We start from the raw sequence: 70,645 nt of genomic DNA, 5'->3' as shown, positions 1-70,645 counted from the left end.
ATGATGTCTGCCTTCTAGGACACAGATTCTTGCTGCTGCTTGTCCTGGGTGTCCAAGTGTCCCCCCTGCAAGGGGGGTGTTCACGTGGCCGTGCTCTCTCGTGGGGTCTTTATTTTCTAATGAATGGAGAGGTCACACCACCTCTGCCCAGACGGTCTCGTGTGCCAGGGTCTGCATATGAAGTACATCTGGAGAATTACTTCATGAAATACCTGCCGGGCTGCACACCTGGCTGAGGTGGTGCAGCAGCTTCACAAGTCCCTAGCAACTGACAAGCACACGCAGAATGAACCTGCAGCGAACCCCAGGTCTCGGCCTCAGTTTAGCGTGGCCCGCTGAATCGAGTTCCGCCCAAGCTGCTCCCTCTGCGACTCCGCTCCGTGGGTAGCCGTCCCCCAGGTGTCGCCGGCAAAGCCGATGCTACAAGTATCGTGACCGCACGGCGGTGGGCAGCGACAGACGTGAGGCCCGGCTGGAGTGGGGCCGCTGCAAATTTTTGGGACTCCCAGAGGGCGGCGTTGCGGGGCTGGCGGCGGCCGCCTGAGGGTGCTGCGGGAGCGGCGCGGCGCCGTGCGGTGCGAGCACCACTGCGGAAGATGTCGGTGGGGCGGTGGCTGCCGGCGTGGTGGTGGTGGCTGCCGGCACTGCTGTGGGGCGGCGCGGGGGGCTACGTGGTGGTCACTTCGGTGTCCTGGCCGCTGCCCGAGGAGGGAGCGGCGGCGGACGAGCTACACAGCTCCTCCACCGAGGAGGCAATCCCCGCGCTGCTGGAGGAAGCCGGGGGCCTCTGGAAGCAGAGCTACCCGGCCTCGGCTTACCGGGAGGATGCGGCCCTGGGCTCCGGGCCGGCGGGGCGCCAGCCGAGGCAGGGGGCCACCCCCTCCAGGATGTTTTCTTACCGGCGGGAGGGCGGCGGGGAGCCTGGCCGCGCCGGGAACGCCCGCTACCTCGCCCACTACAACACCTGGGGCTTCGTGGCTACGCGGGCCGCGCAAGGAAAGGTACGCTGCCCCCCGCCGTTCCCCGCTGCCCGCGATCGCGCGCTGCCGGCCCCCGCGGCCGCTCGGCGCTGTCCACGGCCGTGGCGTTTCGGGTTCGTTCCGCCACCAGCAGCGCTGATGTCAACAGCCGCCAAATGCGCGGAGAGTTAAGAAACGCTTTCTAGGAAGAGAAGTCAAGCTTGGAGAAGCCTGAGGGAGGCACGATAACGACCTGCCCCAGGGAGGCACGGGAAAGGCAAAATCTGTGATTCAGAACCAGGCTACAGCATTTGGTTTAGAGGCTTTTTTAATTCCTTGCAAGCACCTTCGAGCCTGCTCCTGGCCGCGCTGTCTGCCCCTCTCCCTGGGCCCAAGACCCCAGTGCCGACCTCGGGCTCTGGCTGTCACCCAGCGCGCGGGAGAGAGGAACGAGGAAGAGGAGGAGAAGGAGGGGAACCTGCTGGGCTGTCACAAAATCTGTCCGTCCCGCATCTATGCGCACATGCCAGTTTAAAGGGAGATTTCTCTGTCAGGAGTATTAAGCAAAATAGCTGAGCTGCTCTGGAGAATAGGGGTCATTATTTTGTCGATCTTTAAAATATTTTCTATGTTAAAAGGAAAGGTTGAAATGGGACACAGCATCCAATACAACTCAGACAACAAACCAAACCAAACCAACCACCAAAACCTTGAACATTTTCTTGGAAGTGTTCACAGATTGATTAACATACTAATAAAAAAACCAAACAAGCAGACAAAGTTAGAAGCACATTAATCTTCAGAAAGCTTGTCTGAATTAGTGATAGTTTATGTTCTTGTGAAACACAAAGCAACAGGTTAAAAAAATACCATTAAATAAATACATAAGTGCACACAAGAGGCCTGTAATTCTACATCAGTTTGTCAGAAATCCTGTTCATACAATCTTAACTCTCTGGTTTATGGTCTGGCTAGAAAGCCTCAGTGGAATTACAGCCACAATATCTTCTGCAGTCAGCTGGCTCTATTTACCACATAGAAGTAAAGCAGAGAAATAGGATTCATAATAAGATGTGGAACTGATGAAAGAGGTGGTGCTGCTGTGAATGGTGAGTTTTGCTGCTTGTGATTCCGATCCTTTTTGAGACTCCGCGGTAATGTTACCCCTGCACGACAGGCTGAGCATTTTACACAATGCAGACATGGCCTGCAATATTACTGACAGCTACTATTTTATGTTTTAACTCTTAATAATAAACAAGTATTTTTAGTTTCTAAGTCATGTAGCTTCACTAAAGCAGGAAGCACATTCATTTTAAGGAATGCTCACAAGGACCAAATGGTAGCACTATAAGCATTAAAATTACAAAGGCATATAACCATTGAAAATCAGAAAGCATGCAGGTCAGGTAATAACATCAGCCAGGATTGTTTTATTAACTTATTCATACTTAATTTGATTTTGTTGTAAAGGATTTACCAGTTACATTGAATTTAATGTATTGACTGATAATTTTAGTATTTAACATCTAATTGACCATGAGGAAAGAAATATCTGAAGACATAAAAAAATAGTAGTTCATCAAGTATCTGCCATTGCAGTTTATAATAGTGTGAAAAGCATAGTGGTAGTATAAATCATTATGGAGAGCATTAATGTTTGTCACTACTTGGCAAGGACATTTATGCATGTGTTACATCCACTGTGAGTTTGACAGTGAGTGTATGGGAAAAAACTTTATGAAAACTTGGCTTCCAGGTGCCCCTGATCTGACATGGAAGGAAGGTTTGCTCTGGCTGGCTTGATGGTTGGGACTCACCCCCCAATAGCTGAGGTTTCTGTCCAGGCAGCTGAGCTGATGTCCAGCTTGACTTCAAACACAACTCTGGCTAAAATGCCTTTCTCTTTCTCTTGCCAAACAGATACACTTACAGTGCAAATCAAGGCCAAAAGGGGAAGCAAAATCAGCATAAAAAGTGGGCTGGATTTGGGTTAAATTAGGCTCAGTATCCTTTTGGCTTCGAGAAAAGGTATCAGCAGTGCTTCATTCAGAGTAAACATTCCTTGACACTGCTGCTGTTGATTTTAATATACTTAAACATTTTTAATTTGGTAGTTATTTTAAGCTCAGTGGAAGAGAAAATGTTCTCTATAGTGTCACAGACAGGACTGGGAAGAAGAAATACAGATCTGTTTTCAGAGAAGTGTGATAGACCTAATTTAGAAGATTCATTTCAACAAAATGACAAAGTGGGAGCTATTTGGGGTTGCTGTCCTTTCTGTTAGAGTGCTTGTGGGAATACCCAACATTGTAAACCGTCTGTGTGCAAAGATGTAACCAGTTGCTCATTTGAATTTGACAGATCCAAGGTATGCCCTATGGGAACTGTTTACTTCTCAGTGATGGTCCTGTCAATAACAGCACTGGAGTCCCTTTCTTTTACGTGACACCAAAGGACAACACTGTGGCTTATCTCCTGAAGAATCCTGTGGCTTCTCTGACCCTTCCAGAAGCTGATGGAAATTTCTGCAGGTAACAGAGTTTTGTGTGCCTACTACCACTTTCCAAGGGGATCAGAGTCCTCAGAACAAAAGTTCCTCCTTAGCTTTATTTTGCAGTAAGTTGTCCCAGTAAATCACAGTAAAGAAAAAGAGGTGTGCCATTGAAGTATATTGCACCATCTAGAGCTGCAGGGGCTTTCAGCTCACACATTAATGTACCTAATTTTTAATCTCTTCCTGGAGGTGCCAGATAAAATCTAGGTGTTCAGGACCCCATTACCCATTAGGTCATGGCAGTCAAGTCTATAAAGTCCATAATGCTTGGAAGGCAATCCAGGTCGTGGTAAAGCAGACACCTTGCTCTGCTGAAAGCTGTGGAGGCCTCACTGATTGCATTGTCAGGGCTCTAGCTCTCCAGAGTTTTTAAGGGGATCTCAGGCTCCTAGTTAACAGGTTATACACTGATGACCACTCAGTCTAATTCCCACCTCTTCAGAGGGTCCAGTTGAACATGATACACAAACCATGTTCATAAACAGTTGATAAATAATGCCCTACATAAAGGCAGTCAGGTCTGCTACTTACTTATCTATGGACACCTCCAGGTTTGTCTCTCCAGAGGCAGCAAGTTGACTCTTCAAAATTCCACATCACTGAAGCTTTACATGTGTAAAATATATGTATGCAAACTCAAAGATGATTCAATTTCCCCCTCCATGCTTGTCCCCTTGGAAAAGTGTATCTCTGCCATATGTTTGTTTACAGTCAGACATGGCAAACTTGGCCGAGTCACCCTTGTGTGATGTGTTAATTCCAAAGGCCTCTTTATGTGACAAGGTATGTGACACTGAAATTGTGTCAGACAGGACTCAGTTACCAAAAAGAGGGAACTGGAAATAACAGGCTGTTTCAGAACTAAAAGATATTGAAAGTTTTGACCTCAACTTAAGGTCCTCTTGGGAGAGGAGAGGTTTATCTTAAGAAATGGATCCTAGATTTCCTCAGCTGGGCATTACCTTGGGTACCATCCCGACTCTCAACCCTGAGAACAACACTGGAAAAGGCAGTGAGTAGCAAATATAAAACATGTTACTGTTGCACTTGTCTATTACATGTCTCCAGAACATACTGTGTGTTTTCTTATGACTGTATTGTATGGTGGCAAAATGAAACGTTTCTCAGTTCTAAGCAGTGCAAGTGATTTCAGGCTGCTGGAAATCAGGAGTTTCTCTCGCAACATCGAACACCTAATAGGAAGCTTCCTTCACTCCATTTGTTAAGGTAATTGTCAGCTTTGAATGCTTGAGAAGGTCAACAGAGTAGTGACGTTAACACCAGAATGGTTCTGCTTGTTCCTTATTTCACAAAATCTGTAAAATATGAAATATTGTTTAATAAATAAATGTATCCATTCTTTTGTAATGGACTAATGGAGCTTATTCTTGCTTTATAAGATTTTTTAAATCAACTAAGCTGAATATCTAGACCAAGTGCTTAAAAATTTAAGTCTTCTGTCACAGCACCTACCTAATGCCATTTTCATAGGCTCAAGACTAAGGGCAGCTTCCATTGATGGTAACTGTTGGTGTTGAGCACTCATGAAAACTACACACCCATTAAGGCACTTAAGTGCAGCTTTCCATCCCTGACTTTAAACGGCCACTCTTTGAAAGTCTTTGGCGTTTTGGTTTCAGCAGTGCCACTGCCTGATTTACCTGTTCGGGAAGTGCCAGTTCTCCAACAAAAGAGAAATGCTGCATGATGTATAGAAATGTGAAATTCATATATAGCACAACCCTTCAAGAATGTTTACTCTCTATCTTTCTATTAATTACCAAAATCAAACCACTACCGTTTTGTCCCTTGTGCCAGATATTTGCTGCTGTTTGTCTTGCAGCCAGGCCAACCTGGATTCTGCCACCTGACTCTCCAGACCCTTCTGCAGGCTGAGACTATGTTCTCTGGCAAGAATAGCTCATTGGGCACCTCCAAAGAGCTAAACCTGGATTTCCAAGACAGCTTAAGCCAAACTAATTGCCAGTGGCCACATTCTTTTCTCCCTCCCTCCCACCAGTTTCTTGGTTCCCTCCATGCTTTCTCACATCAGCCCTGGGTTTTGAAACAAAAATCTAAGGGAAATTAACCAAATTGTGGGAATAAAGCTTTCTGCTGGTCCTTCTTCCTTTTCCCCATGGCTGCTGCTGCTCCTGGCCGTGCAGTCCCGCCCTTTCCCTTCAGCTGACCATACGGTGGGACTGTTTTAGATCAGTAACCCAGCAGAAACCTCTTGCCTTTATTTCCCCCCCTTTTCTGTTTTTTCTTTTTCTTTTTTATTTTTCCCTGAATGAGGTTTCTACTGAGTTGGTAGCTTGAATTAGCTCCACAAAAGGCAGAGGAGTCCAAAGGATAGGGAAAAGGAGATGGTAGAGGAAAATAGGACATCCTCATTTTAGCATGTGACCATATTCTAAACATTGATCTTGCTACTGAATTGAACACACAGATTTAGAGTCTGGTCAGTGCTCCTTGCATTATTTATTTTGTTCTTACATTCCATTTGGTTTTCATTATTTCTGGAGTCCTCACTTGGAACAGATGTTGGCTGGCATCAGTACAAAGAACAAGCAATACTGAGAATGAAAAGCAGGGACATTTGTTGAGCTGCCATTTGTGTTTTTGATGATCGCTAGGAAAATATGAGCAAGTTCTGGGGCTGTCTCACAGACAGGAAACATGCAGCCACTGGACTTTAAATTTCTTCCCCCCCACCCTTTCCTATAAAACCAGGGTCAGAAATTAATTGACATTTTGATCTAGCAACCCATGAGGTGATTTTTACTTTTTAAGTTAGCAACATCTTAAGCTACAGCCCTACACATTGTCCTACCAGTACCCCACAGAAAGGGCTTCTGTGGGCAGTGTGACAGTGAAGAAAACTTGAACCCTGATGCCAGGGCTTGGGGTGACCTATCTCCAGCACCTCCTGAAGCACTGGATCTGCTGCTGGTAATACAGTCAGCTTGCCATCTCCGCTGTGGGCAGCCCAAGCATCCTTTCAGGGTGCACTCTACCTGCTGAGACAGCCAGGCTGTGCCATGCAAACAGCACAGAGCAGCCATAGTGCAGAACCTTATGTGGTGCTCAGGTTTTGCAGAGCAGGTTTCTTTCTCTTCTTTACTGTGTGAAAATTTGATGTTTATTATTAAGAGACCTCAAGTCCTGCTAGTATTAAAATGGTACATGTGAGGTTTTCTTTGAAAGGAAAATGTCATTTATATATGGATTTAATACCATAAGTTCCCTTAGTTAAGAGCATCTCTGAGCTGGAAGATAGGGATAGGGAGCAGAATGAAGCACCCATAATGCAAGACCAGATGGTCAGCAACCTCCTGCACCATTGGCACTTACACAAGTCTATGGGGGTGGATGGCATGCACTTGAGATTTACTGAGAGAACTGGCAGAAGTGCTCACCAAGCCACTTTCCATCACTTCTCAGCAGTGCTAGCTAACTGGGGAGGTCCCAGCTGACTGGAGATTGGCAAATGTGATGTCCACCTACAAGACCAGGTGGTCAGGTCAAGTCAGCATGGGTTCATAAAGGGCAGGTCCTGCCTGACAAATCTGATCTCCTTCTATGGCAAGATGACTCGCTTAGTGGACAAGGGAAAGGCTGTGGATGTTGTTTGCCAAGGCTTTAGTAAAGCATTTGAAATTGTCTCCCATTGTTTACCTGGACTTTAGTGAAGCATTTGAAACTACCTCCCACAGCATCCCCTGGGCAAACTGTCTGCTTGTGGCTTGGATGGGTAGATGCTTCGCTGGATTAAAAACTGTCTGAACAGCTGGGCCCAAAGAGGATGGTGAATGGAGTTAAATCCAGTTGGCAGCCAGTCACTAGTGGTATTCCCCAGGCTCTCAGTATTTGGGCCAGTCTTGTTTAATACCTTTATCAATGATCTGGATGAAAGTAAGTAAGTTTGCAGATAACACTAAATTGGGTGGGAGTGCTGATCTGCTTGAGGGTAGGAAGGATCTACAGAGGGACCAGGCCAGGATGGATTGATAGGTCAAGGCCAGTATGAGATTCAACAAGGCCAAGTGCCACTCCTGCACTTGGGTCTCAACAACCCCATGCAATGCTACAGGGTTGGGAGATAGTGGCTGGAAAGCTGCCTGGCTGAAAAGGACCTTGGGGTGCTGGTTGACAGCCAACAGAACATGAGCCAGCAGAGGGCTCAGGTAGCCAAGAAGGCCAACAGCATCCTGGCCTGTATCAGAAATGGCATGGCCAGCAGGAGTAGGGAGCTGATTGCGCCCCTATACCTGGCACCAGTGAGGCCACACCTTGAGCACAGTATTCAGTTTTGAGCACCTTACTAAAAGAAGGACATTGAGTTGCTAGAGTGTATCCAGAGAAGGGCAATGAAGCTGGTGAATGTCTGGAGAACAATTCTTGTGAGGAGTGTCTGAGGGAACTGGGATTGTTTAGTCTGGAGAAGAGGAGGCTGAAGGGAGACTTCATTGCTCTCTACAACTGCCTGAAAGGAGGTTGCAGTGAGGTGGGTGTTGGTCTTTTCTCCCTAGTAACAAATGACAGGGCAATAGGATATGGCCTCAAGTTGCACTAGGGATAGCTTAGATAGGTTATTAGAAGAAACTTCTTCACCAAAAGGGTTATCAAACACTGGAATAGGGGCACCAGGGAGGTGGTTGAATTGCCATCCCTGGAGGTGTTTAAAAGACATATAGATGTGTTGCTGAGGAACATGGTTTAGCATCAGAACTTTTAGAGCTAGATAATGGTTTGACTCAATGATTTTAAAGGTCTTTTCCAACTGAAACAATTCTGTTTCACGATCATGAATTGTTTTGGCTTCAAAACAATGATACAAAATAGTTAAATGAATAATGCTCTGTTTGAGAAAATGTCCTTGTATGCCAGCAACATATTTGTAGTTTGTTTTCATGTGGAATTTTATTAGAATTCCATTATTAACCTACTCCCAGCATCAAGAATTAAAATAAATGTGAAAACCAGTCAATGCCTCTAGTCAATGCTCCTAGGAGTATTTGGCACTCTCCTGAAAAATGTTTCTGACCTACTGCACACAAAAGAACTCTCTGGCCTTTAGAAAGAAAACATAGCTGACATTTCAATAGTCTTCTTGGATCTAATGAGTATCAAGTGATGTGTGTGTATACATCAGTTTGATATTAAATTTCTTTAGTAGCAAATTTCATTTGTTTTGTTTCCGAACAAACTCAGGTTCCAATCCTTCCCAATAAATATTTTCACTTTCAGGGATGTGAGGAATACAGAGTGGCCTTTTTGGTGCTCCAGCCTAAATATTTAATCACTTGGAGAGAAAATTTGAAAAGCCTAAGCTAATAAGAGAAATCACAGATCACAATGAAAGAAAGAGCGCTGTGATGTACCTGAATAAGCACTAATTGCAAGACATGATAATGTTGCAGCCACAGTCTAGATTCCTCATCTCTGACTCAGAGATTGCCATTTCCCAGAGGGAGACAAGCTGCACCTCTCTGAGAAAGCTCTCTGATGGCCAGGCTGGAGGAAGCATTCGTTAACAACTACACTACATCCTATCTGAAAGCTGAAAAATGGATAACAGACACAAGAAAAATTAAATGGTTCAGGGTTATAAATAGACTAAGCTGGCCAGTCTGTGCCACAGACAAGCTGAAAAGATTGAGTCCTATTCTAACAGCTTTCAGAGGGAGCAAGACTGAGCATAGCATTAAAGAATAGAGAAGCCATTGTTCTAAATGCATTTCCCAACACACAGGCTGCTCAGAGGTTCTCCTTTTCCAAGTAAGCTCCTGGGCCTGCCTCATTACAGCTGCAGCCTGGAAAACAGGCAATTAATTTTAAACATGTATTGCCTCCTTGACATCAGGTTCAGCACATTTATAGAGACCAACTGTAGCTTTCTTAGAGAAGGGGCTGCCACAGACTGGTTTTTACATAAGGGCAAAAGTGAAAAAAAAAAAAGGCACCGAGCATCAGGGTCAGTCCATCAGTTTCTCATTTGCTATTAGTTTGGAGGAAAGCGTTTCAAACCCACACTGCAGACTGTGAATGATTTTGAGGGACCCAGGCTTCTCTCCTGATTTGTGACCCGTACGGCTTCATCAGAGCCATTTTACCCATCATACTCATCTATTCCTTGAGGTAGCAGATTGGTACAACTGAAGTGGGCAGATGTTTTCAGTGGATGTAATCTGGCTCCATAGGTTCCTAAATTCTACATTCAAAAGGCTGATAGAATAGAATAGAATAAACCAGGTTGGAAGAGACCTTCAAGATCATCGCGTCCAACCCATCAACCAATCCAACACCGCCCAAACAACTAACCCACGGCACCAAGCACCCCATCAAGTCTCCTCCTGAAAACCTCCAGTGATGGCGACTCCACCACCTCCCCAGGCAGCCCATTCCAATGGGCAATCTCTCTTCCTGTATAGAACTTTTTCCTAACATCCAGCCTGAACCTCCCCTGGCGCAGCCTGAGACTGTGTCCTCTTGTTCTGGTACTGCCCGCCTGGGAGAAGAGACCAACATCCGTCTGTCTACAGCCTCCCTTCAGGTAGCTGTAGAGAGCAATAAGGTCACCCCTGAGTCTCCTCTTCTCCAGGCTAAGCAATCCCAGCTCCCTCAGCCGCCCCTCATAGGGCTTGTGCTCCAAACCCCTCACCAACCTTGTTGCCCTTTTCTGGACACACTCCAGCAAGTCAACCTCCTTCCTAACCTGAGGGGCCCAGAACTGGACACAGTACTCGAGGTGCGGCCTAACCAGTGCAGTGTACAGGGGCAGAATGACCTCCCTGCTCCTGCTGGCCACACTGTTCCTGATGCAGGCCAGGATGCCATTGGCCCTCCTGGATGCCTGGGCACACTGCAGGCTCATGTTCAATCTACTGTCAACCAGAACCCCCAGGTCCCTCTCAGTCTGACTGCTCTCCAGCCACTCTGACCCCAGCCTGTAGCTCTGCATGGGGTTGCTGTGGCCAATGTGCAGAACCCGGCACTTGGATGTGTTCAATCTCATGCCGTTGGACTCTGCCCATCTGTCCAGCCTGTCGAGGTCCCTCTGCAGAGCCTCTCTACCCTCCAGCAGATCAACTCCTGCCCCCAGCTTGGTGTCATCAGCAAATTTACCGATAGGAAGCACTGAGTACCTCCAGTGCTTCTGAATACCACCAGGCCATGGGAAGAGGAGAGTAACTGAGTGGCTTAGGATCTCTGCTGCCTGTTGGATTGACAGCATGAATAAACTGCTGACTTCATTCCTGGGTAATCCTGAGAGATGATAAGCCTGCTATGGGTATCAGGCAGATCCTTTGAGATGTCTGTTGTCCATCCAATGTGTAACTACCCCTGGGTTTGCAGAGTCACTGTGTTAATACAAAGATAAATATAACAAAGAAATCTGGTGCTGCACCTTCACACAAAGAGAAGTGACACACAGAAGACAAAGTCTGAATTCAGGCATCTCAATTTTTGAGATCTGCCTCCTGGTTTTGTGGCACAGACACAATTCCTGTTCTGGTATTTATCTTGACCCTTTTTAGTCACATGCAAATAATTATGTCAGTAGCTGTGCCTGAAAAATCTGTATTTAAAAAAAAAAAAATCAGGAAGATACCAAATTAGCAAAGTCAAATACGAAACCTACCATCACCGTGACCTAGTGCACACAATATTGCTCTAAATTACTATTTTCCCCTGTATTCTTAAATAACCCACTTCCCAAAATCCCTTTCTGGTGAAGTAGTATGTGTTTCTCTGACTCTGGTTACAGAAATAGTGAACTGTCTATGGTTAACCTATATAAATGTTTCCTGTCTGAAACGTAAGAGTTCAGCTAAAGAAAATGAGTTGTTATTGCCAATGAAGATAGACAAACAGACTGACTTCACTTAATGAATTTTAATTAAAACATTCTAGGAAGGAATATCTTGTAGGAAGAATGAGATTATTCAAAACACAAAACCAGGTATACTGTGAATACAGGCTCACTTAGATGCAGAATGGCTGTTGTACCAATTCTCTTCAGCTCCGAAGCCTGACTTCATATTCAGAAGACTGTCCTTCCAAAAGCAAAAGTGATGATGTATTTTCACTATCTTTGCTGGCTCTCTAACGCAGCTGATAAAGGAATTCTTGTCAAAATCAAAGCAGGGCAGGGCAAAACTGCCCAGCCATATCCATCTGAAGACGGGCAACAGCTTTTCAGGTTATGAAATTGCTTTCAGCAGAGATTTTGTTTGACATTCATGGCACTTAGATTAGCAGCACCAATGCATTCTTTCTGCTTTGGAGACTCTGGTAGTTAGTGGTGAGCAGATGAAATGTGTAAGGAGGATAACTTGCTTTTCAAAATCACATTTATGAATCAAAATGATAAGGACTTAAAAGTAATTATCTGAGAATATAGCATTTGTTCCCTTCCTTTCTGTAGATTTGAAGGGACAAAAAATTAATTTTAAGTCCCAGAAAATAACTCTGCATTTTTACTTCATGCCCAGTTTGAGGTTAGGCAAAGAGGAGCCCTGCAGAGGGTGACAGGGTGCCTTCCTTTTGTCTCGGGGAGGTGACAGAGGAGCTGTTTCCTAATTGCATAGCTTTGTAGGACTCTCACTGCCACTGTAGAAAAGGCTAGAATCTGTGGAGACAAGTCACTGCCACATTGCCCTTATGCCACTCATGAGCTGCATGCTCTACAGTAGAAAAGTTGGAAAACTGTTCTCTGGGACTTTCATCCTGGCTCTCTGTCTCTCCTTTTCTTCAATAGGAGCCATCTCTTTCCCAGCTTCTTTTCTATTGTGTTCTGCTTAAGAATTAGATGGGTAAAAATAGTGCTTTCTAACAGGGCAGGGAGAACCACATTCAGAAAAGATGATGAGGATTCATAGGTCGTGACAGGGAGGATGGAAGGTCCCGGTTCCTCAAGGCAGTGGAGGAGAAGGATAGCAGCTACTCTGTGGGAAAAGGAAGATGAGGAAGAAGAAAAAGAGAGATTCCCCTCCATAAGCCCCTGATTCCTCCCCCAGTCCCATTATCATTATTGAACTCTCCTGACTTCCAAACAGTTCTTTCTCAAGGACACCTGTCTGTCTTTCCCAAGTGCTCTCAAACAAGCTCCGCTTTTGCCTTTACTGCTGAACTGTTCCAGAGCCATATCACTTCATTAATGCACTGCAAAGGCTGAGAGTGAAGATACTACTCTGGAATATTCTTGGTCAGAAACAAGGAGATGGCATCATCAATCAAAACAGAGATCTCAGCTGCGAAAGGGAATCCTAACAAAGTCAAACATCATCACTTCATGTGCCGATATAGCCCACATAAGCCTGAACTATGAGTTCATCAGGTCTGGGCTTGTCTAGTTATTGGACAGGATCCTTCTAATTAAAATCCAAGAGATGGCTAGTGTAGTAAACAGTTTAATGAGTAGGTGGCACTCTTTGCTCTGAACTACTCTTGAACCATGACCTGGAAAGTGCAGAAGTGGTATGCAGTAAAATAAGTGGGACATGTTCATCAGCGGTGCACTTAGTGGCATTGCATCTCTGTTGGGAAACTTACTGCACTTGGACACAGAGTTATCCTTAAGCTCTGTAAAGCTGGCACCTTTGTAAGTGAATGCATCTCCTGATCTCATATGCTTGGAAGAGACAACTGCTCAGACTTGGTCAAACTCCACATACCTAGTTTGCTCACCATAAGCAGAGGAATAAAGACAGTAAATTCTTCTCTTGTCACAAATCAGATGAATAATTCAAATGATCTCTCTTAATGCACTATGTTCTTATAAAATACATTAACTTAATCTTCTTCCATTTTAATTTGGCTTCCCTCAACTTCTGCAACAACATGTATGTATTTTAAGTAAGCATAAGAAAATAAATGTGTTCCCCATTGCTTGGTCTCCTTATCAAACTCCCTGCTTTCTCTTCCTCTCAGTTCGTATTTTATCATAGCCTTCATGAAATCCTCTCCAGGGAGACAGAGGACCTGACTCTGGTAAAGAAAAGACCTGAGAAGCCATCTCAGGTTTCCTCAATAGAGAGAGACAATGTCCCCAACATGCCATCTCTCCCTCTGGTTCTGCCTCCCCCTCAGCCCCAGTCAGCAATGCACAAATGTTACATAAAGCTGCTCCTACGCACCTTCTTGTCCCTGTGCCAGCAAAGATAAAAGGAACCCAAGGACTGAGAGGTGAATATGTGTTCATTTATACAGAAGGCAAAAAAATGCCTAGCAAATGCTTGACTAGATCTCTGTAGATGTGAAGGAGGAATATTTTAGTAAATACACTTATTTATCCCTGGTATCCCTTTATTATCTTTAGTTAAAATATGAGGCATATCCCTGGCTGTATTCCTTTACTCCTAAGAAGCAAAGCCTGCATATACATCAGTTGCACTGGTAACACCACTGAAAATTCAAGACCTGCTCACAATGGAGTTAGGATTTGTAGCTGCAAGTTTAGTAGTATTTCTATAAAAGCAATCATACATTATTTAGGGAATACTATGCCAAAACCAATGCAGAAACAGATTTACTTCAGAATATGAAGCGCTCCTTTGATAAATACTAATGCTAATGTAAGATTAGAATACAAGGTTCCTATTCTGAAACACAAAACCTATGCTAAAAGCAAAGCCAACAAAGTAGTAGCACCATGAACTGAACTCAAATATATCATTGTCCCCTTCAACTCTTCTGAAACCTCATCTAATAGAATTTCAACAAATCATTGACTTGACTCATTTTCCAGGAAAACAAACAGTGCTTTCAGAATATTATTACAATGTACAGTGTAAAAAAATCAGCTTGAATTTGTGTTTGCTGATTAGTGCAACACCCTGAGTCACGAGAGCATACAGTAAACTGCATACAGAAGAAGGAGATAGGCATAAAAAACAAACCAACCCCCCAAACAAACAAAACCCCAACCAACCAAAACAACAACAACAAAAAACCAACCCAACCAACCAAAACCCAACAAAAACAAACACAGAAATAAAACTGTTCCAGATATGGATGTACAGTGTGTGGGTTTTGTTGCCAGCCAAATATGTGGAGAGTGTCTTTTCCTGTAAATCAGGGAAGAGCTATATCTGACACTAGCCCTATTGGGAAAAATCCTCTCAGCAAAGGCAGGCGTTGTTAGCTGATTAACCAAAGCAATGTCAGGTCGATTGCCTACTCAGAATCAATAAGCATGGTTTGTGCTTGCACAAACAGATAAAATAATTGTACTTGGAGGTGTCAGACCAAAATCTCTCACTGCTCCTGATCACACCAAAACCTATCACTTTGATCCACCCTGAAATGCAGACATCCTTTAACAATGATCCCTTTCTAATTCCTTTCTGAAAGTCATTAACAGCATCTTAGGTAGGAGCTATACTCAAGAAAAGCACTTGCAAATACTCCTGCTTTTCCCGGCTCTTCAGCTTTCTCCAGTTCTGTTAGGCTGTGGAGGAAACGATTTCATACCCACAGATATATGGTGATGAGTTCAAAGCAAAACTGAAAAGTTCCTTCCCTTTCACTTTTTCAAGAATCATCAAGTTAACTATATGAACATATGTAGAGGGTGTTAAGTATTAAGCAAAAAGATAACAGTAAATCAGGAGATGACTTCAAATGGACTTTAGGACTCTGCTATCCAGGGCTAACAGTTGCAAGAATGTTAATCTGTGCTGCCTTGGCTGCTGGAGTGCAAACTCTCACCCATCTTTGCGAGACTCACAACTATATTTACCTGTATTTTTTTTGTGGTTTGGTGCATGAGAGTCTCATTGGGCCATGGATGCTAAATGGCCACACAACACCCAAACCCTATGCAGAAGAAATGCCAGGAGCTCTGGGCATCGCTGGGGCGTGCTGCGCTACTTAAGGGACTGGACACTCTCAGGCCAGCTGGGAAAGTGCACCTTCAGTAGGAGTTAGCAGTGAGGCTGTACAGCATGGGGACCATATAGACAACTATGTGTTCTGAATACACACTGATAGAAATAAACTCAATATCAGGGTGGGCTGTGCAAATTTTCAGGTACTTAGAACACCATTCATTTATTATTTCATAATATAGAAATAAACTGTACTAGAGAAAATTAGACTGTTATTTATTGAGGTGAACAGAAAGTTTGAGCTTGACCTTTGGCATCTGCACAAAGCACAGTAGAGGAAGAGGAGTAGTTTGTCCACAGGTCATTAAGCTGAACACCCTCTTCAGACAACTGCAGGTCCAGACTGAACAGGATGCTGAAAAAACATCCCAGAGAAGATGTGACTGCAAACAGCTCTTTGGAGTACAGGCTACAGATGGTGCCAAGTGCTTAATGGGCATAGCAGAGTATCAATCAGCCCACTATACTTCCTTGCCTATCTCTGTTCAGGGCCCTGTCTATCTATAAAAGCAGATACTTATCCAGTGAGCTACATAGTCTTTCATAACCATCTGTGGGGAATCTGCAGGTGTTAAATGAGCTGCAGGAGGATGCCCATATGTTTCCTGTGTACAATAAACACCTACTGAGAATTATTTCAGCAACCAAAAAAGCCATTGCAGATTTCAGGCAGTTAAGGCTAAAGGGCTCAAGCCAAGATCTTTAAGTAAAATCAAACAGATGAGATGTAATTTACTGTGATTTACTGCTTCAGATTAAAGCACAGAGAAGAAGAAATGCAGTCTTTGTTTCCTAATGTAGTTTTTTCAGGCTTATGTTCTTATGTGGGGAGACAGTCCTGTGAGATGCTGAACAGTCTGAAACTTCTGGCAACAGGGCTTGGGACTGCTCAGCACTTGCCCGGGCCAGGCCTTTGCAGTTGTCTCATACAACATTTTTTTGGTGACTGGTCAGTTTACTTCTGATTTATACACTTACATTCTATATGTCAGAGTCAGCAATTTCCCCACAGCTACAAATGGGAGCCAAAAAGCAACAAGTAATTTCCTTGTCTTGGGCTGAACGATGAAGACAGTTTAAGAGATTTTTTTTTAGTAGATCTTATTTGTCTCTTTAGTGTAAAGCAGTTGGAAAATGGGTAAAAATTAACGAGAGTGGAGTTTCTAGGATAGGCACAGGAAAAAGTGCCTATCCTTAATTTCCAACAAATGTGATGTCCATCTACACAAAGAGTCAGAAGGAGGATCTAGGCAGTCTGACTGTGGTGCCAGGGAAGGTCATGGAGCAGATCATCCTGAATAACATTATGTTGAATGTGCAGGGCAATCAGGTGATCACACCCTCTTAGGACAGGTTCATGAAGGACAGGTCCTGCCTGATGAACCTGATCTCCTTCTATGGCAAGATGACCTGCACAGTGGACAAGGGAAAGGCTGTGGATGTTGTTTACCTGGACTTTAGTGAAGCATTTGAAACTATCTTGCACAGCATCCCCTGAGGAAGCTGGCTGCTCATGGCTTGGGTGGGTGGATGGATGCTTTGCTTGGTAAAAAATTGTCTGGATAGCCAGGCCCAAAGAGTGGTGTGAAAGGGGCTAAATCCAGTTGGTGGCTCGTCACAAGTGGTGTTCCCCAGGCTCTCAGTATTTGGGCCAGTCTTGTTTAGTATCTTTATCAATGATCTGGATGAGGAGATTGAGTGCACCCTCAGTTAAGTTTGCAGATGACACTAAATTGGGTGGGAGTGCTGATCTGCTTGAGGGTAGGAAGGCTCTGCAGAGGGATCAGGCCAGGCTTGGATTGATAGGCCAAGGCCAGTATGAGATTTAACAAGACCAAGTGCTGGGTCTTGCACTTGAGTCACAACAACCCCATGCAATGCTACAGGGTTGGGAGACAGTGGCTGGAAAGCTGCCTGGCTTTCCTTGGGGTGCTGGTTGACAGCCAACAGAACATGAGCCAGCAGAGTGCTCAGGTAGCCAAGAAGGCCAACAGCATCCTGGCCTGTATCAGAAATGGCATGGCCAGCAGGAGTAGGGAACTGATTGTGCCCCTATACCTGGCACCAGTGAGGCCACACCTTGAGCACAGTATTCAGTTTTAAGCCACTTACTCCAACAAGAACATTGAGTTGCTGGAGCATATCCAGAGAAGGGCAATGAAGCTGGTGAAGGGTCTGGAGAACAATTCTTGTGAGGAGTGTCTGAGGGAACTGGGATTTAGTCTGGAGAAGAGGAGGCTGAAGGGAGACTTCATTGCTCTCTACAACTGCCTGAAAGGAGGTTGCAGTGAGGTGGGTGTTGGTCTCCCAAGTCACTAGCAATAGAACAAGAGGAAATTGATTAGGTTGTGCCAGGGGAGGTTTAGATTGAATATTAGGAAAAATTTCCTTACTGAAGAGTGGTCAGGCATTGGAAAAGCCTGCCCTGGGAGGTGGTGGAGTCACTGTCCCTGGAGATGTTTAAAAAACATGTAGAGATGGCACTTCAGGACATGGTTTAGTGGCCATGGTGGTGTTATGTCGATGGTTGGACTTGATGGTCTTAGAGGTCTCTTCCAACTGAAACAATTCTATGATTGTATGAAAAGACCTTACATTCTGTGCACAAGTACATGTATGCAGTTATTTTGTAGGCCCAAGCACAGACTAACCATCTCATTAGTTCTTTGCAGAATCCTGAACTCCAGTCTGTTTGTATGTCTGAAAACTCACCATTTTCACATTTTTACAATGAAACATACCATAATCCAAGTTTGAAGAGCATAAATTAAGATTTAGTGAGTATCTACTGCAGAGTTAAGGTTTCAGGTAAGTATTCCTTCAAGAGCCCTCCTGAATGATACAGCAGTGCGTAGAAGAGATCTGCAAGGCTTGACAAAGTATTGCAGCTTTTTATATGTGAGTTCACATATAAATTCACATTTCTCAAAAGAAACTACAACACCATTAACAAAGAAGCCAAGCTATTACATATGAGCATTTTTCTCTATGCACAGAAAAAACTTAATCGATCCAGAGGATTCAAGGTGCACCAGGCTGACTCTCATGGGGCAAATGGTCACGGTGCCTCCCGAGGAAGTGGAATTTGCCAAGCAAGCAATGTTTTCCAGGTCTGTATGTAACAGGCACATAGTAGAGCGTAACCTGCAGGTGTGAGACAAATATAAGGACGTGGCCACTTGGTACTGAAGTAGCAAGCCTGATCTTTACCTTGGGGCCATGAAGAGTGTTGGCTCCTGTGTGGCTTGGAACAGCAGGTAGAGCTGTGCAGCCTTCTTTTAACTCTTGAGATAACAAAACATGAAAATGCAATTAGTCAGTTTTGGACTCCAGTAAGGCACATGGTTTATAATCTGGGGATTATGAAAATATTTCACATGGCTCCAAGGTGAGGTTCCACAAATCCAGGCTGTATTTGTTACCTTTAATGCTTCTTCCCTGCCTGGGACAGGTAGTGCTCTTCAGCCACAGCCCCTTAGGAAGAGCAGAGCTCTGCTGCCTTTGGGCTTACAGCTATTTGCAGGTGGATCTTACAGGTTTTATTACCTCTTCTGACCTACCAGGACAACTGTTAGCAAAGCTGTAATAGTTGCTGAACAGTTTCCTTTGAACAGACGCAAGCACAATCCATACATACACACACACCCCCAGGGTGTGCCCCCATGCCCTCCAGCAGGTCTTCAGAACAGTAAGCCTGAGCCTTAGCTGGGGCACACACCTCCCACACCGGCTGCCAGGGGTGGTCTTCCAGGCACCCCCTGCCTGGTCGGTCAAATACTGCTGGGGAAACTGGCATGAGCTGGAATCCAAAACAGGCCAGAGGCAATATTCTTTCTGGCCTGCTGGAAGGAGTTAGGGTGGGACCCTGTCAGCAAATGCCCCATCAACAGCAAAAATGGCACTTCAGACAGGTGGGAGTTATTTTGGCACACAAACCTTTTTTCACAGACTTTGCAGAAATTGGATTCCTGCACAAGCCAAAGGCCACCATCACCTTGGGATTGGTTGCTCCACTGCCAGGGAGCAAAAGCTGGACCGACACAGTAAAGGCTGTTGAGGGTCATCCCACTCAACACCAGCAGCAGTTGGAGACACCTCCCGGTGCCACAGCTGTGGGTGCTCAAAGGGACAATTCAGAAAATGGTGGGAAATCCCAGCTCAGCCTAGAGGTTCCTCAGGAAGGGTAGAGGAACACTGGGCCAACCCTGCCTGGACTTGCACACTTCCTTCTGTGTTCCTCTGAACAATGTGGCTTAAGCTGTTGTTTGTGCCTCATGCACTGCTGCTAAGTATCCCACAGCATCTTCTGCAGAGGTGCTCACAAGGCCCTGGGGACCAGATACCTGCAACCAGTATTACTGGTGAAAAGCATCTCTCTGAGGTAGCTGTAAAGGCAGGCACAAGAAACAATATGAGGAGGCTCTAGCAGGCAGCAGCTCAAACAGGTTGTGCTCTTCCTGTTAGCCAGTTTTATTATCTCTCCTGATGTAGCACAACAGCTGCTACCAAAGATGTAATATTTTTACAACACTGTTTCCTTTGAACAGATAGAAGCACAACCCTGACACACATTTGGAGAATCTCCACTACCTGATTTTCATTTTCTTACAAACTAAACACGTCTGCCTCGAGAGGTGGGGCTCTGCAACATGGGAAGGTGGTTTTCACTGGCTGCTTTCCTTGCAGTTCTCACCAGACTAGGGTGTTCATAAACCTTGTTGTGAGAGAAGGCAAAAAAGATGAATGGTGGTGGTTCTTAGATCTCAGGTTTCATTCTGGCTGAGCACACTAGGCTAAAGAAAGCTATTTTTCCCCCTTTGTCATTCCAGGCACCCAGTGGTAAGAAAGTGGCCTCGTAGCTATGAGTGGTTCTTCATGAAAATGAACATTGAGCACATCTGGCTTCAGAGCTGGTATGGAGAAGTTTCTGCCATTGCAGTAGAAGAGTATTTAAAAGCAGTTCCAAGTAAAGGATGATAGAATGGGCTTCAAGATAGAGATCTGAGCCTCCCTTCCAAACACTTAAAAAATGTCATGCTGGATGATTACTCTTTTTTTTTCCCCCTTTTTCCCAAAAGGCTTCAAAATAGTCCTGTCTCACATGGAACAGAGTGAAAATAAACTGACACAGACTTTCAAATTATAAAGGAGGGGTGGATGCTAGTCCTACCCTGCAATGTACAAACTTGTCATTTCAAACAGGCAATGCATCATCTTAAATGCTGCTAAAAAATGCTTTGTGTCTGTTTGTTTTGACTTCTATTGCTGTGCACCCACAGGGAAACTACCATGTGTGCTAAATATAATGTTCTGATTTACAGAAAAAGCAAATTGCCTACTCAGAACCCTTTGCATTGTGGAGGTATCACTGCTGCTTGGTCTCTCTTGATTTGTAAGTAATCTAACAGAAACTTAATAGCTGCAGATCTAGATACTTCAGTGAAAAAATAGTTTGCTAACTTGTATTTTCTACACATGTTTTTCTCTAACTAGATAATTTGATATTTGACTTGGAAATTGAGTAGAAATGCTCTCTTCCAGTAGAAAAAATGCAAGCAGTTCAAACACCACAGCTCCAATCTAACTTGTCTCTCACTGACACAAAGCTGGTTAAACATGTTGAGGGCCAAAACCAAATCAGCCTCAAAAGGATTAGCCTAATACAAGTATAAACATTCTCCTAAGAAGAATTTAAGCAAATGTTGTCAGCTAGCCCATTCCTGTTATGAGACAGGAAAAGAAGTTTTAATAGCCTGTAATCCAAGGGGGGATTTTTATCCCTTCTCCAACCACCACTTTGTTTTTAACTCATTTGTGCAACTGATGATGTGCATCACTAACTGATCTAGGGGTGCATCCAGTCCCTTAACTCTGTTTCCTCACCAAGTCTTAAAGGGCTTGCTCACGCATATATTTTCAAAAGAAGCCTAATGACAGGTAGATAATTCAGGCCACGAAGAACTCATTTTCCTAGTGTGGAGAGTGCAAGCTTTGTTGCAAACACCTTATGAATGGGCATCTCATATGACAATATCAAAAGAGATCAAAGGTATTTTATTCATCTTCATCCCATTCTCTAGATGACCTGGTAAACTTATTCTACAGTTCCAAAAGGTATATAGTAAGAAAGGATACCATGGCTAACCAGCCAAATCGTTACACAGTTTGCAAATTATATGGCTGTTCTCTCTGCTACATTAAGAGATACCTGAGCTCTGCACACTAACCAGGACCGTGGCTGGGTTCAGGATGAGCCTGGGTCCCTGGGCAAGTGACCTGAGATTGTACAGGTTAATCCCTAAGCAGATCTCAGAGGCAGCTGCATGAGCTGTGACCACCTGGAAGCCAATTAAGTGCAGCTGAGTGTATTTTGGTTTGGGCATGAAGAGAAGGAGTAATGCCAGGGGCAGAACTGGGCACCATGCTGCTTTAAATACCAGGGGCCACTTAGCTCTCCAGCACGCTCAAGTCTCTGGGAATCACTACCATTCCTGATAATCTGTAAGAATTGAAGATGAATGCAGGACAAAACCTTTGTTTAGACACTCACTAAGCATTTTTTCTGTCTTGTTGACAGAGATTCTGTTAGCAGTGCAGATATTTTGCAGAGGTAATTACACAAAGGGGGAAGTGCCCTGCATTAATCTATTTTTTTTATTTTTATTGGCAGATGTGCAATATTTTCCCATTTGAGTTTGCCCCCAGTCTTGCACTGTGTAGTACTGAAGCAAAACAGCCCATCCTGTACAGATTTATTGAATACCATCAACTGAAATCTTCCTCAATTCCTATAATTTTGCCAAGGAGTTATTTGTCTACTGTGGATCTGAAACTTTGCCCATTAGGGTTAATGGGACTTTAAAAACTGAGTTCAACAGGCAGAGTACTAGACCCTGTAAGAGAATCTACACAAGTCTAATATTTCTGGGCAAATTTAATTACATGTTTCATTATCCCAGTGCACTACTATTCCCAGAGAAACATGAACTTCTTGTTCTCTCCTCTGCTCTTAAACACACACACACACATACACACACACATATTAAGCGAATCCAGTATACAAGCTTAATGTACACTGAAGAGAGGAATAACTTTAGAAATGCTGCTGTCACTGTACTCTCAAATTCACTTACATCCTTAGACAGTCTGGTAACAGATGGTCCTATGTCCTATCCATTAATTTATTAGCAATCTTGCCTTAAAGTAGTAAGGGATTGTTATCGATGTTCAGGACACCTTTAACTGCTTGAGAATTTGCTATAGGCTGTCTTTTTGCTACTTGCTATAGGCTGTCTTCTGGCACACCTAGATTAATTGGAGTAACTTCTGTATTGTAAATTGATATATTAATCAAAAAGCTTTTCTATATGGACCTGCTGTGAGGCTCTTGACAGAACCTCAAAACAAGAAACAGCAATGGCATGTAAAGTGACAAAAGGAGGCTCGTAAAGAAATGCCATCTTAAATCACCCATTCTCATTTCATGCTTCCTTCTCCCAAGGAACAGCTACCATAAAGTCCTTGAAAGTCTGTAGGAATTCATCAAAAATATGACTTGCATGTTTTGCTGAATTTTCTGGAGGAAAAAACCCAAACCAAACAAGAAATGAGGAGGTAATAGTTTGCTTGATTGGGCTTTACGTTATTAATTATATATTACTTAGGATTTTTCTTTACATTGACAAATGCCTGAAGTGATATTTTTCATCGTGTGGTAAGCGAAGTTTGCTAAAGCTTTTAATCCAAATAGTGTTCTGGAGATATCATAGCAAAACCATACTTCCTTGAGACTGTAAAGGGTCTGTTCTGGCTTTGATTCAAATCAATAGCAATGTTGTGTTGTAACTATTAGAGCAAACAAGCATTTTATATAAAGTAGTGATAAATTTATTAAGCATTTCCACCAGCTGATGTGTAATTTATTTTCATGTGTTCTGCCTCTGAGTTATTTCTGTAGCTTCCTCCGGAGAGCTTGTTGTGCAATGTGTATTATTTAACACTTTAGCTGTGGTTTTGCAATATTTAAGACATGCATTTAGTCATGGCCATATACTTGCTGCAAAAGGGGAAGACAAAGTTCTGAACTTGGGTTCCCACTTTTTCATAATTTGTGCTAACATAATGCATGTGCAGGATTTAAGCACAGCTAGTCTGAACTGCTGCTTTTATTTAACCAAAGAACACTCCCTTCCTGATGAAAATTTTGTCACTTTGGTGGATGAAATGCAATCTGTCCTGTTTCTGAATGTGTATTGCAATTTGCAATGTATTTTAATTTCTAAAGATTCTGAATGCTGTTGACAAAATGCCTATTGAGAAGAAATACCAATAAAAACAAATTTCATAGTGGAAGCTGTAGTTAGAATATTCTTGAGTCTGCAGTACATTAGTCAGAGGAATGACCTTTTGCCAACAGCCATTATAATTTCTATTTAATTATTTTATCTTCTTGTTTTCTCTCCCCCTCTAAGCTAATTTCTCTTAAAACCTTTCTGTGAATTGAGACTCAGATCTGCCTCACTACAGCCTTGCTTTTCTCAGGGGAGAAAAGTCTAACCAAGCACCTTTTAGCATCTTTCCTTCATCTTCTCATTACTGTCAGCTTTGCCTTCACTATGGCAGTTAAATGTCACTCTTAACGATGTTTGCTCTTCTTTTCTGCACATGGGGACTGAACACTCACCTCTCAGGTGTGCTTCAATGATGTTTTGGAAGTTTTCTTAGTGCTATTTCTTCCCCTGCTAGCCTTGCTCTCACAAGTTCTTGTTACAGCTTGTTCTCCACTGTGCACTTTCCTCTGGCACATTTTCTTAAGCCAAGGCTGACAATTTACTTTTTCATCTTGATTTCCTGCACCATCCACTTTCAACAGAATTCAAGCTCTCCCACTAAAATTCCTGCTTCATATCCAATAAAGGTTGTAGGAAAGAGCCTGTGTTTCCTATTTGCACCTTATACTCTTTGTCTTGCCACTGGCTGGACTGCATGTGCCATGAGGACTGTGACAACACTTTCCTAACCTGTACAAATCACAGTAAACATCAGTTTCCTATTTCCAGTGAGTTCATATTCTTACAAGAACATTTCCTGCAGCTGTTCTTTTCCTTTGTACTGGTTCTTTTTACTTTTATTCCATTTCTGGAGTGATGTCTATTCTGAGTACACTCTGTCTTTCACTTTTTTAGTGAGAAATTCTCATTTAAACAGCATTTTTTGGACTCACTGAAGTGCTGTCAATCTTTTTGAACGGCTTTTTGCCAAGCACTGAATTTGTGCTCCTTCCTAATTGTCTACACTGGCCATCCTTCAACATGGTTCACCCCTTACCTGTCTCTACTATACTGCTACTGCCATGTGCCCTCTCCCACCTGACATTCTCCTGCACCTCTATTGCCATATGCTCTTTTCCCTCATCATTTCTTCATCAACTCTAGTTTTAATATCTTCATCCCTCAACTTCCAATTCCTTCTCCACAGCCCCTTCCACAATACTTTGTGTGCTCAGTCCCAGCTGTCTTCTTCATTTTGCTACTTTAATCTTGTTCTCACAATGCTCAGTGCCTTTGGGGAGAGTCCCAACACTGCCAAGTATTTTGGGAAATTGCTAAAGAGTTAATTTAATGAATATGTTTGGTTTGAAGTGGTTTGTTTGTTTGTTTGTTTATTTAAACATTGACTCTGGAATTGAAGTGGGAACACATTGGTGCCAACACAGAGTAGGGCAGCTCATGGAGTTCATAGCTTTTGACTGATGACAGACACCTTCTGCACAAACTGTTGCAGGCTCTACTAGACTCTGTCTGCATAAGTAGCCACAACATATAATCAAGATTAGGAAGGACATTAGCTAAGTTTGACAATGTTGTTTGACAGGTAAAAACATGTGATCACACAACCATTTACATCTGAAAGAAAAATGGGTGCATGAGTTGTTTCAAAAGGGACCAGTAGCTGGTGAACACAAGTGATCCATTTCACAAGCTGGAAAAAGGTAGATGTTTTTAATGAAAGAATAGAAAAGACTACTCATATTTAAGAAGTACATATCAAATATTTCTATTTACTGGAAAATTAGTCCCTAAAGCAATCATGATTATTCAGTACCCTCACCTCTTTCTCCAATGCCTTTTTTCTCCAGGTGTTTTTACATGGTACTCACCCTCTTTAGCTTTGCATCTTTCTGAAGCAAGCTTCCCTCAGTACAACAGCACAAGTACCCTTTCTATCTGAACTTGAATGGCTTTGTTTCCTTTGTCCTGCATCGCTGTGCATCACACTATTCCTAGCTGTCTTCTGGCCACAACCTTCTCCCTGTCCACTATTGCTTCCAGTGCTCCAGCTGCCATTCACTCCAGAGGACATCTTTACCCTTGGATAGAATTATAGAATGACTTGGGTTAGAAGGGACCTTAAAGACTGTTTAGTTTCACCCTCCTTGCCATGAGCATGGACACCTTCTATTAGACCAGGCTGGCTAAAGCCCCATCCTGGCCTTGAACACTTCCAGGGACAGTCCATCCATAGCCTTTCTGCATCACTCAATCCTGTGCCTCACTACCCTTAAAGAATTTCTTCCTTAGCTCTAAGACAAGGCATGCCCTGAAGGCTGGAGTGGTGCCTAGTTTAAATTCACACGTGGGTCACTGGACAAGTTATTGGACTGAACTCAAAACTGGCACTCATCACTAGGGTTAAAGGCCCAGCAATCTCCAAGGGCTCTTTTGTAGAGGCACGTTGGACCACAGAAGGATGCCGCCAAATGCTCTCCATGCAGGAGTCGGGTTAATCTCCCGCCAACACTTGTTCCGCGGCAGGGTCCAGCTTGTTCCCCTCTCGAGTTTGTGCCCCCTATTCAGGCCCGGCCCAGGCCATCAGGGTGCTGCAGCCTGTGGGCGCCCCAGGCCACCTTTCACCGCTGCCAGCGAGCCAGAGCCCAGCACCTTGTACCCCTTGAGCAGCTTCCAGCCCCAGCGGCAGCAGCCTCCCCCCGCCTCCCTCCCGGCATCCCTGCGGGGGGGGAGGGGAACCCTCCCCCGGGGCGGGGCCGCGCGTGCGCAGCTGAGCAGAAGGGGCGGGGCTGTCCGGCCTCGCCTCGCCATTAGCGGCGGCAACGGGCGGGCTCCGCCCGGGGCGGGCGGTCGCGGGTTACCTGGGCGGCGCGGTCGCGGGGCAGAGAGGGGCGTGCGGTGGTTGCGCTGCGTCGCCCTTCTAGTTTTCCTCTTTCTCTTCCTATTCCTCCTGGTCGCGGCTGCCCGCGTCGCGGCGGCGGCCGGGCCATGGTGCGGCGCGCCCGCCTGGCGTTGGTGGCGGCAGCGCTGGTGGCGCTGGGGGCGCCGGTGGGTCAGGGCGCCCGGGCTCTAGAGTGGTACACGGCGTGGGTGAGCACGGCCTACGTGGAGCCGCTCAGCAACCGCACGGTGCGAGGCAACACAGAGAGCGGCCGTTACGGGGACAGCTCGCCTAAGGAGAGCGCCCAGGGCCTGGTGGGCATCCCTCGTGGCGCCTCACCGCGGCACATGGAGGGCTGCGCCACCGACACAGATTACGACGTGCCGCTGCCGCCCGGCGGCCGCGGACCCCCCGAGGGCGACCCACCGCCCTGGATAGCCCTGGTAGCCCGCGGCGGCTGCACCTTCAAGGACAAGGTCACCAACGCGGCGCGGAAGCGGGCGGCCGCCGTGGTCATCTACAACGAGGCTCGCTTCGGTAACAGCACCGTCTCCATGTCCCATCTAGGTGAGTGGGGACGAGGATGGGCGCTCCCCGTATTTGCGGAGGGGTTGTGTGTGTTTGGGTGGAATGGCGCGGCTTTGTCTAACGCTGATCCGCGTTGGTAGCGCGGCATTGCGCGGTGAGAGATCTCTATAGGGAGGAAGCCGAGATCAGCGTAAAAACGGTACACAAAGCCCGGCTTTTGTCTCCTCTTCCTTTAAATCACGCTGAGGAAACGCCGGCACCTTCTGTCTTTCAAGTTGCAGCCTGGGTATCAGAAGGTGCGGCGAAGCCATCGAAACGGGCAGCCGTGTAACAGACTGCGGCGGGAGGCACAGGGGCCACGGTTTCGTTCAGAGCGACCTTTTTGCTTTGTACTCTCCGGTAGAATGGCTACACAGTGGTGACAGGTAGGCCGCTTTCCGCAAGCTGTGCGGAAACCTGCTAGGTGATGAAGATCCCTTCTGGTGCCTTTGAAGGCATTAGCCACAGATGTTTGAAGATCGCTTTTGGTACAGGTAATAGCTTCAGCGTCCTCTCCTGTGCAGGTCTGTAAAGGATGGGAGACTGGTATAAGCATCAGGTAATTCTTAAACGCTTGCGGATGTGATAAAGAAATTGATGCCTAGAGAAGGACGTTGATTTGGCTTGTCTGAGCATGCTGACGGCCTGTAGCCTACAGAAGGGACCAGTGTTTTTTGCGGAGATAAGAGCCCATATGTTTTTGTTGCTGCAGTCTCTGTCTGCTCAGACAATGCCAGTGTTAAGTCTTGTTGGATTTTTGTAAGCATAACAGCATCAATTGCTTAAAGGGGCAAAACCCCCTCAAATCTGCTATAAAGTCAGTACGCATTTGCAGACTTCTGAGGACCTGGAAGGTCTTCGGAGGAGGAGGACATACAAAGGTAAAGTGAAATAAAGGATCCCACACGGTCCTGGCAGAACGCATTTGTTAATGCTCAGGCTGTCATTCCTGGTCATGAGGAAGGTGAAGGCCAGGGACGTGACTAAAGTAGAACCATAATGCATTTCTGAAGAAAATAAACTCATTTTCTTTAATATGGTGAGCTAAAAATCTCAGGGAGTTGTTCATTCACAGCACACATGATGTAGCAGGCAGAAAAACAAGTCTCTCGTGGAACACCAAGTGGCACTAACTTGGGGGTTGCAGCATGACTATGATTCCTCTTAGTATGCTGCTTGCTTGGGTCGATCAGCCTGGCCCATCCCTTGCGTTTGGCTGTGAAAGTCAAGGTGGGATGCCAGGTAGGATGTATTCTTGATTTTTGATCCCATGTGGCAGTTAAGGTACATAGGTAATAATTTTTTTCCACTTTACCAGTTGTCAATCCCTGTGAAGGGATTTGTGAACTGCTACATGAGGAAACAAACGCTGCTTCTGGGAAAAGTGCTAAGAATAAATAGTCTGGGAAATCTGCAGTGCTGTAATTAAGAAGTGGAGTTGTATGCATAAGGAAGATCCCCCAATAGATTTGCAACTAGTAGCACTGAAAATTATGTGAGATGGAACGATGGTTATGGGTGATGCCAGCACAGTGAGTTACAAATGGATAATGAATGGGTAACACTTCTGATCTCTAAGCTTGCATTCTCTTTCTGAAAAACCTGCCTTTGAACTTTCTGATGTATGTGTAAGGTGTGTGTGCTGTTAGTGGTGGTGGGTTTTTTTGATGTATTCAGAGATAATGGCACCTGAGTAAAAAGAGCTGCTTGGTTAGGCAAAGAAGCAATTTGCTCTAGGTGGTGTCAAAACATTTGATAAAAGACAAATGTTTCAAACGTTCTGCGATTCGACTACTTTTTCGGGGTACATTGTGAGCTTTGAAGTGAGTGGAGATTTTTAGTAAGGTTTTGGAACAGGAGAGTTGAGGGTTTGAATATGTAGCGTTGCAGTCCTGTCTCTGCTTCCAAAAGAAGATTCCTTAAATTACTACTGATGTCTCAAGTTTTTAGGCCCTTGCTGCATAAATTATATTGTTCAAAATGCTGGATGACTTCCTCAGGAGAAGTAATAATTGAAACAATTTCACATGAGGCTGAAGAGGATTTTTCCAGTGAAAGATGCTCATTTTACTTAGAGTTGTGCTTCACTTACTCAGTCTGAATAGTATAAACCTAAACTTCAGTTTTACAGGGATATAGGCTTTTTTGTCAGTCTTAATTCTGTTCATTTTCTGTAGTGGTGATGAGCTTGTTGCATATAGAGGTTTCAAATTCTTTTCCCAAGGGACTAAGTACTGTATGTAAATATTAGCTGGGAGTGGAGTCTGGAGAGGTAAGGTGTGGAGAGCAGAGTAAGGAGAGTTAGAGGGGGACTGTCTGTAGTAATTTGAAGATAGATTTGGAATGGGGCTTTTGTTGCATGGCTTGTAGGTCTAAGGGAAACTTGGGACTTAGCTTGAGTAGATGACTTCAGCTGTGTAAAGAAAGAGGTCTTTGATGTAGCATTGCCAGGTACACTCCACTAGTCCTTTCCTTCATTGTCTTTTTTTTTTATGAAAGCATATTGAACAAAACAGGTGTGAAGAACTTTGTACTCATGGTTTTATAAGCTCTTGCCAGCTCCAGGGTTATTTTGGCATGTAGTTCAATTCTTTGCTGCGTGGCTTTCAGTAAGTACTCAGGATTCTCAAGTGGTGCATAGCTTCTATATTACTGGTGCTCCCTACTAAAGGATGCTGGTACTAAACTACTGAAAGGACAGAGCTCAAATCAGTGGATTCCTTAACTCTGGTGGTGACTGTATGATGTTGAGGTGCTATGTTGTTAAGAAGCAGGAGTAACTTTAAAATGCATTTACGTGTTGGAAACCCATGCAGAAAGAGGAATGTGTACCATAGTCAATTGCCTAACTGCTTGTGCCTTTTGGTTGAGGAAGGTGATGCCAGCACAGTGAGTTACAAATGGATAATGAATGGGTAACACTTCTGATCTCTAAGCTTGCACCATGCAACATGCACCAGTGTGAGATGAGGTTGGGGTAGATGGTTGAAACAAAGCTTATTTTCAGATTGTTACTGTACTGTTAGGTGTTTGGTCAAGATCAGAGACATTCATTTGGACCAGGAGCTAAAGAGAACATTTAGTGTTAATTGTGGCAATATTAATAGGGCACCTATGCTTAAATAGATCTGAGTACTGACTTCAAACACTTTTACCAAGGTGCTCAAGCTCGGAGAGTTTTCTGATGTTTCTCATGGCTTCCAAATGATAGAAAACTACCTTTGTTAACTGTAGGCATGAATGGGGATGAATGTGATAGTTAGGGATGCCTGGAATCAAGACCTGTATTGCTGATTTTTCCTCATCAGGAGAGTCCTGGTTTCCTTTTGCAAGAGAATACTAGAAATACTATCAGTAAATTTTCATCTTGGTACACTAACAGGAAACATACATTGAGCTTCAGAGTTCCAAATTAACCCTCCTTTCCAGGTATCCTAGGGACCTGCCAGCTCTCACTGCTTTATTTGGATGATAATGTTAGGGAGGGGGGAAAAAAAAAAAGCACATCCTAAATTTCAAACCGAATTCCACTGAAGCATCAATCAGAGAAATCAAGTTTACTCTGAAAGAGTAAAATTACAGTTATTTATTGCAAAATTGGAAGATTACAGAAAGGTAAGGCCAACAAAGCATGCTCTCAGTAGATACTATGTATGTGTGATACTTGGAGTTCTTCTGTAAATATGATTTGAGGTCTGAGTTGTGTCACAGTGGAAGAAGCCGATGGAATGACTCAACAGCATTTCTGTCTTTGAATGTGTTTCAGAACAGAAGTCTAACATTAGGGAGGAAGGAGTTAAAGGCCTTAGTCTTATGGGCTGCTCAGGGCAACTGCATCTCTGGAGCTGCTCTTGTTCCTTTTATAGTAGTGAATCACAATTTTCCTTTTCTTCCCTTCCTTTTGTCCCATGACCTTCAAGGCCATTGTGTTTAGTTGCATGTATTCTTAATGGCAGGTTCAGCACAACGTTTTAAAAATTGTCAAAATGCTGTTAATGGCCATTTATTTAAAAATGTGTGGTACAATTGTGTTGGTTATAAAACTGGAAAGTGTCAGAGTGTCTGGCTGCCATTGTACAAAAGTATCCTGCCTTCCATTTCAGGGAAATAACTGTCTGCTAGTTGGATATGTTAGTGACTAAACAGAGAAGGGCACTGCTGATTGTTGTGTGGGTTTTAAATACTTCTTTGTTAGAAATGGCACAGAGAACTAGGCAGCAGGATTAAACTGACTCAAGATTTCAGGATTAAGGAGGAAACCTTTATTGATTGACAAAATCCAGGCTGTCTCTAATCTTTAAATTTCCTTTTCTTCTCCAAACATGAATGAACCCACATAAACCTTTCCAGCACTGCTGTACTGCTCATTAGTCATCCCTAGGCACCTCTCCTGTTATTTGTAAATCTTACAGTTGGTTAAGGACATATGACCTAATCTCCTGATGCAGGTATGTGGATAATACTTCTAAGCAATGTAAGATAAATTTCTACCTTTGTACATTCTTTTCTTGTTAACTCCCTGTGGGGTTGTGCAGGGTCTGAAAGGAAGTAGTTTTTCAGACAATCTTGTCTGAGATTCATGAGTCTCTCTGGTAATGCTTTTCATTCTGGTTCACAGAGGGAAATAATCTTAAGCAATTTTTAGTATGCTTGGGATATTGTGAAAATTGGTACATTGTTGGTGAATAAAACCGATTAGCAGAGCCCAGATGCTTGTGGATTTGTCGTGTCTTTCTTCAGCTTTGCTGCTTTGAGTCTCCTAATGTACCCACCAGGCAAGGCAGTGCATGCTGGGAGCTGGATGGGTGCTGTTGGTGAGCCAAGCTGGGTGCTTGTTTGGAATATCTGCTCTTTTACTGCAGGTTTGGCCGGTGGGTATGATTTTTACGTTAGGCCACCAGAAGTGGGATTGTTGTGTAAGATGAAGATGGAAACTAGCGTTTCATTCACAGCAGACTGCACCTTACGGAGAGAGGAGCTGCTATGTACAGAAGTGAAACTTGGGCAGATTCCCCTTGGCACAGTAGAAGAGTGCCAGGTTGATGAGGTGTCACAGCCAGAACTGGCTTAACTAAAGGAGCTGGTTTGATTTTGTTTTTAATTTTTCAGGCAACTAGCTCTGTCTTAGGCAGAGGGACAGACAAGTCCAAAGTACTGTTTGGAGTTTTGAAAATCCCCAGTTGCTGTAATGTTACAAAAAATTAAGCAACGATTCCTTTTGACATAGCTTCTCTGTAGGGAGTCTATCATACCACAGCTGGGAGGGAAAAAGGCTTTAAGTCTCCAGTGGGAGGTCTTGTTGCAGGTGGGTAATCTCGAAAACCTAAAAAGGTAGTAGTGACATTACAGCTTTAGTTTCTGTTTAGGAAATCCCCCCTCTCTTTTCTTTCTCTACTTTGATTCAAGCTTACTTTCACTTTTTCTCAGAGGTAAAGTAGCAAAGTAAACTACAGAGTAAGCTACAAAGGTGTATGGCAGTGTTGGTACACACAAAGACCTATTTGGATAAAAACAGCTTACACCAGTGAAAAGGTGACACTTTTAATGAGTACATTGGTTTATAATTTATTTTGTAGTACTTAGGTTAGGTGTTTCTGAGATAAACCCAGAGATGCTTCCTGACAAAATGGAGTAAAACTGTAGTCACAGAGAATCTTGGTTTTCTGCTAGTTGGTCTTGACAGTGGGTTTGATGGTAGCACGGTGCTTACAGTGTTTGTTGTTAGGTTTGGGGTATGGTTTTTCGGTATGTTTTGGTTTTGTTCATTGGTGGTTTTTTTGATTGAGATGCTTTCTTGTATGGCTTGAGTGCTTTTGAGTTCTAATATGATAGAAAAATCTTTGCATTCTATGCTCCCAAAAGAGTTCCCAAGTATTTTTTGACAAGTCCTTGTCATGAAATCTTACATTTTTAATGTTTAGTACTGAAGAATCTTTAAGTGTTTAAATGTTTCCTGTAATTTAATATTACATATCTGATTTTTTTCTTCTTTTGTTCACATATCCAGTGTAATTATGCTGTGTATTCAGATTCAAACTTGATTATCAATGTGTCTATTTATGGTATTCACATACTGTCTCCATCTGCAGCTAGAATTCCCACACTGAAAAATAAAAGACCAGCTGTTCCCGAAGTTGCTCATTAGAACTTCAGGAACTTCAAGATGAGCTGTGTATAACTTGCCTGTTTGGGTTTTTTCTTTGGTTGGTTTTGTTGCTGTTTATTGCATAGTATCCACATCCCATCTTACTGTGAGTACGGGGCCTCAAACAGTAAAGATGCATCTGTTTGAGTTTATCCTGTGTTCAAGATTGTCATAAAGTAAATAAAGGATTCTTTACAAGTAAATTTTCTATCATCTGCTATGAGGTAAAAAAACAAAACAGCAGCAAAACCAAAAAACAAAACGTGAGAGGCTTTGCTCTAACTTTGCTTGCTGATCTTGACTGAAGTGGCTCAAATTAGAATTTTTGTGATCACTGACTTTTCCCTGTTTTTTTTTTTTCTCTTCCCTCTAACAGGAACAGGAAATACAGTGGTGATAATGGTTGGCTATCCAAAAGGAATAGAGATACTAGAGCCAGTGCGAAGAGGGATTCCAGTGAAAATGACCATTATTGTTGGCACACGGCATGTGCAGGAATACATTAGTGGCCAGTCAGTTGTGTTCGTGGCCATTGCCTTCATCACTATGATGATTATATCACTTGCTTGGCTCATATTTTACTATATACAACGTTTCCTCTATACAGGATCACAGTTTGGAAGCCAGGTAATTTGAAACGATTGTGCTTTAGACCATTCACTGTCTTCTTATTGCAAATCAGTTGCTGAACTTTACTTGTTTATTGAAGCATTCTTGAAGATCTCTCCCTTCTTGCTACTTCACTGTCTGTGAACGCTACTCAGTAATATCTACTGAAGCTAATAAGCACTGTGCTAATTAGCATCACAAGTTTGGCTGGTTATAATTATTAGATACTCTTACGAAATTGTGGGAAATACGTTTAGCCATTTGTCAACAACTGAGTAAAGGCAGCTTCTTGTGTGATTTGTCACCTGACTTCCTTCCTTTTGACACGAAAAATTATTTTCATTCTTCAGTGATTTTCAGCCTGGAAGTACTAACTTTCCTAACCAGACTTTTATTAATGGAAAGAGACCAGGGTAATGTGTTTTCTTAGTAAGACCCACCAGCAGTTAGGAATAGGATTTTTTTGTTGTAAAGCTATACGGAAACTACTTTTGGTACTTTTATTCCTACCACTCCACTGTAGAGTACTGAATTGCAGCAGCCTAGAAGGAGCACGTATGGTGAGATTATGCTCTTAGCCTACCTGAACTGCTGACTGTGGTGGGAATATCGGAATGATCAGAAAGGAGTAGCTTTGATCCTTATTTGCCCCTTCCACATTCCTATTCTTTTGATAGGTTTAAAAAAAAGTAATCTTTACCTTTTCCCTTGAGGGAAGGATTTCATCATAGAGTAATTTAGATTGGAAGTGACCTCTGGAGGCTATCTGGTTCAGAACCCTGTGAGAGCAACATACATGGAGTTCTTGAGGGCCTTGTTCAGCTGAGTTTTGAAAATATGTGAGGATGGCACTTCCCTGTGCTTTTAACTCTTGCAGATAGGCTCCTTTCATGGTCATTAGCAACTCTGATGTAGTTCTCTACTAACAGTGAAAAAGAGGGTTGTACTTGTTTGTCTTTGCAAGCTTTTAAGATAAATGTCTGCTTATCACATGGGCTTCTCCTTCTGCTTGAAGTGTAAGCTCTAGCTTTGGGGGAGAAGGGAAGGCAGTTTTGTTTGCCTTTGGGAGTCTGAGCTCTGATGAGTACTTGAAGGACTCTTCTAGGAAAATCCTTAGTTTCTCTTCAGTAACTTGAGGATAGCACATAGGACTTCTATATTGGCTAAATCTGTGGTCTCTTCAAAATGCTGGCTCCCTAGAGTCTTTTTTTACCAAAGTTCTGTTAACTCTCATTTTGAGAATACTTCTATCAAAAGTTTTTTGTTGTTTATGGAAAGGGGTGTGTGTTTTTGTGTTGTAACAGTTGTTTGGTGAAGAAAGTCACTTCTTCCCGTTGCTTTTTGACATAGTTCATGCTAAGGGAAGTCCCAAGTGCTTGCTTTATGAATAATTTTAAGAACTTTTTTTTTAGGGCTCCTGTGATGTTTCCCAGAAATATACAGCACAGACTCTTAGAAGATTTTGCCACTGGACTTGTCATATCAGTGCTTCTTAATTAAATTGCCTAGCATTAGATGGTGATGCTGATTTTTCAATTCTCCCTATTTCAAAATGGCCTTTGAAAACAAAAATTAGCAAAAATAGCCCAGATTTGAAATTGTCATGAAGATCTTAAATTCTTTGAAAATACTAGATTCTGAAATTATTTTTTTTTGGGGGGGGTGTTGGGGAGGGTGGTGGGGGAACCTACAATTCTAACCCAGACCGTATTTTGCTTGGCTTACTGACTCCACTGTAATTAAAGCTTGTAGTTAAGTATGCCATGCTTTTAAGCAAGCCACTGTGTAGCTGCAGAATGAAGATAAGGATGGGTATCTTACATTTTATTCCAGAATCAGTTTAGTGGTAAAGTTTGTAAGACCATCTTGCTACCAAAGGTGAAACAGGACCTTCTAGACAGCTGGGAACTGATACAGAAGGTGGAATACCCTGTTGCTGCTGGTTGACTCTCAATTTCTGAGAGATCTTTCAGACTAATTCTTTTTGACGCTGTAAGACCAATTTTTCAACACTGTTCGTAGAAGAAAACCCAGCCATCAGCTCCTCTTCTTTTTAATTTATTCATTGACTGTGTTTTATCAGTGAGGGTTGCTGTAACTGGGAGTGTGTGGTGGCTCAGTTTCTAGCAGTAGCTAGTACTTCGTCTTGGAATACAGTACTGCTTTATTTTCTCGCTTTCCCTCTAAGTACAATTGGGACTGTTACTGTATAGAAGTCCAATATGGTGCCTCATGTCTGTTAAGCCTTTCTTGTCATCTCCTTTGCATAATGTGTCCTTTCAGTGCAAAGCTTTGTATAATGTGTGAGACAGTGTTTAACTGACGGCAAGTATTAATAGCTACAAGCAGCCTTTTGACCTGGTGGCCAGCTCTAGGCTGCCCTGCAGGATTCCACCTTCTCCCAAGCTGGTGCAGAATGTACAGTCTGCTTGCTCATTGGCTTGCCTAACTCGAAGGTCTGGTTATACAGCTGTTGCTTAAGCTCTGATTCCCTCTAAAGCTTACGCCTGTTGTAATGTTTCTGTGCGGGAAGGCCCTTACATGCAGGCAGTCACGATGCACGGCCGTGTGTGGCGGCTTGGTCTGCGTACTTCTGCACTGGCTGAGCTCATTGTAAGAGCAGTGTACTTACCGTGTTTGCTGCTGTGCCCCAAGAATGCAAAGCTTGTAGTCCTTCAACATCTGCTGGTTGGAAGTATTTTATAAACAAATTAGGCCAATTTATAAAAAAAAAAATCCAAATTATTTTTGATGCATTCAGAAGACTTAGTAATTCATATGGAAAGGATTTAAAAGCTTTGAAATGTAACTAACTCTTGAAAAATATTTCATGCACTAATATGTAAAGTCTTTATTCAAGGGACATAGGAAAGAAACCAAGAAAGCAATCAGCCAGCTTCAGCTTCATACTGTGAAACGTGGAGAAAAGGTAATTCAGTAGCTCTGGTAATTGTATGATTTAAAAATGGTTGAAACATCTTTATAGAATTTAAAGACACTTTCACCTTGTATTTTCGGTGTGACTTACATTTTATTTTTAGGCTCATTTTAGGACCTTTATTTAGGAGGCAGAATTTAAGATTGAGAAGTGAAATTTGAACTACCTATGAAACGTAAAGCTGTTTTGTTCCAAATAATACCTGCTTATACAGAATGCTGTGGGAGACTGCAGGGCTGATACTGTAAAGATGAGGAAACACTAATATCATTTCAGTGCTTGAAAACATCAACAAGTGGATTGCAAAACACTTCCTAGGGCTTATTGATTGCACAGTTCTTACAGCTGATGTAATGTTTTGTTTTCTTAAGAGCACATCCATCTTTTTATTGATCGGGAAGGCCATAGAAATCTAAAAAGCTTTGAAAAATGAAACACTTGTTTCATCTTTTTGACAAGCAATACATTAAGGAGCTGTGTAGACTTACTTGAAGCATGAATTTTTTAGAAGTACATTTCTATGTATCGAGATTAAACTATTCTAAAAATTAGAGCAGCCTTTGAGAAGTTGGCTTTTACAGCATAGGACCTAAACTCATAGCAGTGTTAGAATAACTAAAGTAGAAAAAGTCAAGGTTTTGAAAGAAAAAATATTTTAGGTGGGGTTTCAGACAGCTATGAATCTAGTTCCTAAATTAGGCTCTGACTAGACTTCTGCTACTACACACAGGCATTTTTCCCCCTAACCCTTTGATTAGTTTTCATTTAAGGACTGAGTTGCTCAGAGATAAAAACAAGGATTAGGGTTTTTTAACCCATGAATAAGATTGAGGTGAGAAAGGACATCTATGTGTAAGAACTTTTAAAAGCTGTAATTGAGCACATGTTACAGAGAATATCCTTCATTTAGTAAATTGGTTTTGAAATCTAAAAAACCCCAAAACTGTCTTTGAACTTGGCCTTTTTTGTCTCATGCATTCATCATGGTGAAGCAGCATTTTATAAGGATTTGTTACTTTAAATAATATTCTAAATTCTACCAAAAAGTAATCTAGTTCAAGCTGTGAACAGACATATTTATACTTTGTGTTCATACAGTGGTGGACCAGAGATCAAGAAACAGGGAATTAGACCAAAATTTGTGTCATGTAGTATCAAAGCATAACAGCATGAGGAGAAATGGATAGAAAAGGGCCATGATGAAATCTATAGTGAGAACCACAAGGAAGATATTAAGGACTTATAAAGTGATGTTCAGCAAACCTCTAAAAGTTACTTGTGAGATTTTTGCAGTGTACCAGGTATTTCTTTGCCATCAATGTACCTTTTCCTAAAGTAAAATGGAGGAATTTAAGTCGTGCAGTTGTCCGGTTGTAACAGCGAGCCCCTTGTCAGTTAAGTGAAGTAGGATGAGTTAAGATTAGAATCTATTAAATATTTTTCTGCTTGGTAAATCATGTCTTCAAATTTGATTTGAATAAGCCTAGTATCAGCAAAATCATGTGATTCAGTGATGCAAAGGTACTTTCATGAGCTAATGTAAATTTATATGGACCTACTGTCCTGTCTTTTCTGTTAAGAGTTCTACATGTTCTACCAGCCATGTAAAAGAGGATGTTTTTTCATTGTGACGCAATACAGTCATCCATTATCTCTTCATGTGGGGTTGAGGTATTTAACTAAAAATAGGTCCAATATATTAAAAGTGCATTTGCCATCATGTAGATCTTTCCTGAGAAGCTTATGGGATTATTGTAAAACAGACACTCATTGGAGTATGTGTTACATTGCATATGGTGTGCTTGGATTTTGCCTCTTGGGCAGAATTAAAAGGAAATGTTTATTACAGAATAAGGACTTGTCTTTCTTTGCTGAAGGAGGGAAAAAAAATAAAAATCTGATTTGCCTGGGAATTCAAGGCATTAAGTAAATTAATATCATGCAAAGGGAGAGAAATTTGTCTTGAACTTGAAAATTTGCTTCCGGTATTAATTAATTTGGTGTTGGCGGTAATGAAACGGAAGTGTCTCGGTAAGCAGCGAGCACCAAATACTGATTTTTGTGGAGGATGGAAGGGCTCACTCTGTGCTTCTAGTATTTGTTGTATGCAGCCTAATTAACAATGAATTACTACTTTTTCATCTGGAGATATCCATTGTATTTGCACTATAAGCATGGCTTCAAGAAGACAGTAAGACCTGTTAGGTAAGATAGTAAACCCTTAGGAGAAAGAAATCAAGGTGGGGAAATACTGCATTTTGACTGTCTCAGTGAGCTTGGAGGGAAGCTTTCAAAACCATCTCAAATTATATTCCTCAATTCTCTTCTGGCAACCAAGGGAAAGCAGCTAGGATGTGGTGGGGGTGGGGGAAAAAGTGTGGAAAAAGAGGTTCCTGCACTTGGTTGGAAGTCTTTGGGACCATCAGCTAAGAATTAGATTGCATGCTTTTGTCTTTGATGCTGGCATCTTTTAAAGTTTCTTCAACTCGTAGTTCCTTTAATCTGAACTTTTACTGTGTTCCCATGAGCAAAGCCAGTGCTTGAGACTCAAATTACTTAAGGTAATAGCTATTTAAATTAGAAAGTCTGGCTTTGGCTGCTTTTAGTGTTTGGTATCACTTGATCCAATCGCCCCTTGATGGAATCCTGAATTAAATGTGGAAGATTTTTATTTGGTAAAGCATTTTATACATTCAGTGAATCTAGCTATTGCACAAAGCTTGTTCTGTAATGAAACATGGATGTGATACATTTAAATGTGTTGTCATATTTAGGGATTAGACGTTGAAGTGGAAAACTGTGCTGTGTGCATTGAGAACTATAAACTGAAAGACACTGTCCGAATTCTGCCGTGCAAGTAAGTTGCTACAATTTATTCTTCCCTCTTTAGATGAGCTTTCTGGAAAGTCTTCTGAAACTCTGGTGGCAAAGCTAAAGCTGTGCCACTTAAATGGTCTATTACATGCTGAGGGGCACTGGGAGACTGTAGCACTTCCTATCTGTGCAGGAAAATGGAGCAATTGGGAGAGGTCTAGGAGCTGAAGCTGTGTTTTCTTAAGTTAGAACTGTACAGTGGTGAACTGGTAACTGTGGTGTCCTTGTGGTTAGTAACATCTCTTATTTCAGAAAGTTTGATGAATAGATTCTTCCAGAGCTCTGTCCCAGTCCATTAAGCAGTACCTAATTGTCAGGGATATAAAGGAATGGGTTTATTTTTGATACATATAGTAACGTGCACACTGTTTGAAGGAATAGTGTATGGCTTTCATTGTAAGTTCTAATGGGCTTTTCTTCTCTTCAGGCATATCTTCCACAGAACATGCATTGACCCTTGGCTTTTGGACCACCGAACTTGTCCAATGTGTAAACTAGATGTTATCAAAGCTTTGGGATACTGGGTATGTTGCATGCTTTCTTCACTCTTCAAGGTAGAAGTGCGGTGCAGGAGGCAAGCCTTCATGTAACTGTTCAAAATGAGAGCAATTGTTACTTGACAAGACTAAAGATGTTGGGCAAAAATGCAAGAGTTATTAGGAACCAGGAAAATAAGGGAATTTTAGGGCTAAGAGCTTAAAGTGTATTGAGCAGCTTATGAATGTCCTGTGTACCCTTCTGTGATAACTATTTTCTTCCTATCTCAGGCTGATAATAGTAACAAAGTGTAAGCAGAGGTGGGGCAGTTTGCCCAAGCTGCAAGAATAAACTTCATTCAATAGATCTAGACCATATCTTTGATCTTTTTGAGAGCTGTGGTTCAAAGGAAGAAGTTTTTCTGTCCTGTTTATGTAGTTCCATGTTTGCCCAGTGTTGTATCACTGTTAATGAGCCAGTACTTAGAACCTCCCTAAAGACATTCACCAGAAATTGGTTAAGTAGAGAAAATGATGTGCTCTCATTTCTTTCTGACAGCACCAGAAAAGAGAGATGAAGACACATGCGGTAGGTTACTTAGTCACTGTCAATAAGTAGTTTTGAGTTCCACTAAATTGCTATAGGCATGGATGTCCCTCTTTTTCTCTTCTATTAATGTACAGAGATCTTCAGAAGATAGGGGTATTCCTTGGTTTTAGGAACCTTCCTTTCATAGGCTAGGTGTGCATTTTGGCTAGATTTTCTCTTCATTGTAGAGACTTAGCAGATCTATGGAAGACTTTGACAAAACAAAGTAATTCATAAAAGATGACTATATGTGTATATATATAATGTATATACATACCAGATTATGGCACTTTTGTGTATGACCCAAGAGTTGCACGTTTTTTGCCATGTGAAATAGCTATTGGTACTTTAATATTATGCTAGTGGCTTGGTTTTGCTCGCTTTCAATTCTCAGAGCTGATGTAACTTGTGTTTTATGCAGGATGTATCTGTTTGTGTACAGGCTGAAAACTGAAATACTAAAACCTGAACACCACACTTACTCCCTGAATTCATGCTGTTGCAGAGGATGCTGATATCATGCCTAATCAGGAAGAGTAATACCTCCTCTGCTTGTTAGACAAAATGAATGTTGGAAGGCGGGTTGAATGGAATTATATTAAATACAAAGGCCTGAGTTGTGGTGGTGTTTTGTTTTTTTCTTTCAATGAACTAGAGGAAATATGTTCTGCTTAGGCATCAAAGTTCCACTGAAGCTAACAATGTTTCTAGCTGAGTTTGCAGTTTGCTCAGCCTAGTTTGTAGAGTGATGTTGTGAATTTTTTACTAATGTGAGGAAAAAAATGCAAAGAGCAAGGTGGCTTCTTTCAGCGGTGTGCTCACTGAGCGATGTAATGGCAGACAAGAACGTACAGCCTTATTATAGACATCTACTGAACCTTCTGCAAAGAGGCTAAAAGATGAGTTTGGTTTTATAAAAAAAAAAATTTGCAGCATTTGAAGTATTTTTCAAGGCTCCAAGTAGGAAGGCAGGCACCAGGTCCTGTTGGGTGCCTTCTGTTTTGTAAAGAGCAGACTTGGGTGGTCTAGTTCTGCATTTCTTACGAGCAATGAACTGCATCTCATCATGTCCAATTTAGTAGAGCATTGTTGAACGTTGTATTTTCCATACTTAACTGCCTAAGTTGTGGAAAACAAAATAATGAACACCCTCAGCCCACACACACACAGATAATTAGTATTACATGTGTCTTAACTCTTCAATTCTAGCAGTTCTACAGCTCATTAAAATTCAGTACACTTGAAAATACACTGCTTTGGTCCTAAAGAAAGAACTGGCTGAGAAGTTTTTTATCTTAAGATGGGCCTTTACTAATTGTTTGAGGAGAGGAAAAATACTCATGAGACCCACAGAACAGCTACTTGTACTGCAGTACACCTGCTTATGTGTAAGTAATGTTAGTATGTCAATGGCAAGGGCTTAGTGAAAGTGGTCTGTCTAATTTTAGGCGCAGAATCGTGCCTGTAGGATTTTGAGTTAAGTTTGAGAATGGATCAGAAATAGCTTGTGCTCCTTTGTACTGCAGATGTTTTGTTCTTGCAAAATGGCAAGCTGGCATATTTGCATTTTTGAAACAGACTTAGGATGGAGGTAGAGTAGGAGGGAAGTTTGTTTTGATGTCCAATGCTGGCTTACTCCAATTGAAAAAAAAAATCTGACCTTCCCAATTGTGGTCATGATAAACAGATTTCCACAAACTCAACAAACATCAGTAGGTTTGCTCAGTGAAGACTTGGTTGTGCTGAGCCTCCTTCTAACCACACTACAGCAATACTGTTGCTGCAACATTGATCTGCTTCATCCAAAAGGCTGGCTGGGTTCACTCCTCTTATTGCTGTTCTTGGCTTTGGGGTGATGTTGAAAAACTGGCTTTGCTTTTACTTGGCTTATTTTTCTTTGCAGTCAGACAATAACATTGAAAATAGACACTGCTCAACAATGTACCCATGAGCACACTGATAACAGGTCAAAAGATGGCCTTTTTTTCCAATAAGGTGGGGTTACAAAGTGGTAATGTGAAGGAATATTGATGCCTCATGGTAGATGAAAGTGTCAGTTAAATATATTTCTATTTTTCAGGGGGACCCTGAAGATGTGCTTGAAGTTCCAATGCCTGAGTCAATAAGTGGCAGTGTTTCAGTTGGAAGTCTGAGTATTGCTTTACAAGATGATGACAGAAATGAAGTAAGCGAGTTGTCAGCTTCCTCCACTAATGAATCTGTGTTGCAGTGCACCAGTTTGAAGGAGGATGCAGGTGAAACCACCGCGTTACTTGGTAAGTAATGCTTGGTTTATCACTTGGTGATCCTTAATGCCATTCACTGCATTAGAAGAAGCCATTCACTAAGTGGGGTCAGAGTGGCTGGAAAGCTGCCAAACAGAGAGGGACCTGGGGGTGCTGATTGACACCCACCTAAACATGAGCCAGCAGTGTGCCCAGGTGGCCAAGAGGGCCAATGGCATCCTGGCCTGTATTAGGAATAGTGTGGCCAGCAGGAGCAGGGAGGTCATTGTGCCTCTGTACTCTGCATTGGTTAGGCCACACCTTGAGTCCTGTGTCCAGTTCTGGGCCCCTCAGTTTAAGAAGGACATCGAGACACTTGAATGTGTCCAGAGAAGGGCAACAAGGCTGGGGAGAGGCCTTGAGCACAGCCCTGTGAGGAGAGGCTGAGGGAGCTGGGATTGTTTAGCCTGGAGAAGAGGAGGCTCAGGAGTGACCTCATTGCCCTCTGCAACTACCTGAAAGGTGGTTGTAGCCAGGAAGGGGTTGGTCTCTTCTCCCAGGCAACCAGCACCAGAACAAGAGGACACAGTCTCAAGCTGTGCCAGGGGAGGTTTAGACTTGAGGTGAGGAGAAGGTTCTTCACTGAGCGAGTCGTTCGTCATTGGAATGTGCTGCCCAGGGAGGTGGTGGAGTCACCGTCCCTGGAGGTGTTCAAGGGGAGATTGGACATGGCACTTGGTGCCATGGTCTAGTTGTGAGGTCTGTTGGGACAGGTTGGACTTGATGATCCTTGGGGTCTCTTCCAACCTTAGTTATACTGTGATACTGTGAAGTGCTATCAGTAGTGTTAGTGTTGCAGTACGGACCAGACTGAGTGGTGTCGCTTACTACCCATGTTCAAAAACCACAAGCAGGTAGGTAGTGAATTCTACAGAGCTGGACAAAACTTGTTTTGAGGGGGGTGGGCGGGGGAGATGTAAGCAGTATCTTAGGAGGACTACTACCCTGGAGAATCATGAGAAGCTTAGGTACATACTACTATGAAATTTGTCGCCAGAGTTAGGATTGATGTGACAGGTAAAATGTATTAAAATGGTAAATGGACAAACAGTTTTTCTTCTAATTCCTGACTTCTAGATGTGGATGTCAGTAATAACCGGCATGGAGAACATCTATCAAATGGAAATTCCCACTGAGCTGCTTACTGGGAAGATATCTTGAATAGACTGTTGAAGAACTATTATTTTTTATTTAACTAGTATGGACTTTTGTCTAGTTAATGGAAGAAATAACAATGTAAATTATTTTACCTTTCAGACTTTTCTAGCTGGTGTTCCAAAAGGGCTAATAACTTAAGAATTTTGTACACAGGAGAATTTTATAAAATCTCCTCTGGATGTCTCATCCTAAAAAGAAAGATGCAATAACCCTTTTTCTGTAAGCAGTGTTACAATGTCGTCGTGTTCCAGAGGGCTGCAGCAAAGATGAAGAGTAGGCAGTGAGAACAGTGTAGAATGTCTTAACAGATAAATATTTTGGATACACTATTTACATTCACTATGTACGCATGGAGAACACTTACAAGACTACAGCTATTAAAATGTTCTGAAAGTTCTGATCTGCTGTAATTGGAGATGGATGTTCTTACAAAAGACATAATCTAACCATGAAAGTCACGTAACTTCACGGATTACGTTGCATATGCTTTTGTGTGAGTAAAACGAATTGCTGGTTGCAACTTTCCTTACGCATAACAAGTACTAATTTGATCTTGTAATGTGTTCTACACAGAGTGGATGCTGGGGGGAAAAGGAGACTTTCTCCATCTTGCTAGATTTTTATACTGGATTTGGCAGTAATAGGTTGCGCTAGGTGGTCTTCACGTGCTGAGCATGTAGACTTGCTTAGGTATATGCACGCTGGTTACCTCTTCCAATCTCGAACTCAGTAGAACAGAGGTAAAGGGCTAACTATGGCTAAAATGTATTTATTAGTCTATTTATGACAATTTACTTAATTCCTTCTTATTCCTACCCTGTCCCATTTCATTATATAAAAATGGAAACTGTTTCTTAGAAGTTTGGGTTTGGTTCAGGTTTTATTTTTCTTTGCACAGAGATGCTGGAATTCTTCTCTTAGCTGTTCAGCGTTAGGAGTTTTGACCGGGTTTGCCATTAGCTTTTATTCCTTTCTTTTAGATTAGCAGTACTGTGCCTTATAGTAAAACACTTAAGAAACCTGAAGCATCTGAGAGTGAATATAAACCCTGGCATCTCCCATTATGACCTCTTACTCAAATATTTATATACTGTATGTGGTACAAGGAATTGCTAAACTGTTTCGTAAAGAAATATGTATATTTCAAACACTACTTAAGAGTGTTAAATGAATTGTTTAGGATTTTAGCATTGTCATGTTACAAATACCTACGCTACATTCCTCAGTTTTCTTTTGTAAAGCTGTTACTCCAGGTTGCTTAAAACGGTGTCTTTTATGAGACATTTGTTTCAAGAGTGCATTTGGGTTTTTAAAATGTATATTTGGAATGTTTTTATGAAAATATGCAATTCTTCTTTCTAACTTACTGAGCTTCAGTAGAAGCAATAACTTTTTTTTTAGTTGTCGAATGAATGCTCCAGGAATGATAGAGATTTCAGCTGGGGAAGTGTATAATTGGAACTACTTCTTTGCAGAGCAGATGTTTCACCCTAAATTTCCTTCCCAAAAAAATCCTATTAATGCCTACTTCAAAAACAAAAAGAAAGGTAAATCTGCCTCTTCCCTGTAGGAGTGTAACTTTCAGATTTACTGGAAGATTGTCAGGTTGTAGTTCTGATGTCACCAGCAGGTGAAAGTTTTTTGTGATGCCTTTATCTTACAAGAAGCACATGAGGATGGAATATGACCAACCCATCTCCAAAAATGGAACAAAGTGAAACAAAAACAAACCAACCCACGACTAAACCAAACAACGTATAGGGACATGGCTGTCTCCAACAGAACCTTATCAACATTTCCAGAACTGCCTTTTAACTGTCTCTTCAATATTAAAAACTACATTTTCTCCCTCTTCCTTAACACAAAACTGAACATTGATGTAGTGAATGTTTGAGAGGGTTTTAAACTGTAGCTCAAGGAGGAACCAAAAGGCATTATCAAGAGAAGTCTTGTCAGCCTGTGGATTGTCTTGCTGATACCTGCAGCGCAATATTCATGCGGGAGAGGAGAAACACGGTAAGTACTTCAGCTTTTTACATGATGCCTCTTAACACAAAGTTGTTCTCAGGAATCAAAGCTGAGATCTGGCAGAAAGCTGGAAGAAAAGGACCTGTGAACGGAAAAGCATGCCTATAAAATCTGAAGTGTTCTGACTTAAAAATGTGCTGCTTTGGTTTTGTTTTTGAATGCTGGCCCATACCTGTTGGACTTCAGCCTTTCATAAGAGTAGTAACATCTCTGAACAGCCTGACTGTAGTTGGGTCTTGTAAGACCAGCTGTGTTGCTGAGGAGTGATGACAATAAAAGGCCGAATTGCAGTGCCTCCAGCAAACAGTTTGGTCTCCTGGGAGGCACAGTGACAAAAACCCTTCTGAAGCGAATCATAAGTCTGACCTCAGGCAACAAGCTGGAAGGTATTAGTATAAAGAGTGAAAGTACAGGACAGGAAAGAGGCAATCTAGAGAGCTTAAAACAGCAGCAAGAGAGGATTAGAAGCATTGAAGCATATGTGCTCCTGTTGGCAGCTCATACAATACTTAACCTTTAGAGGAAAGGGGTGTAGGCAGCTGTGCAGGTAAATACAGGTTCCTAGCCATTTCTGGCCTGGATCTATTATGTTGGATCAAACTGGTATTTCTAGTTCATAGTAATTTACCTACCAAAAGCCTATATGAAGGTCAGAACTAATGAGTGTGTTTTACTCCCTATGTATGTTTTTGCAGCGTAGCTTCCTTGTGATTCCCTTCCTTACTTACTGTTTGAAGAATCATTGGTGTGTGCCGTTTCTGCTCCAGACTATGTCCTACCTAATGTGGGAGATGTTATATGTGGTGTGGGTTCTTTATGCCCCCACCCTGATCTCTTCTCTTCCTAGCTTCACATTTTTTCACTAAGAAATGCAGGAGCTTGTCTCATGGAGACCTGTCCCTTTGTCAGATTTTTGCAGTAATAAGGCAGAGAGTTGTTTAGAGGCATTCATGTGGTGTGATTATATGAAGCTAAAGCACAGTGCCCACATGAAGTACACAGCTCCCCAGTGGCAATGTACAAATCAAGCAATATTCCTAGCAGGACTGGGGGATGTTAACTGTTGTAGAATGAGTTTTGTTAGTATTGTGTTCCTCTGTATGGTTAAAGAGAAAAGGTGTGAAGTTCAAGCAGGGACTTTTTAGAAGGAGCTATTGGATGTGTCACAATGGGCTGATGTTTAAAGGAAAAACTAGGGACCCTTCAGCTAAAAAAATTCAGTTTATTAATAATTTCAAAGTACTAATACTGTTACTAATAATGTCAAATTACAAATGTCAAATTGTTTAAACTAGCTTCAGCTTTCAGATTGGGTAGCAAGAAAAATGAACTGTAGACATTTCAGATCCAAGTGAATAGTGAGTTTAATTACCTGCAGTACCCATTTAACTAGAAAATGTGGATTTTCTTTGACTAATCACCCCTAGGCTGGATTCCTCATTGGCTTTAACCAGTGCTTGGAGGAGATCCTAAGGAGGTTTGGTGAGATAGTAGTATCTCCTTCCCACTGCCCCCAGGTATGTGCATGTAGCCCAGTAACCTGTTGCCAGTAATTAGTGCTAGACTCTGGAGGTATTCCAGAGGAGTTGTGCAATGATCTAATGACAGCAAGAATGCTTTTGATCCATGCTGACTTAACTTGGACACTTGGATGTTCCTGCCAAAGCTGGGCTGTTACACTTTGGGAGTTCTGGTCCTTTTCCAGACTGTAACTGGCATGGAGAAACAGCAGCAGAATAACTTTTTCAAACGTGCAGAGATTATTGTTCTGTTTAATTAGTTCTTGACTCAGATTTTGTCCAGGTTTTCTGCCTGTCCTGCTAAGCTAAGTAGTTGTGCAGAGAGGAGCCCCCACCAAGTGCGTAGTGATGGTTACACCACGTACTATGCCTTGTGGCTCACAGGGTGGCACATGTCAGTTTTGATGGGTTCAGTCAGAAGTGAAACGGGTTGGGTTTGCATTGTAATGGCAACAGATAGAACACAACTGATGAGGCTGATTATTTAGCTGCCCTGTAAAAGCAGAGTCTTCCCATCTAAATATTCAGCAACTGTACCTGTAAGTGTATACCAGTAGGTTAAGAACGGCACTCTGTGTAAGATTTTTCTTTCAGTTATTGCCATAATGTGTACTAAAACATGCTTTTGCTACACATCAACACCACAAATGTTGGTGACACTGGGAGCTCTTGCTCAACAAAGCCTTTTAGCAACCGAGCGAAGCCAGTAAGGATATTGTGATGATTAGGTGGGTGTGGATTTGTTTGCTCTTTTTTTTTGTGTGGTGTGTGCGCTTTTGGGGTTGTGTTTTGGTTGTGGGTTTTGTTGTGTCAGTGAGGAGGGTGGTTTGGCTTCTTTGGAGTGGAGAGGTTGCAATGTATAGTTTCATTTGATTTTTTTTTTTTTCAGCACTTGGCATTTATGGTAGGTTGAGAGAGGGCCTAGCTCTCCCTCCTCCACAGAGTAAGAAACCACAGCTAGCCCAGTTGGAGGAGCAAAGCTATATATTTACAAGCATATATGGAAAGCAGGTTATATATAACACAATATATACAGGTATTTACAATATATACACAGAAATACACAGCAAAGAGAAATAACACAACAAAAATCCCTCCCCGAGGAGGGATCCCCTCCCTGTAACCCCCTCTCTCCCCCCCTTCCTCCCTTTTTCCCCAAAAAGGGGTTAGAGAGAAAGAAAGGCAAGTTACTAAGGAAAAGAGTTGTTAGTAAGCTTCAAAAGCCCATGCAGGATTAGTTTTTGCTTATCTCAAGGCCAGCTCCAGCAGTTCGCAGAGAAGCAGGCAGGGAGAACAGGCTGAAACCCACACTCCCCAACTCCCAAACCAAACTGAACTGAGAGAAAAAAGTTCCAACTGCTCTGCAGTTTAAAGTTGCATTTTATCCATCCACCAATGAAATTCGTTTAGAATATCAGAATGTTTTTGTTCTGGTACTGAAAACATTTAGCCAGTGCATCCCAGCACTGTTTGTTCCTAAAGGCTCAGCCTCAAACGGTCACAGTATTGAATACATAGCTTCTGAATGTAGCAGAGAAGCAGTCTCAGATACTGAGATCAGTAAGAATGTACTGTCTCTGCAGCTCTACATAGATGTGGAATTGAATTCTAGTAGAGCAGTCAGCTGGCAGTCTCTCCTGGAGTTAACCTGGAGGGAATGGAGTTTAGCATTGGCTGGTGAATCAGATTTTACTGGCAGCTTAACAAGAGACTGTTCTCATCTGTATGACTACCTCCAGCCACCAGGCTGGGTGAGACTTCACACAATGGCTTGAACCAATGTAACAGCTTGCTGCTACAAGAGAGAGTGGTCTCTTCTGGTTTTCCTTTTCTGCTTTACTTAGCTCTCACCATCATATTGAGTATTTGATGAAATAATCCATCTTAAGTGGAAGAAAATTAAAGCAAAGCTGTATTTTGAAAAGCTAGGAACAGTAATACCCTTACTGTGCAACCAAGTGTTGTAGCTGGCTAAGGAGTGAGGAGTTTGGGTGGGGGAAGGGGGAAGCAAGTCAGCTGAAGAGATGCAGTTTTGTAACAGGGCCACGGTCAGTTTATAGTTTGTGAAATGGAAGATGGAAGTGTTTTGTTTGGGATTTGGATGTTTTGGGGTCTTTTTTGTCGCAATGACTTTTAACACTAATGACGACTTCTGTTGACTCATCTTTATGAGATGTGTTCTTTTCTCTCATAGGTGATATGTGAAGAATTGGGAATTGGCATTGTAGATTAAAGATGCACAAATCAAGCTAAAGACTTCTGTGTTTGTTCAGTTTGGGTCCTGATCTCTCCTCAGATATCCTGCTGTATTGCAAAACTTGATTTGTGGAAGTTAGGAGAAAAAAAAAATATAGACTGTCTCTATAATTGCATGTGTTTGTGTGAAGAATGCCTTGCCTGGAAACTATCCATTATACTTCCCTTGGACCTGAAGCTACTTTTCACCATCTGAAACATGGTAATAATACTGCATTTTCAAATGAGCATATCCTCCTTAATTCAGAAGAGCAAAATAATTTGAGTTTCCATCATTTTTGTTAGTTTGAGGCTTAAGTCCAAAACTTTGAAGCCAGTTAATTCTCTAAACATGACTGCAGAGAACTATTTGAACTTGGTAGTCTGTCAACAGCTATTCAGAATTGATTGTCACTTATGGTAACGGTGTACTGACTTGGTTGCATTGTTTGGATTAAGCACTGGGCTATGTCTTTTCCATTGTATATGTACAACTGTAAGAATGTCAAGTTATGCATTGTTGTTGTAACAATGACTATAAAAGCTCAAATTCCATAATAAATTACACAAACCTTTTAAAAAGCAAGGTCTGAGGGTTTTTTTCTTTGCTACACTTGTGTAAATGCATCTGAGACTGAGCACTGCCACAGTGCAAAACAAGCTTCAGTTGCTGCTGGGTGGCAAAGGGAGGCTCCTTTCAGGAGGATGTAGAGTAACTAATGTAACTAATACCTAGGAGTGGTGGATTAACCTTGGCTGGTTGCTAGATGCCCACCAGCTCCTTTCACCTTTCTCCATGTCTGTGGAGGAGGAGGAAAAGAAGATGGAAAAGTTCCTGGGTCAAGATAAGCAAGTTATCATCACAGGCACAACAGACTTGATGAAAACTAATTTATTGCTGTGAGCTAGAATTACCCTTCTTCCTAGGCTCAACTTCACTCCTTCCCTCCTGTCTTCTACTGTTCCCTTCTGTGTGAGTGTTGCCAAGGGAATGACAAAGGCAGGCTCTGGTCAGTCCACATTTGTTCTCTCCTCACCCCTTCTACAGCTGTGTTGCGAGTTTCCTTCCTTGGGGCTGCAGTTTTTCAAGAGCTGCTCCAATGTGGATGTGCTTGATGGAGACTGCTCCAAGGTTATCACAGAAGTGCCACAAGCCTGCCTCTGGGGCTCAGCTGTGCCAGCTTGTACAGGGTGGGTCTGGCATGGGGAAGCCCCAGTCTCTCCTCAAAAGAACACCCAGCAGCCATGCTGCTGCTACCACAATTTTGCTCTGTAAACCAAATGAAAATTTGGGGGGAAAAAAGGCTCACCTTCCCTCTTCATGTAGAGGCATACAACAGTCAGGAACAAGTCAGCTGTTTCCATCAATGCTTAGGGCTCTGCAATTAGTACATTACAGCATTACCTAGAAGAAAGTCATAGAACTGTTTCTTAACAATTGGTGATTCTTTTACAGAGGACAACCAGGGACTGGGAACTTCTGCATGTCTGTGAAGAGGCAGGAGACCTCAGTTTTTACTGTAGTACCACAGGAGCAACCTAGTTTTTTCAGTTGGTGGCTGTGTTTTGTCTTCTGGGGTTTTTTTGGTGTGGGTTTTGGGGGGTTTTTTAATTGGCAAATCTTACATTTTCTGGTTATTCTGTAAATTAGAAGGTAGATTGCAGTGCCCTAAAGCAGACGTAATCAGGTTTCTGATGGACCCTACTATGTTGATGTCACAAGCTGGAGAGTACTACACACAGAAGCCTAAGATCTATATAAAAGGTTTGGGGGCGGTTTCTGCTGTGTTTTTGAAGAGGGACACTAGTACAGAGAAGCTAATCCAACTGTTCAACAGATGTAAACCATTAAGGCCCAAGTTTAGAGCACAAGCTAGGTTTTAAATGTTGCTGCTCGCCCTGACTTATGTTAAGTGTCTTGGGTTTCAGAAGGAAGGGCTGTTCCAGTTCTACATGTTATAAATAAATGCTGCTTTTGTTGGCTTAATACACCTTAACGCCAGGCAGCTGTAGAAGTCTGGAGAACACAAAGGAGTGTGGATGAGGTGGGAGATGGATGGGCTTGTCCATCCAAGAATTTTGGTTATGGGGAAGGAGAAACCCAAAAGACAGTCTTCACCTTGCATTATTGATCCTGTACTTCATAAAAATTTGAGAAGCAGATGCAAATTTCAAACAGCTTTCAACTGGTTCCAGCACCTAGCTTCTCAGGTTATTTTCAGTCCTAGGGATTAAATAATGGCAGCTATTCTGCTATCAGCTTAAAATAACACTTAGCAGACTCCTTCCCCTTTTTATCTGGGCATCTAACAGCTGGATGGTACCCTGATTTATGTGCTTTGGAAGAAAGAGGCTGTTTTACTTTTCATAGCACCAGCAGAGACTAGGCAGTTGTGAAGTAAGAGGCTCATGACTTGGATTCTTATGGAAGTGGCACCACCTTTCCTCAGAGAGGCATCCTCATAAGCATGAAATAGGTATGATACTTCAACTCCTGATGGTGTGAGGCCAGCATTCTGGACAGATTAGTGATCTTCATTGATCATATCATCTTCATTGATGATATGGATGAGGGGGGTGAGTCAATCATCAGCAAGTTTGCAGATGACACCAAGTTGGGAACGGATGAAGAGGAGGCTCAGGGGTGACCTCATTGCCCTCTACAACTACCTGAAAGGTGGTTGTAGACAGGAAGGGGTTGGTCTCTTCTCCCAGGCAACCAGCACCAGAACAAGGGGACACAGTCTCAAGCTGTGCCAGGGGAGGTTTAGGCTCGAAGTGAGGAGAAAGTTCACTGACCGAGTCATTCGTCACTGGAATGTGCTGCCCAGGGAGGTGGTGGAGTCACCGTCCCTGGAGGTGTTCAAGGGGAGATTGGACGTGGCACTTGGTGCCATGGTCGAGTTGTGAGGTCTGTTGGGACAGGTTGGACTTGATGATCCTTGGGGTCTCTTCCAACCTTGGTTATACTGTGATACTGTGTGATACTGTGATCTTGAAAATAAGAGAATACTGCTCTCTGCCTGCAGCACCCAACACTTCATTTCTGCCATGGGAAGGTAAAACTTCAGTTTCTCCTAGACATGGAGAGACTTTTCCTTACCTTTTAAAAGGCAAACAGGAACCAAAGTGACTTCCCTTGGTTGAAGTTGACTTTAGTCAGTTTTGGACACAAAGTGAGTGTCAGATTAATCCTTAAATATGCTGTGAAATGGGAGGTACAATTTATCTCTGGAAGGAGAAGCAGTAGTTTTACTATGCTGATCTATGTGTGACACAGAGTTTAAGCCGCAGTCAAAACCAGCACAAGTGTAAGGCCTAAATATTTCACACCCTCAAGCATGTTTATCAAAAAAAGTATTTATAAACACCGTTTTATGCATTTAAGAAATAATGTATAATATCACTGATCTAGTGATTTGTTTAAAATATACAATTAATGGGTAGAGAATGGTGGAAGGCTGGGTTTTATTGGCAGCGATGCAGTGTTTTATTTTGATGTTTTTGTCTCTGAGGGGTTCTCCCCAGTGTCCAGTGTCTTCAGCAATCTGAAAAGGCCAGCTGCTTCTCGTATCCGACTGAACTCGATGCAGAACGCTTGCACTTCTATAAACAAGTCCTGTACATTGATAATTTTGTTTCTGATTAAAGACTGGAGAAAGACACAGACAAGGCGTACCAGGCGGTTCTGAAACAGAAGAGAAGGATTCATAATCCAAATATCTGTTTACAGCCAAGGCCGTTAAAGCACAAATGGCCTTCAGCAGTACAACTGAGGCATTTCAGGAGCAAGTTAGATTCAGCAGTAATCTTGTTCCCAAGCTTTGTATGTGCAGCCCCTACTCTTTCATCTCCCACACTGCTACAGTATTTAACACCTGGAGTCCTCTGCTGTGTAATACTGTACTTCTGGGTGCAGGAGCTTGCTCAAGATTAATCTCATGCACAAATGTAGCACCAGATCTACCTATGCATTGTACTTCATTTATTAAGTAATCTCTGGTCTTACTTTCTACAATAACACCATAAAGAAAAATGAACAAGCTTCATATCTCAAAATTCCCTTGTCTCCACATTAAAGCACTCTAGATGGGAAGTGTTGGAAGTGCTCTATTGCCAAATTAGCACATGACCCTCTTACTCTGTCTTAGAAGGGAAGACAATGCCAGGAATACCAAACCCAAGAACATCTCAAGATCTCATGTCTCATTTCCCACCTGATCCAGGGAAAAGACATGATCTCAGAAGTGTTCCTCCTTCCTGAGGGCTGCTTAGAGCACACTGGCAGTTGGGAAGTGGAGGACTGGGAATTGACACCCAAGCTTTTGGCACAGGCAGATGTAGTTACTAACTGTCTCCTTTATATAAAGTGCATTTTTCCTCAAGGACCAAAGCAGATCTTAATTTATCATTAAAAGCAGTCTCATACTTCACATTGTGAGAAAGGTTTGTGTTCAACTCCTCTCCAAAACTATATAACTGAATTATGTTTATCAGACAGAACTGAGGGGACTTACTGGTTGTGTCCAAAGTATCTCAAGCTTATTTGACACCGAAAATAAGCTATCCACTATTTTTACAGGAACTTACTACTGCAAAATTTCCTACCTACACCAGAAGAATTCAGAAACTAAACAAGTTATGTCCTTCAGTCAAAGGTAGCATGTGATGACCTGACAGCTATTACTGAAACTTGGTGGGATGAATACTACAACTGGAGTATGGCTATTGATGGCTGTTCAGAAGGGACAGGTGAGGAAGGAGGGGTAAGGCATTGCCCTTTATGTCAGGAAAATGATAGAGTGTGAAGAACAGTCCCTGAAGAACTGCCACGAGTGGTCAAAAGCTTATGGATAAGAATTGGTGACAAAGGCAACAAAGAGAACCTCGTGGCTGGCATCTACTACAGGCCACCTGATCAAGGGGAGTCCACTCATGAAGCCTTCCTACTCCAGCTACAGGAGGCTTCGTGCTCACAGGCTTTTGTCCTGCTGGAGGACTTCAATTACCCCAACCTCTACAGGAAAAAAAAAGCATGTAGGCAATCAAGGAGGATCCTTAAGTGCCTTGACAGTAACTTCCTGAGCCAGATAACAGAGAGCCCTACCCAAGGAAATGCAGTACTGGACCAGATGGGGGCAGCCTGGGCTCCAGGGATCATGCACTGGTGAAGTTAGCAGTCCTAAGGGATATGGGTCAGGCAAAGAGTATAGTCAGGACACTAAGGAAGGCAAACTTACAGCTCCTTAGGGAGTTAGTCAGTAGGACCCTATGGGAAAGGATCCTCAGGGACACAGTAGCAGAGCAGAGCTGGCACATCTTTTAAGGATGTATTCCTTAGAGCACAAGGACCTCTAAATCCCTGTGTGTAAGAAATCAGGTAAGGAAGTGAAGAGACTGGCATGTCTGCATAGAGACCTGCTGGTCAAAATAAAGAGCAAGAGGGAGTTCCACAGACAGTGGAAGCAGGGATAGGTAACCTGGGAGGAGTATAGGAGCACCACCTGGTTTTGTAGGTCAGGAAGGCCAAGGCACAACTGGAGCTGAACCTGGCAAAGCACATAAAGAACAAGAAGGGCTTCTAGAGGTATATCATCCATCAAAGAGAGGTTAAAGAACGTGTTCCCCCTTTGAGGAGTGAGAGTGGAGAGCTGCAGCTGAGGTACTGAACTTTTTTCCTCAGTCTTCACTGGCAATCTTGCTCTGTTCCCCTCCTGAACTGATGGACCAATAGATGCAGACCAGGGTGGGTAGAGTCCCTTCCACCTGAGGAACCTGAACATACATAAATCTCTGGGGCCTGAGGAGATGCATCCCAGAGGTCTGAAAGAATTGGCTGATGTAGTTGCAAGGCCACTCTCCATGATATTTGAAAAGTCCTGGCAGTCAGGTGAAGCTCCTGGTGACTGGAAGAAGGGAAACTTTACAGCCACCTATAAAAATGGTGAAAAAGAGGACCCTGGAAATTAGGAACCTATCAGCCTCACCTCTAGGAGATAACGTGCCTGGTAAACCATGGAACAGATCCTCCTGGAAGCTATACTGGAACACAGAGAACAGGGAAGCAATTCAAAATAGGCAGGATGGCTTCACCAAGGGCAAGTCCTGCCTGACCAACCAAGTGGCTTTCTACAATGGCATAACTACATCAGTGGACAAGGGAAGACCAACAGATATCATTTATCTGGACTTGTGTCAAGTCTTTGACATAGTCCTCCACAACATCCTTCTCTCTAAACTGGAGAGCTATGGATTGGATGGGTGGACTGTCCAGTGGACAAGGAATTGGTTGGATGATCACATCCAAAGGTTGATGGCTCAATAACCAGGTAGAAACATGTGACAAGTGATGGCCCACAGGGGTTGGTATTGGGACCAGTGATGTTCAGCGATGGAGACAGCAAGATTGAGTGCACCTTGAGCTTGCAAGTTTGCAGATGATACCAAGCTGAGTGGTGTGACTGATAAGACTGAAGGACAGAACACCATCCAGAGAGACCTGGATAGGCTGCAGAAGTGGGCTGTGGAGAATCTCATGAGGTTCAATAAGTCAAAGTGCAAGGTCCTGCACCTAGGTCAGGGCAATCATCAATAGCTATATAAGCTAGGAGATGATGGAATTGAGAGCAGTCCTGCAGAAAAGGACTTGGGGGTACTGGTGGATGAGAAGCTGGACATGAGCTAACAATGCACACTTGCAGCCCAGAAGGCAAATCATATTCTGGACTCCATCAAAAGAAGTGTGGTCAGTAGATTGGGAGAGGTGATTCTGCCACTCTGCTCTGGTGAGACCTTGCCTGGAGTACTGTGTCCAGCTCTAAGGCCCCCACACAACAGAGAAATGCACCTGCTGGAGTGGGTCCAGAAGAGGGCCACCAAGTTGATCAGAGGGCTTGAGCACAAAGACAGGCTGAAAGATTTGGGGATGTTGAGCCTGGAGAAGAGAAAGATCTGGAGAGACCTAACTGCATTTCAACATCTGAAAGGAATCTACAGGAAGACTGGGGAGGGACTGTTTAGAATGGTTTGTAGTGGTAGGACGAAGGGCAATGGTTTTAGACTGAAGCAAGGCAGATTTAGTTTGGACATTAGGAAGTTATTTACAATGAGAGTGGTAAAGTACTGGAACAGGTTGCCCAGGGGTATGATTGAGGCCCCGTCCCTGAAGACATTCAAGATCAGGCTTGACATGGCCCTGGGCAGCCAAATCTAGTTGGAGGTGTCCCTGCTCACTGCAAGGGGGTTGGACAAGACAACCTTTGAGGGTCCCTTCCAACCCAGTGCAATCTGTGAATCCGAATCTGCTTTCTCTTAGTTACAAGAGGAACTTTAGTAATTGAGGAACATGAAACTCGGAACACAGGCACAAATACAAGACACTGTCTGACTTCCAGTCTCTGAAGATCACATCTTTCATTTCCAGAAGGAGTGGTTTTGTACCAGGCTTTTCAGAGAAAACATCTTGTGCCTCAGCTGCTGTGAGACTTCATAGGCAGTAACAGCAAATGCTGGATCTCAGATGCTTTGCATGCTACTTGGTGTTCAGTATGTGCTCCGCAGCCCGCCGTTCTTTTTTGCCCTGTGCGGCTGAAGCCCAACTGCTGCACACATTCAGCAGCCCCTCTGAGCACAGTGAACCGCTCTGTGGGCATATTCTCAGGTGCAGCCCAGGTCTGCTGTTACTTTCCTATTCTATTCTGAAACATAACAGGCACAGCTATTCAGCAGAGCCCCAAAGCAGAAAAGCAGCAGCAGCCACCAAAAGATAACAAACGGTTAGTCATCACCTGGAAGGATACTGAGAATATGGCAGAGGGGGTTTATGCTGCTATCTAAAACTACATTGAAGCCACATTGTGTGCACTGCAGGCAATTTTCATCTCTGCAGCTTAAGGATTTAGCAGAGCTAAAGAAGGCACTAGAGAAGGACACAAAAAAAAAGCTTAAGGGAAAGGAACAGCTGCCTTCTTTCAGGAGACTAGAGAAGTCATAGTCCTTCAGCACTAAGAGGACAAAGCCAAGGCAGGACTCTGTCAATACTCACAAAACCATGGGTAAACTCAACATGGAAATGGTTTTCACTAATGACATGTTCAAGAAAACAAGTTCTACTGGGCGTTTAGTGAAGCCAATGGATCAGTTTAGGATAGAGGAAGTACCTCACACAGCATATAGACAACCTTGTATGCCAAAAGTGTGGAAACCTCTCCAGGGGAAAAAGATCCTTGAAGTGGTTACAACTTGGCATGCTGGTACTGAGGAAGTATGACAAGCTTGGGAAACAGAAAGTATGGTGTTAGGAAGACAGAAAACAGGAGATTTTTTTAGGTCCATAAGGAGAGCTGCAAGCTGTTGTAGGTCATGACTGAGGGACAAGATTTGTAACATCACCTCAAAGGTCAGAAGGTGATGGATACACTTGTGCAGAAAAAAAACCCTTGAAGCTTAAAACTAAGCAGAAGGCAAAGACTAATACTAGGGGTAAAGAAAAGGCACAGTGAGTGATATATAAGGATCTGAGTCACATGAAACTGCAGTTTTGCCAGAGAGAAGTGTATTATGCCTCCAGAAAAACAGAACAGTAATGACCTGTAAAGCCTCATAAAAAGGTGAAGAAACATCTGTTAAACACCACAAAAACTGCATAGTGCCTTAGAGAAAAAAGTAAGTGCCTTTGAAATAAAGAAGCACTAAGAATAACTTCATGCTACCAGCTAAAGCTCAGCACGTATTACACAGAGAAATACATGGCACCCTTTTCCCAGACCAATTTATTAAAGTACTCACCTGCATGTATTTGTCTTTTATCTGTTCACAGGTGGAGATACAATTGGAGATGTAAAGATGAATAAATTCAGGTGGGAGATCAACTGCAGTAGTAAGCCTGTTCAAAATAAACATATCCAATAGTTTACAGAGCTGTAAATGTAGTGATTCCATTGCAAAACAGAAGCTGAATTGCCTTCATTTCTAGTGTATTTGCCATACATACAAACATTTGTTATGCAATACACAAATGAATCAATGATAGGTTTCTAATTTTTGATGAAGCCCCAAAGCTCTCCAAGTACCAAGATTCTTCAGCAATACGCACTGCAATATCATTTTGCTTATTCATGTTTGAATTTCAGCTACAGAATCTGGATGCTGAACTCCTTCCTTCAGGATAAAACCAGAACAACTTCTTTGTTATGGCCAAAGACGAGTTTCCTTAGTTCCTTCAGAAACAAATTTCAGGCCTAGAAACTGGAACAATATGAATATCTAGAGCTGAAATAAGAGACCCTGACTAAATGAAAACATTAACTAGAGATGACTGATGCACAATAATCTCAGAAGCTTCCTGCTAGAGAAGAATTGGAGAACTGTTGCATCAGAAGAATGGTGTATTTTTAAGGGTTAAAAGAAAAGCACACTTATTTGCAGTATAACAATACTGACTACTAAAGAATTTGAGCTGCCACTGTTTCTTAACTCAAAAAGCTCTCTGAAGATAACAGCATAAACCAATATAGAACTGTCAAAGTTTCAACAGAATTTGACCAGAGTAATTCTAACCAGTCCTGTCTCAAGTACTGAAATGGGGGGTAACAGGGAAAACAGTGCATGTTTTAGACATTACAGCTTCAAGCTTTTGTCTTATTTCATGTTAAAAGAAAAAAAACAACAACAAATCAGTGTCTCTGTGTTTGCACTGACAGTTATTTTGCAGTGTGAGAAAAGTTCCTGTGGTAGTTTTGCTGTGGGAAAACCATGCTTGACTGCTAGTGCAGCTATCCTGGACATGAGTAAAGTCTCTTTTCTTATCACTATTTGTCCATGTTTTGACCATTAGGCCAACTACAGGGCTGTTAACTGCTCCAACTACACCAGGTGAGAGGGATTTGTTTCCTCCTTCAAATGGTATGTAAGGGGCGCTTCAACTCTGCTGCAAAGAGACTCCTGAGGAAGGCTTTATTCAGTAGTGCATGTTCCGTAACTGCAAAGAAATGGGAGAAAAACTGGGAGACATGTACCTTTGCAGTCTGTGGGGATCAGCTGTCTGAGGAGTTTTCCCACTGAAAGGGCTTGCATTGTCTTATGAAAATGGGGTGTACCTACACACAGAAGTTATTCCCAATGAAGACAGGGCATGAACATAAAGCAGGATTGCTATTTAACAATCCCACCTTTTGTTCACTTAAGCCACCTCAGGAACGCAAGCTGCATTTAAGCAGATTAGCTGTGTGGCTTTAACATTTTGTAGAGGATTCTCACAATAACTGCCTCTTGTCCCGCTCTAGTCTATCTTCCACACAAGCATACTTCAAGAAGGATCAAAATTAACACTTCCAGAGGTCCAAATAAAAAACAACTGCTACTTTGGCTGAAAGAGAAGACAGAAGCTGGAGATGCCAACCTTAATAATGCTATGACACTTGTGAATTGTCAGGAATGACTGGACTGTGACTCACCAGAGGGAGTGACAGTCACTACAGTGGCAAACCCATGCAAAATGATAATTACAGCGCATATAAGTCAGTAACTAGCAGCTTCCTGGGACATAGGACATGTAATGCCTAGTGAAATTTATATATTAATGAGGAACCTGATGCCTGAATAGAAGTTTAGACATATTACAGATTGCCATGACAGACTCCCTTAACTGAAAACCATTTTAAATACTGTTTTGAGCTAAATGCATCAGTCTGATACAACTCCAGCTGAAGTTATGTACAACAGAATATGCATTGTCCCACTTTTTTCCAAGTAGAAACACTCCTTCATATTAGGGCAAACCAGTATGTTCTTTCAATAAGCCTCTCCATTTTTTGAAGCAGGGACTGAAAGATCAACTAGCTTAGCACCGCTGCAAGAAATGTGCTTTTAACCATGTGTATATAGTGAAATATCACTTGATAGAAATAAAACTAATGTATGTTGATCATTGTTTAAATACATGCATACAGTTTACATTCATTGTAAATGCATATGCCTCCACCATCACATCCTTCTGCTGGGAAGTTGTGGGGGTTTTCCCCGTGAGGTTGTAGTTTTGCTACTACTAATAGGAATATATTAACATTACAGTAGTCTTTTAAAATAGTACTGCTATAAAAAGGAACATGAAAATTGGCAGAGTTCTCTGAACTTAGCACTGAAGATAATTTGAGAGGCTCAGTTCCTTCGTACCAACTCACAAACTGTACAGACTCAGTCTGGACTAAACTGAGTGTTTTGCTTTAACTTCAGGCATCATCATGGGAAACGGCACAGCCTGTAACTACACCACACCATATGAAAAGTAAGCAAAGTCTTTATGAAAGAAACAGACACTGTGTTATCATTAAGAAATTGTTTAAAAACCCAAACCAACCACCACAAGAAGCATAGAGAAACCAAAAAGGGAGTAAGTTTCATACTCTTTTCTTTCACTTCTTCCACTTCTGTTATTGGTAGTTTTTGCAATGCATCCAAATACAGCCCTGTGGTAAGCCTCATAATCACTTAATAATTGTTCAGTCATTTATGTTACATACTTAAGGAAACAAATTCAGATTCACACATCCCTGGGCGACCTGTTCAAGTGTTTCACCACTCTCATTGACTTCCTTCTTATGTCCTGCCTAAATTTACTCTGCTGCAGTTTAAAACCATTGCCCCTCATCCTATTGCTACAAGCCCTTTTAAGCAGTCCTTCGCCAGCCTTCTAAGGTTTGAGGAAGTACTCACCGATTTACAACTTCCATAGAATGCAAAGACATATCCATGTTGACCAAGACAGAAAAGTACTCTGTTATCTGACTGGACTGCATCAGTTTCAGCAACATTTCTATAGCTACTAAAGGATTGTTTTCAACCAGGTCTGGCAATTTGGCAGGAGTCAGACCAATATGGTAAACAAGTTTGGGGTCCTTTTCCAGTTCTCCAAGCAGCTGTAAAGGAAAAAAAAAGACTCAAGTTTTTTTTCAAGCAGTAATGAGAATAGTTACTAAAAAACTGCTATAATACATCTAAGCTACAGGAGAATAGATTTACATTTAGGCATCTCTACTGAAACACACTGGAGGTATACTGTAAAATGTCTATGTAAAGGCAACCTCAATTTCGAGTTCATTGTTGTCAGAAAAAGTTCTCCAAATAAAAAATGTTTTGTAGTGCTAGCATGATTATCAAAACCCAAACCAAACCACTAAAATCAGGGTTAATACTATCAAATGGAGTTACAAAAAACAAACACAAAAACCCAACACCAACAAAATTGGGTACTGGCATTTCTGAAATAATTACTTATCAAATCTTCTGCAGAAACATGAACAACTTTGTTACGTTTTTCATACAGAAGAATACTGGTGCCTGTTATTGATCAACTCTAACTAGGTCCAGTCAATGCTATGATGTTTAAAGATTTCTTCCTTATTCCAAATAAAAAATGCTTCCATTTTTACAGTTCAAAGTGCTGGTAGTTTCTGGAGTCCAAACACAGATCAGCTGAAGTGCAACAAGTTTTTTAAATACAGCTGTTAATAGACAGCTTATTAGAAAACCATTTTAGATAGAAAAGTGCATGATAATTACCTGTGTTTGCTGTGGGGAAGTCAAGGGACTTTTAAAAGCTTTTGCCATGATTCTTTTTATCTCAACTCCAGTGCTGTTCTTAACACACATTGACTTATCCCACTGAATTGTGTGATCTGGCTCTATGGGATTTAACCATGCCAATTCATCCTCACATATATGGAGTGGAGGAGGTGGTCGAATAAACTCTGGTCGAAAGTGACCTAAAATGGCAACAACGTGAAACACTTTTTAAGCTTCAGGTATTCGGGTTTACATGAGTACAAAAAGAAGACCCCTGAAGCCCCACATTTCTTTAAGCTATTATAACACTAAGGACAGACTTAGGATCTTATCTGCCACCTGACTTTCAGTGATACTGCTACATCAGTCTGGTTTTCCTCTTGATTCAGATCACTAAGCTACTAATTCCTCTTCATAGTAAAACCGCTTCCTTGGAGGTGTTAACAGTCAATGTAGATCCTAGTGTAGGGGATGAAGATCTGAGGGGCATTTCACTCAGTGTTTTGGCCAACAGATGACATGGGTAACAGGCTAATGACAGGCCCCAGATTTTAAGAAGTCTAGAAATGTGAACACTATAGAGTCTGACCTGGAGACAATCTAATGATGTTCTTTACCATTTCATTCATCTTCATTCCTGTTTCTTACCTTGAAAATACTTCTGAATTACATTACATTTCATCTGGGGAAGTATAATAATATAAGGTGTCATGAGTTACAGAAAAAGAAGCAAAAATGCACATACTTTCTATAGGAGGTTTTGGTCCACTCACTAAGGCTTCTGTGATCTGGGAGGCAACGGAGCTATCAAATCCAGAGTTGGAAGAATCTGGGTCAGGATCGCTGAGAATGCTGGGGAAGCTGGCCTTGCTTTGTGTTGGCAGCTCAGACTGACGTTCTGAAAGAGGGCAAGGCCATAACGTTAAAGCATAACATTGCAACAGTGAGGCCTGGAATACTAAAAGTAGAGACAAACAAGCAGCTTTAGAGAAGAACTAGCTGAAAAAAAATAGGTAAGATCAATGTGATATTTAGTATTGTGTCAGGCAGCTAGTACTCAAGAGTGCTAGCTGATAGGCAAGGGACAGACATATGCAGCAAGTATAAAGAAGAAATAGAAACATAGAATAGAACCTGAAACATATTCTTGGCTTTATGAAAGCCAAGCAACTGATGCAGTCTACATCTAGAAGTACATTAGCAGGTTCACGTGGTACTCCTGAAAAGATGTCACAGAATCACAGAATCACCAAGGTTGGAAGAGACCTCAAAGATCATTGAGTCCAACCTGTCACCATAGACCTTGTTACTAAGCCATGGCACCAAGTGCCACGTCCAATCCCCTCTTGAACACCTCCAGGGACGGTGACTCCACCACCTCCCTGGGCAGCCCATTCCAATGACTCTCTCAGTGAAGAACTTTCTCCTCACCTCGAGCCTAAACCTCCCCTGGCGCAGCCTGAGACTGTGTCCCCTTGTTCTGGTGCTGGTTGCCTGGGAGAAGAGACCAACCCCTTCCTGGCTACAACCACCTTCCAGGTAGTTGTAGAGGGCAATGAGGTCACCCTTGAGCCTCCTCTTCTCCAGGCTAAACAGTCTTAGGTCCCTCAGCCTCTATCTAGTTTTGCAAGCACTTCTCAGAGCGAGGAAGCAAAAAGTCTACAGAGGTTATAAACTTCACAACAATAATGCTCATATTAGACTGAAGTCAGCTACTCATGTCGGTGTCTCTGAATGAGCTACTTTTATACTCACTGTCAAGCTACAGTAAGTGCTTGTGTGGAACAAGATGGAGCTCAATGGTTACATAATTCTGCATACAGTCATAAAAGCAAACCCAAGAGGAGCTAAAAGTGTCATTTCAAAGGCCAAATTACACAACACAAACAAGTAACATAAAAATCTGAACACTTCATAGCTGATCTTCCACATTCTCAGTACTCTTTGAAAGTTTACATTTTCCAGTGTTTTGTCAAAAGAAGCCTCAGCAGACAAAACCCAGAAAAAGCCATCCATTGCTAATTTCTTTATTGGCTTTCTATCCTACTTAATCCAACCATTTCAAATCATGCAAACATTTGTATACATGCTCAGTGAAGCAGCACAGCAGAGTATGTTGTCCTGTTCAAGGCAACAGCTAGTATAATTTTCAGTTATTTGCAAAAAACCCAATTTGGAAGTCAAAGTCCAGCAAGCTGATAAAACAGGTCTTCTACTTTATCAGTTGTCTCAAATTCCACCTTGTGAGTACTTTCACTGAAGGGTTGCTTTAATGAAGTTGTATGGGGATCGGGAAAAGGAATTGGACATCTTATTGTGGTCTTCCAGTATCTTAAAGGGGCCTACAAGAAAGCTGGTGAGGGACTTTTTAGGGTGTCAGTAATGATAGGACTAGGGCAAATACAAAAAAAATAGAAATGGGTAGATCCAGATTGGATGTTAGGAAGAAGTTCTTCACCATGAGGGTGGTGAAGCACTGGAACAAGTTGCCCAGGGAGGTGGTAGAAGCCTCATCTCTGGAAGTGGATGTAGCTCTGAGCAACCTGATTTAGTGTGAGGTGTCCCCTGCCCATGGCATGGGGGTTGGAACTAGATGATCCTGAGGTCCCTTCCAGCCCTAACAATTCTAGGATTCTATGATCTTCTTTCAGACTTTTCATTTCTAGTCTACAACTTTTTCGTATCCTCATAATCTCCTGTTATTAAAGATGCCTAACTACAGGTATAAAAATTAAAGATACAGTCTTTCAAGTCACTGATTTTATAAGCCTTGCACGAGTCCTTAGTCATGTGCATTGAAGCTCCAAAGCCCACCCTCACTACTTCATTAATTAGGCCTGGATTAAGAGTGTACAGTATGCAGAAGCAAGAATTAGAACATGGTGATTTAACAGGAAAGGGGTTTAAATAAAAAATCTGAAAACAATAACTTAAGTTTCTTTATGGAGCTGGTTTTTTTCTTTTATACAGGTAAAAAGAAATTCTACTTAATTCTTTAAGGAAAGCTCTATGACATATTACAAACTTTAACACAGGTCCGTCACTCTTCAATCAGATTAGCACTGGCAGACAAACAGGACCACTGTCTCAGAAAACCCATCCCAGCAACTACAAGAAAATACATAGAATAAACCAGGTTGGAAGAGACCTTCAAGATCATCGCGTCCAACCCATCAGCCAATCCAACACCACCTAAACAACTAACCCATGGCACCAAGCACCCCATCAAGTCTTCTCCTGAAAACCTCCAGTGATGGCGACTCCACCACCTCCCCAGGCAGCCCATTCCAATGGGCAATCACTCTCTCTGTATAGAACTTCTTCCTAACATCCAGCCTGAACCTCCCCTGGTGCAGCCTGAGACTGTGTCCTCTTGTTCTGGTACTGGCTGCCTGGGAGAAGAGACCAACATCTGTCTGTCTACAACCTCCCTTCAGGTAGTTGTAGAGAGCAATAAGGTCACCCCTGAGTCTCCTCTTCTCCAGGCTAAGCAACCCCAGCTCCCTCAGCCTCTCCTCATAGGGCTTGTGTTCCAAACCCCTCACCAACTTTGTTGCTCTTCTCTGGACTCATTCCAGCAAGTCAACCTCCTTCCTAAACTGAGGGGCCCAGAACTGGACACAGGACTCGAGGTGCAGCCTAACCAGTGCAGTGTACAGGGGCAGAATGACCTCCCTGCTCCTGCTGGCCACACTGTTCCTGATGCAGGCCAGGATGCCAATGGCCCTCTTAGCTGCCTGGGCACACTGCAGGCTCATGTTCAGCCTACCATCAACCAGCACCCCCAGGTCCTGCTCTGCCTGACTGCTCTCCAGCCACTCTGACCCCAGCCTGTAGCTCTGCATGGGGTTGCTGTGGCCAATGTGCAGAACCCGGCACTTGGATGTGTTCAATCTCATGCCGTTGGACTCTGCCCATCTGTCCAGCCTGTCGAGGTCCCTCTGCAGAGCCTCTCTACCCTCCAGCAGATCAACTCCTGCCCCCAGCTTGGTGTCATCAGCAAATGTACTGATGATGGACTCAATGCCCTCATCCAGATCATCAATAAAGATGTTAAAGAGCATGGGGTCCAGCACTGATCCCTGGGGCACACCACTGGTGCCTGGCTGCCAGCTGGATGTGGCACCATTCACCACCACTCTCTGGGCTCTGCCCTCCAGCCAGTTCCTCACCCATCGCAGTGTGCTCCCATCCAAGCCATGGGCTGACATGATGGGTTTTACACGGCAACACACCAACAAAACCAAGTTACAGGGAGAGACCAAGGCTTGAATTTCTGTAGATCAAAAAGGAGAAGAGGTCAAAACAATTTTTAATATTCATTCCCAAAACTTCCCCAAAACATTTTGGGTGTTTTGTTGTTATTGTTGCTTTGGTGTTTTGTCTTCCTCCCCCCACCCCAAGAGAGGAGAAATGAACAAAAAAAATGGAAAAAACAAAACAACCCACACAAAACCCAACAAAAAATAAACAACAAACCACAAACAAAACCAAAAGTAGAAAAGCCACCTACACCTGCAAGTGAATTGTCACAATGAGTCTGAGCTCAGAAAACAAGCTAAGTAATTTTTTTCCTGCCTGGGATTGGGATTGGTACACCTCTTGAAGAAATGCAATGCATTCTTAATTATTTTAATTGAATTTGCAGGTGTACTTTAAGGCAAATCAAAATCATCCTGCTCTGAATAGTCCTGCATTCATCTCAGGTACCACAGATTTGAAGGGCCTCCATGCCTTAGAACTCATGTTCTGTGAAACGCAGAGGGGAAAGAGTGTAAAGGCACGCTGCAAACTGTGTATCTTGGGATCTGCACCATCCTGCATATTGAATCATTGGGAGAAATACACTGAAGACCTGTGAAGAATTCAACAGACATTCTAAAACAAGACAGACAGTCAAGAAGCAAGACAGTGAAAGAATTATCTCCTAAGAAAGTGAAAAGAAACCAAACATTTCTTCTTGTAGCTCCCTAGAATAAGCTTGAGAAAGACACCATGTAGACTTTGCAGATACAGCCTGATTTGTTAGACAACTCCTACAAGTACTCACAAGCAATTAATGTTGTGGGTTAACTGAATTATGCAAATAACACAAGCACATCTTACAGGACTAAATTTTGCAAAGCACCATTAATGACTTTGTACTTCCTTTCAGAAGACACTGATGGTCTAATCAAAATGCGTGGCTTAGAGTACCCATCCATACAACTGCAGTTAGGTTTCTCTGTATATTTCATTTTTAGTAAGAAAACACTGTTCAGAAGGCAAACACAGCACCAAGAGGAAAATACATGCAAATAAACACACTCTGGACTTCTTTACAGCATCAGATATACCTTATGCTAAAAATCACAGGTTACCCAAAGTTCCCCAAAACTTGAATTCACTAAAGTATTCTAGAAAACACCGACAGTGCAAGCAGCAGAAGGGTTTGTCTCGCCCATGAAGGTGGGTTAGGGTATTTGATTGGCATTGTTGAAAGATCCCAGAGTCTGGCAATAGTAGCAAAGTAGCTACAGAGGACATCTGCACACTGTGAACAACAGACAGCATACCATAACAGAACAGTATCAGATCCTACAGATACAGCTTTAGGACAGAGAAAGCCTAGATAGTGTCTGGCCTCAGAGCCACACTGTGCAGACACAGAAGTGGGACGGTCAATTTGGTGTTCAAACTGGATCCTTGTTCCAAATAATATTTTTTTATTTCAGATTAGCTCCAGCTGTGACTCATCAACATGATCAATCATGTTCCTGCTCCTTTTCTCCTGCCAAAGGACAAGCATCACATCCCTTTTCTACTCAACCTAGTAAGAGCAGACCACTTTCCCACACTTAAGCTAATGCTGTGAGATCTGACTTCAATTATATCTTCAGTTTTATAAAACACAGTAGCAAATTTTCTAGGTACAGCTGAAGTGACAGCATGACAGTTAAGTTTGAACTCTCATACTAGAAATGCTACAGAGTGAAAAAGGACAAAAATACACACAGAAAACCCAAACCAACTAGCCACCAACAAAAAAATCCAATATGCTCCCCCTCCCCAAGCTTTAAATCTTCCAATCTTCCTATCCTTGCAAAATGTTCTCATATCTAAGTCAGCAATGTAATACTTGAAAAGGTATTTGTTAGGTACAATGAAACAGAACGTAATTTCTGCTGATTCTCTTGGATGTGAGCTTTAAAACCCTAAAGGCAGTTCAATCTCTTTCATAGGTAGGACAGATAAGAGCATTTCTCAGGTAACTTATAACCACATTACAATTGCCATTTCCATTCATAAGTGAACCACTGTCACAAATCTTCCTTACCCGCTAACGCCAGCTGAAGCCCACTTATATCCACCGACTGTGCCATGTTCCCCACGTCCATAGAGGCAATCTGCCGAGGAGTCTTCTTGAACAGTTCCCTAGGGGGGGCCAACATCAGTTGAGAAAGGAAGAATTTTTCTGGAGGAGTTATGGGAGGTAAGAAGCCTGTAGAGATACAATGAAAAACAATATTCCCTTTTTAAGGCAGTAGCATTAATATTTCCACATGCTTCATGAAGAACAAGCAAACTAAAACACAAACTAATACACTACATCTAGAAAGATCAGTGAAGCCGAGACTTTAGAGCACATACAGAACTGTTACCTACTCAGCTATTAAAATGATGCAAAATTTTGGGGGTTGGACTAGAGGTCCCTTCCAATACAAACAATTCTGTGAAAATACTGATTGGTGTAATGCATTTTGACATACTACCTCTGATGCTGAAGTCAGGCACAGCGGTCTCTTTACATACTTTCCAATTTAGACAACCAGTGAGCTACTAAATATGACCACACATTGCATCTCATACTGCAAGTTATAACAGTAATTTGCTCGAAACTGATATACCCATCGCTGCCATGCTTGCACTTACCGAAATGGAGAAAATCGTTTAATTCTCATGTATTTAAGAGGCTTGTCTCACAGCTTTGAAGCTGTCAAAAGCCTTCTATTATCTCCAGGTTTTTGTAACGACTTTCGCCCCAAAATTCCTGGTTAAGATCCAGCCAAGTGCCCTATCTGCCATCGAGCCTAGAGACGCTTGCCACGAAAAACTCCCACCGTTTTTGCCAAAGCCATTAAGCAACAGCGGCCGGCGGGAAGCCGAGATGGGGCGGCGGTAACAAATCCGGTGCCTCCGCCAGATCCTCCCTCACCGGGAGCCCTACTCCGAGGGCGGCACGCACCTGAAAGTGGCGTCCGCTCCGCCTCGTCGCCGCCGCGCTCGGGTGCGGGGTTGAGAAGGTGTGCGAAGACAGCGGCGAAGGGGTTGGCGGCAAGGGGCTCGGTGCGGTACATCTCCCAAAGAAGGTAGAGGGCGGTGAGACGCTGCGCTGGGCTGGGCAGCAGGTCGGGCTGCTGCAGCAGGAGGACGAGGACGGAGCCCAGACGGAAGTGCTCGGCCTTGCCGAAGTAGTGGTGAAAGGCGCTGGAGAGGCCCTCGAAGGTGCTGCCGCCCGCCTCCTCCGACACGATGCTCAGCAGGCTCGACAGCTCCTTCGGCGACAGGCTCATCCTCCCTCCCGGCGGCCCGCCGCCCGCCTCACCACCCTCCGCTCCCACTTGAGTGCCGGGCGCCGGGCTACCCCCGCCCCCGGGCATCCGCCCCTGCCCACTGCCCGCTCCGTCCCGGCCCCGTCGCTCTCCGCCTTCCCCCACCGCCGTAATGTCGTGCGCGCTGGTTCCAGTTTACAGCGCGGCCGTAAAGCGAGGGGGCGTTACGACTCGGCGCCGGTGGCGACGGAGAGGCTCACACGCCATTCGCCTCGCAAGACAGGATTGGCCCGAGGAGCCCGGAGAGGGGCGGGGCGGGGGATTGGCAGCCGTCACGCAGCTGTGCGGGGCGGGGCAGGGCCCGGCGGCCGTTAGGACCGACAGCGGGAGGCCGTCTCTAGCGGTCTTCGCGCTACCGGGCTCCCCCTGCTGGCCCCAGCACGCTCCGCACCAGCGCCTCTTCGTTCCTAATTGCCACTCGGGATGGCCGTGGGGATTTCATCCCAAGTCCGTGCCGTAAGGGCCACCACTGCACTGGCGTCCCAGCCC

At 42.9% G+C, this 70,645-nt stretch overlaps 3 protein-coding genes and 1 non-coding gene across 5 annotated transcripts; 3 read left to right on the top strand and 1 right to left on the bottom strand.

The window, feature by feature from the left end:
- Positions 1–592: 592 nt before the first annotated feature.
- Positions 593–20,470, top strand: CREG2 (cellular repressor of E1A stimulated genes 2). The gene is made up of 4 exons (XM_054163041.1): positions 593–1,001; positions 3,324–3,493; positions 18,407–18,520; positions 20,240–20,470. Exons 1-4 carry the CDS (start codon positions 597–599, stop codon positions 20,385–20,387), a joined length of 837 nt encoding a protein of 278 aa, XP_054019016.1. The 5' UTR covers positions 593–596; the 3' UTR covers positions 20,388–20,470.
- A 6,021-nt stretch (positions 20,471–26,491) lies between these two features.
- RNF149 (ring finger protein 149) lies at positions 26,492–45,524 on the top strand. Of its 2 annotated transcripts, XM_054162954.1 has the most exons (8): positions 26,492–27,146; positions 33,668–33,918; positions 36,761–36,829; positions 39,613–39,695; positions 40,140–40,236; positions 40,748–40,777; positions 42,858–43,053; positions 44,140–45,524. In XM_054162954.1, the coding sequence occupies exons 1-8, from the start codon at positions 26,687–26,689 to the stop codon at positions 44,196–44,198; spliced, it is 1,245 nt and encodes a 414-aa protein (XP_054018929.1). In that variant the 5' UTR covers positions 26,492–26,686; the 3' UTR covers positions 44,199–45,524. The 2 variants fall into 2 exon arrangements, with proteins under 2 accessions (XP_054018929.1, XP_009909742.2); XM_009911440.2 differs by lacking the exon at positions 40,748–40,777 and having other exon boundaries at positions 26,495–27,146.
- Positions 45,525–46,503: 979 nt separating this feature from the next.
- On the top strand, positions 46,504–46,620 carry LOC128897358 (small nucleolar RNA SNORD89). The gene has a single exon (XR_008462352.1). It is a non-coding gene; the product is annotated as a small nucleolar RNA SNORD89 (small nucleolar RNA).
- A 6,854-nt stretch (positions 46,621–53,474) lies between these two features.
- On the bottom strand, positions 53,475–70,294 carry CNOT11 (CCR4-NOT transcription complex subunit 11). The gene is made up of 7 exons (XM_009911439.2): positions 69,790–70,294; positions 68,881–69,045; positions 63,310–63,462; positions 62,562–62,764; positions 61,716–61,918; positions 58,791–58,887; positions 53,475–53,691 (listed from the first exon to the last, which is right to left on the bottom strand). Exons 1-7 carry the CDS (start codon positions 70,202–70,204, stop codon positions 53,494–53,496), a joined length of 1,434 nt encoding a protein of 477 aa, XP_009909741.2. The 5' UTR covers positions 70,205–70,294; the 3' UTR covers positions 53,475–53,493.
- Between the last annotated feature and the right edge of the window lie 351 nt (positions 70,295–70,645).

Source organism: Dryobates pubescens, chromosome 7, assembly GCF_014839835.1.
Source record: "Dryobates pubescens isolate bDryPub1 chromosome 7, bDryPub1.pri, whole genome shotgun sequence".
NCBI classification, from domain to species: Eukaryota; Metazoa; Chordata; class Aves; order Piciformes; family Picidae; genus Dryobates; species Dryobates pubescens.
The sequence above is the reverse complement of the archived record's forward strand: the minus strand, read 5'-3'. Positions and strand labels throughout refer to the sequence as shown.

Bases quoted from the DNA above. Each gene is read 5' to 3' on its own strand.
- CREG2 (XM_054163041.1), top strand. From the start codon at position 597: ATGTCGGTGGGGCGGTGGCTGCCGGCGTGGTGGTGGTGGCTGCCGGCA. The intron at 1,002-3,323 runs GTACGCTGCCCC...TGAATTTGACAG, and splicing joins CGCGGGCCGCGCAAGGAAAG to ATCCAAGGTATGCCCTATGG. The intron at 18,521-20,239 runs GTCTGTATGTAA...TTGTCATTCCAG, and splicing joins AAGCAAGCAATGTTTTCCAG to GCACCCAGTGGTAAGAAAGT.
- RNF149 (XM_054162954.1), top strand. From the start codon at position 26,687: ATGGTGCGGCGCGCCCGCCTGGCGTTGGTGGCGGCAGCGCTGGTGGCG. The intron at 27,147-33,667 runs GTGAGTGGGGAC...TCCCTCTAACAG, and splicing joins CGTCTCCATGTCCCATCTAG to GAACAGGAAATACAGTGGTG. The intron at 43,054-44,139 runs GTAAGTAATGCT...CCTGACTTCTAG, and splicing joins TGAAACCACCGCGTTACTTG to ATGTGGATGTCAGTAATAAC.
- CNOT11 (XM_009911439.2), bottom strand. From the start codon at position 70,204: ATGCCCGGGGGCGGGGGTAGCCCGGCGCCCGGCACTCAAGTGGGAGCG. The intron at 61,919-62,561 runs GTAATTATCATG...TTTCCTTTACAG, and splicing joins CTTCCCCACAGCAAACACAG to CTGCTTGGAGAACTGGAAAA. The intron at 58,888-61,715 runs GTGAGTACTTCC...TATTTTGAACAG, and splicing joins TCTATGGAAGTTGTAAATCG to GCTTACTACTGCAGTTGATC.